At 45.6% G+C, this 72,089-nt stretch overlaps 2 protein-coding genes and 1 non-coding gene across 8 annotated transcripts; all 3 read left to right on the top strand.

Moving 5' to 3' along the window:
• The first annotated feature begins 26,575 nt into the window (after positions 1-26,575).
• On the top strand, positions 26,576-27,989 carry LOC123121557 (dormancy-associated protein homolog 3). The gene is made up of 4 exons (XM_044541567.1): positions 26,576-26,726; positions 26,869-27,173; positions 27,261-27,375; positions 27,522-27,989. The coding sequence occupies exons 2-4, from the start codon at positions 26,894-26,896 to the stop codon at positions 27,547-27,549; spliced, it is 423 nt and encodes a 140-aa protein (XP_044397502.1). The 5' UTR covers positions 26,576-26,726; positions 26,869-26,893; the 3' UTR covers positions 27,550-27,989.
• Positions 27,990-35,865: 7,876 nt separating this feature from the next.
• Positions 35,866-35,938, top strand: TRNAA-CGC (transfer RNA alanine (anticodon CGC)). Its single transcript has one exon. It is a non-coding gene; the product is annotated as a tRNA-Ala (tRNA).
• Positions 35,939-36,094: 156 nt separating this feature from the next.
• Positions 36,095-46,184, top strand: LOC123121556 (2Fe-2S ferredoxin). Of its 6 annotated transcripts, none has more exons than XM_044541563.1 (8): positions 36,371-36,974; positions 37,885-37,946; positions 38,548-38,615; positions 41,163-41,269; positions 41,588-41,637; positions 41,716-41,798; positions 41,877-42,002; positions 45,642-46,184. In XM_044541563.1, the coding sequence occupies exons 1-7, from the start codon at positions 36,920-36,922 to the stop codon at positions 41,989-41,991; spliced, it is 540 nt and encodes a 179-aa protein (XP_044397498.1). In that variant the 5' UTR covers positions 36,371-36,919; the 3' UTR covers positions 41,992-42,002; positions 45,642-46,184. The 6 variants fall into 6 exon arrangements, with proteins under 6 accessions (XP_044397497.1, XP_044397501.1, XP_044397498.1 ...); XM_044541565.1 differs by lacking the exon at positions 45,642-46,184 and adding an exon at positions 44,796-45,273; XM_044541564.1 differs by lacking the exon at positions 45,642-46,184 and adding an exon at positions 42,282-42,526.
• The last annotated feature ends 25,905 nt before the right edge of the window (positions 46,185-72,089 follow it).

Raw genomic sequence — 72,089 nt, 5'->3', positions numbered from 1 at the left:
AACTTGGGCGAATATAGCCTTTATCCAATAACTCCTTAATCTGCTTCTTAATTTCCTCCAAATCTTTTGCGGGCATCCTGTACGGTCTCTTAGATATTGGCCCTGTGCCTGGCAAAAGTTCAATCAGAAACTCAATGTCTCTATCCGGTGGCATGCCTGGCAACTCTTCTGGAAATACATCCGGGTAATCCTTCACCACTGGCAAACTCCTGATAAGGAATTCACTTGAGTCCTCTTTGGCACATGCCGGGATACATACTTGATCCTTCTTCCTTCTGGGGTGGTAAGCATAATCGACTTACTGGCACAATCGATGTTCCCTCCATACTTTGATAACCAATCCATGCCTAATATCACATCCAATCCTTGCGATTCCAATATTATTAGGTCTGAGGGAAACAGGTAGTTACCAATCCTTAATGGTAACCGATCACACCATAAACTAGCCATATACTCTGCTCCTGGCGAGGTTACTAACATGGGTGACCTAAGGGCTTGGGTTGGCAGTTTATACTTATCCACAAATCCCCTTGATATGTATGAATGCGATGCACCAGTATCAAAAAGAACGAGTGCAGTAAATGACTTAACCATAAACTTACCTATTACTGCATCAGGCTGTACTTCAACCTCTTCCACGCTCACGTGGTTCACATGTCCTTTGTTGAAAGGGTTCGGCTTCTTCCCAGAGCTTCCATTTCCATTACCATTCTGGGCTTCAGGACATTCATTGGCATAATGTCCAGTCTTCTGGCACTTAAAGCAAGTGACTTGGCTCAGGTCTCTCTTAGCTGGGGTTGAAGGGTTGGTACGGTTCTGTCCGTTGCTTCCTCCGTTCCCATTACCATTCTTGGAGCCATTATGGTTGTGCGAACTACCTCCTCCATGGGTATGCTGAAACTGTCCTCCCGATTTTGGGGCAAATCGTGGCTTCTGCTGAGGTCCAGAATTGTACTTCCCTTGTCCATACTTCCTCTTACGGTTCTCAATCTGCTGCTGCTTCCCTTCAATCATGAGTGCTCTATCTACCAACTCCTGGTAGTTGTTGAAGGTTGCTACCATTAGCTGCATGCTCAGCTCATCATTCAATCCTTCGAGAAACTTCTCCTGCTTGGCTGCATCTGTAGCAACGTCATCTGGTGCATAACGTGCTAACTTACTGAAATCCTCCACATACTGGCCTACGGTGCGTCCTCCTTGGCGTAGGTTGCGAAACTCACGCTTCTTCATAGCCATAGCTCCTGCTGAAACATGGGCTGTACGGAAAGCTTGCTGAAACTGGTCCCATGTGACAGTGTCAATAGGGTGTGTGGCTGTGTAATTCTCCCACCATGATGCTGCGGGTCCATCAAGCTGATGTGCGGCAAAACGCACTCTTTCCGCATCTGTGCATCCTGCAGTGGCCAACTCCCTTCCAACTTTGCGGAGCCAATCATCTGCAACAATCGGCTCGGTGCTGCTGGAAAACACCGGCGGATTTAGTCTCAGGAAACGGGCTAAGTGATCAACAGGTGGTGGTGGTGGGTTTGTTGTTGTTGTTGCCTTGGTTCTGTACTAACACTTGCATCAGGGCATTCTGTTGCTGAATCAACTGAGTGATCTCCGGTGGGAAAACAAATCCGGTGTCGCGTCTCGGAGGCATCTGATAGGTTAGAAAAGATGAGAGTTTAGAATAGAATGAGGTCTAGAGAGAAAACACTACCCATATGCTCATGAGACAAACACAATCAATATCACTCAATCAATTCAAACAAGGCATACAATCGATCTATCTAGCGTTACAAAAGTGCTTGAACTATACTATATAAATGGGGGAAAACTACTACTGATATGGTGGTCTACTAGAAATTCTGATCAGTTGAAGACTCCATGATATCTGCTCCAGCTTCATCAACAAAGTCATCTTCATTGGGGTCCGAGTCGGTGTCGTCGATGATGATGTAGTTATCCGGGCAAGCGCATTCATCATCTCCTGCTTTTGGCACTGGATTTCCCATGAATACTCCAATCTTCTTCTCCAGGTCGTCGTTCTTCCCTACTAGTGCGACGATTTCCTCCAAATAATCCTCGCGTGTAGCCTTGAGTTCTTCCTCCAGCTCCTTGATCTTTGTCAACGCCTTCTTCAGATCTATCTTGTCTGAGCACATCTGGTTCTCCTGGCGACGAATGTGTTGGTTTTGCTCCTGGATGAAAGCTGCAATTGATCCATCCTTCTTGGTGCTAATCATCTCCCATTGCTCGTCTCGGCGTCCACAAATCTGATAAATAGTATCCTTAAGCTCCCTGTGGTAGACTTCTCCAATGCGTCCCATAGCGATGTGGGCTGCCATGCTCTTCCCTAAACTCCAGGTTGGTGCTTCAAAAGCCAATTTTATAGGCTCAGTGACTGGCGCAAACGTCCTTCCTGGAACTTGAACTTGAATCTTCCAGCTCTCCTCTTCTGGTAATGTGGCGTTGTAGGTTCCGGTGATGCTTGGTATTCCTATGTTCAAGTACTTAGTGACTTCCTTCAAGTGACGTCCAAAAGGCGTGTCTTCATCTGGTTGCATGAACTTGCTCCTTGCATCCGCCATTCCTAAAAGAGTAGAAAGTGGAGAGAGGTCAGAAATGAGAAGAGAGAAGTGTTCTAGGGTTTAAGCTTAGTGGTCGTGTCCTACAGTCAGCGTGTGCTCTGATACCACCTTTGTAGCGACCAGACCTCAAATAGTCTGTGCTGCTGTGCACCAGTGTCATCCCTGGATCAGTAATGCTGACACGCACAGTACAAATGGAGGATTTATAACAGAGTAGCAATCACACACTTATTACATCGAATATCTCAAAAGAGAATAAGTTTGATAAATATGGCTTAAGGCCATCTAATACGATAACAGCGGAAGGCTTGGAAGATAAGTGAGTCCATCAACTCCAACGGCATCACTGAGTATAAGACCACGACCTAAGGCACCTTACTCGTCGTCTGAAAAGTCTGCAACATGAAACGTTGCAGCCCGAAAACGGGTCAGCACATGGAATATGCTGGCAATGTAACACATAGAGAGTAATGAACATAATAATGCTATACTACATGCATATATGGCTGGTGGAAAGCTCTATGGTTACAGTTTTGCGAAAAGCCAATTTTTCCCTACTGCAAAGGAATAAATTTTATTTAACTATCATGGTGGTTGTTAAACATTGAGAATGGTTGACAGCATCTCAATCCCAATTAAGTATCATCATTAACCCATCAAAATTAATTAAAGTAACATGATGATGAGATTCACATGATAATCCAAGTACTAGATACTCAAGTTGTCCATAACCGGGGACACGTCTAACCATATTAGTTTATACACTCTGCAGAGGTTTGTGCACTTTTCCCACAAGACTCGATCGCCTCCGCTTGATTCTCGCACTTCATGATGTTTGAGAAACGGATGACCGAGACACAGTCTTTCAGAAGGGTTTGCACCTTACGATGTGATAGACCGTACCACCTACATCCCCTACATCTGCTAGTCTACCACTGTAAGAGTTCACACAACTTAATCAACTATGCTAGAGCCCATAATAGCTTGCGGCTGCACACGGAAGTTTCTAGCATGAATAATCTCATGATCCCTTTGAACCTGGGTGGCGGTCCAAAAGAAAAACAGGCAATCCTGGAATACCCAGGTACCTCAATCCACCCAGATGTGAGTTTTAGTTGCCACCTTAAGTAAACCATTAATTAACAATCTCACATCTGTCATGAATACTCTCAAACCCAATCCACGTCTACGAGCATAGCATAGCAATATAATAGCAAACGTAGAAGTAACTCCCAAGGGTTTGATAAATAAAACAGGTAATAGGTACTACCTCAACTACTTCCCAATACCCACAATTTAATTAGATCCTAATCATGCAATGTTTGAGGATTGAACTAATGCAATAAAACTGGGTATGGAAAAGTATGATCAAAGTGTTACTTGCCTTGCTGATGATCCGCGAAACCTAGAGATTCGAAGTAACAAGCGGCGCACTCCGGGTACTCTATCGCAAACAAACAAGCAAACAATAAGTACTCATCTAATGCACAGGTAAAACTCGAATAAAAGATCCAACCAGAAAGTTCAACTTAAGAACTCCGGTTTGCAAAAAGAATCAAATCGAACGAAGCAACGAAAGTCAAACGGCGAAAGAAACAAGCTTCGTTTACTAATCTGGATCTAGGTCAAATTTTACAGTAGCAAAAACTTGTTTTAGTAGGTTAAACGGAAAGAGAATTTCGAGACGAAACTCTAGGCGCTTGAATCGCCTGATTCCGATAAACGAGCGAAAAGTTAAACGAAAACGAAGATCTGATCAGAATCGAGATCTGGAATAATCGCGGAAAAATCCGACGAAAAAGAAAACTAACGAACAATTAAACAAACGGACGTTCGTTAACAGCGAAAATCCCACGAACACGTTCGTTAAAACGAACGGGTCGGTGAACGTTCACTAAATAATAAAACCAAAAAAAATAAACCGATCTAGGGTTTAGAAAAAAACGAACGGTTTTTTTTAGAAAATCGGCAAGGCGGCGGCGGCGCGGTACCTCATCGGGACGGGCTCCGGCGGGGGCGGCTTGGGGCTCCGGCGAGGGCGGTGGGGCGGCGGGGCTCGGGTGCGGGGAGGGGCGGCGTCGGCGGCGGCGTACGGCGAGCGGGGCGGCAACTCCTCGGGCGGCGGCGTCGGGCTCCGGCGGCGGCGGCTTGGGGCGGGGCTCGGGGTGAGGGAGAGGGGCGGCGGCGGGTATATAAGAGAGGGGGGCTGTCTTGGAGGAGGGGGCAAGGCGGCGGCGGCGTGCTCGCCTCGGACTCGGGCGGCGGCGGCGTCGTGCGCGCGAGGGAGACGACGGGGTGGGCCGGCTCATGGCTCGGCTGGGCCTCGGCCCGGTCGGGCGCGGGTTTTTTTTTAATAAATATTCCGCCGAATCAAAAATAAATAAAAATCCAAAAATGATAAAACAAATTTTCCCCGTCTAATTAAAATAATTAGAACAAGGTGAAGATTTTTCTTGGCCAAAAATGCAGTTTTGAAAACGTGCAAATATTTTTTAATGCGAGTAAAATTGCAAATAAAATCCAATATATTATTTTAATATTTTTCCTCCAATATTTCAATTGTTTTGGAGAAGTCATATTTTCTCCTCTCATTTATTTTAATATGAAATATTTTTCGGAGAGAAAAATAATTAAAACCAAAATCCTCGTTTTATTATTTGATAAAAATCAAATATGAAAAATCGGGAAAATCCCCAACTCTCTCCGAGGGTCCTTGAGTTGCTTAGGATTTATCGAGGATTTGCCAAAATGCAATAAAATATGCTATGCAATGATGATCTATTGTATAACATTCCAAATTGGAAATTTGGGATGTTACAGTTCACATGGTCATGTGACCAACACCCAAAGGGTTTACTAGAGTCAATAATCTAGTTCACATCGCTATGTGATTAACACCCAAAGAGTACCAAGGTGTGATCATGTTTTGCTTGTGAGAGAAGTTTAGTCAACGGGTCTGCCATATTCAGATTCGTATGTATTTTGCAAATTTCTATGTCTACAATGCTCTGCACGGAGCTACTTTAGCTAATTGCTCCCACTTTCAATATGTATCCAGATGAACACTTACAGTCATCTGGATCAGTGTCAAAACTTGCATCGACGTAACCCTTTACGACGAACCTTTTTGTCACCTCCATAATCGAGAAACATATCCTTATTCCACTAAGGATAATTTTGATCGCTGTCCAGTGATCTACTCCTAGATCACTATTGTACTCCCTTGCCAAAATTAGTGTAGGGTATACAATAGATCTGGTACATAGCATGGCATACTTTATAGAACCTATGGCTAAGGCATAGGGAATGACTTTCATTCTCTTTCTATCTTCTGCCGTGGTCGTGCTTTGAGTCTTGCTCAATTTCACACCTTGTAACACAGGCAAGAACTCTTTCTTTGACTGTTCCATTTTGAACTACTTCAAACTCTTGTCAAGGTATGTACTCATTGAAAAAACTTATCAAGCGTTTTGATCTATCTCTATAGATCTTGATGCTCAATATGTAAGCAGCTTCACCGAGGTCTTTCTTTGAAAAACTCTTTTCAAACACTCCTTTATGCTTTGCAGAATAATTCTACATTATTTCCGATCAACAATATGTTATTCACATATACTTATCAGAAATGTTGTAGTGCCCCGACTCACTTTCTTGTAAATACAGGCTTCACCGCAAGTCTGTATAAAACTATATGCTTTGATCAACTCATCAAAGCGTATATTCCAACTCCGAGATGCTTGCACCAGTCCATAGATGGATCGCTGGAGCTTGCACATTTTGTTAGCACCTTTAGGATTGACAAAACCTTATGGTTGCATCATATACAACTCTTCTTTAAGAAATCCATTAAGGATTGCAGTTTTGTTATCCATTTGCCAGATTTCATAAAATGCGGCAATTGCTAACATGATTCGGACAGACTTTAAGCATCGATACGAGTGAGAAAATCTCATCGTAGTCAACACCTTGAACTTTGTCAAAACCTTTTTCGACAAGTCTAGCTTTGTAGATAGTAACACTACTATCAGCGTCTGTCTTCCTCTTGAAGATCCATTTATTTTCTATGGCTTGCCAATCATCGGGCAAGACAACCAAAGTCCATACTTTGTTCTCATACATAGATCCTATCTCAGATTTCATGGCCTCAAACCATTTCGCGGAATCTGGGCTCATCATCGCTTCCTCATAGTTCGTAGGTTCGTCATGGTCAAGTAACATGACCTCCAGAACAGGATTATCGTACCACTCTGGTGCGGATCTCACTCTAGTTGACCTACGAGGTTCGGTAGTAACTTGATCTGAAGTTACATGATCATCATCATTAGCTTCCTCACTAATTGGTGTAGTAGTCATAGGAACAGATTTCTGCGATGAACTACTTTCCAATAGGGGAGCAGGTACAGTTACCTCATCAAGTTCTACTTTCCTCCCACTCACTTCTTTCGAGAGAAACTCCTTTTCTAGAAAGGATCCATTCTTAGCAACGAATATCTTGCCTTCGGATCTGTGATAGAAGGTGTACCCAACTGTCTCCTTTGGGTATCCTATGAGGACACATTTCTCCAATTTGGGTTTGAGCTTATCAGGATGAAACTTTTTCTTATAAGCATCGCAACCCCAAATTTTAAGAAATGACAACTTTGGTTTCTTGCCAAACCACAGTTCATACGGTGTCGTCTCAATGGATATAGATGGTGCCCTTTTTAATGTGAATGCAGCTGTCTCTAATGCATAACCCCAAAACTATAGTGGTAAATTGGTAAGAAACATCATAGATTGCACTATATCCAATAAAGTACGGTTATGACATTTGGACACACCATTATGTTGTGGTGTTCTAGGTGGCACGAATTTTGTGAAACTATTCCACATTGTTTTAATTGAAGGACAAACTCGTAACTCAAATATTTTACCTCCGCGATCATATCGTAGAAACTTTTATTTTTGTTACGATGATTCTCCACTTCACTCTGAAATTCTTTGAACTTTTCAAATGTTTCAGACTTGTCTTTCATCAAGTAGATATACCCATATCTACTCAAATCATCTGTGAAGGTCAGAAAATAATGATACCCGCCGCGAGCCTCAACACTCATCGGATTGCATACATCAGTATGTATTATTTCCAATAAGTCAGTTGCTTGCTCCATTGTTCCGGAGAACGGAGTTTTAGTCATCTTGCCCATAAGGCATGCTTCGCAAGCATCAAGTGATTCATAATCAAGTGATTCCAAAATTCCATCAGCATGGAGTTTCTTCATGCGCTTTACACCAATATGACCTAAACGGCAGTGCCACAAATAAGTTGCACTACCATTATTAACTTTGCATCTTTTGGCTTCAATATTATGAATATGTGTATTACTACGATCGAGATCCAACAAACCATTTTCATTGGGTGTATGACCATAGAAGGTTTTATTCATGTAAACAGAACAACAATTATTCTCTAACTTAAATGAATAACCGTATTGCAATAAACATGATCAAATCATATTCATGCTCAACGCAAACACCAAATAACACTTATTTAGGTTCAACACTAATCCCGAAAGTATAGGGAGTGTGCGATGATGATCATATCAATCTTGGAACTACTTCCAACACACATCGTCACCTCGCCCTTAACTAGTTTATGTTCATTCTGATAACTCCCGTTTTGAGTTACTACTCTTAGCAACTGAACTAGTATCAAATACTGAGGGGTTGCTATAAACACTAGTAAAGTACACATTAATAACATGTACAAATATACCTATGTTCACTTTGCCATCCTTCTTATCCGCCAATTACTTGGGGTAGTTCCGCTTCCAGTGACCAGTCCCTTTGCAGTAGAAGCACTTAGTCTCAGGCTTAGGTCCAGACTTGGGCTTCTTCACTTGAGCAGCAACTTGCTTGCCGTTCTTCTTGAAGTTCCCCTTCTTCCCTTTGCCCTTTTCTTGAAACTAGTGGTCTTGTTAACCATCAACACTTGATGTTTTTCTTGATTTCTACCTTCGTCGATTTCAGCATCACGAAGAGCTTGGGAATTATTTTCGTCATCCCTTGCATATTATAGTTCATCACGAAGTTCTACTAACTTGGTGATGGTGACTAGAGAATTCTGTCAATCACTATTTTATCTGGAAGATTAACTCCCACTTGATTCAAGCGATTGTGGTACCCAGACAATCTGAGCACATGCTCACTGCTTGAGCTATTCTCCTCCAACTTTTAGCTATAGAACTTGTTGGAGACTTCATATCTCTCAACTCGGGTATTTGCTTGAAATATTAACTTCAATTCCTGGAACATCTCATATGGTCCATGACGTTCAAAACGTCTTTGAAGTCCCGATTCTAAGCCGTTAAGCATGGTGCACTAAACTATCAAGTAGTCATCATATTGAGCTAGCCAAACGTTCATAACGTCTGCATCTGCTCCTGCAATAGGTTTGTCACCTAGCGGTGCATCAAGGACATAATTCTTCTGTGCAGCAATGAGGATAAACCTCAGATCACGGATCCAATCCGCATCATTGCTACTAACATCTTTCAACTTAGTTTTCTCTAGGAACATATATAAAACATAGGGAAGCAACAACGCGAGCTATTGATCTACAACATAGATATGCTAATACTACCAAAAATAAGTTCATGATAAATTAAAGTTCAATTAATCATATTACTTCAGAACTCCCACTTAGATAGACATCCCTCTAATCCTCTAAGTGATCACGTGATCCATATCAACTAAACCATGTCCGATCATCACGTGAGATGGAGTAGTTTCAACGGTGAACATCACTATGTTGATCATATCTACTATATGATTCACGCTCGACCTTTCGGTCTCCGTGTTCCGAGGCCATATCTGTTATATGCTAGGCTCGTCAAGTTTAACCTGAGTATTCCGCGTGTGCAACTGTTTTGCACCCGTTGTATTTGAACGTAGAGCCTATCACACCCGATCATCACGTGGTGTCTCAGCACGAAGAACTTTCGCAACGGTGCATACTCAGGGAGAACACTTATACTTTGATAATTTAGTGAGGGATCATCTTATAATGCTACCGTCAATCAAAGCAAGATAAGATGCATAAAAGATAAACATCACATGCAATCAATATAAGTGATATGATATGGCCATCATCATCTTGTGCTTGTGATCTCCATCTCCGAAGCACCGTCATGATCACCATCGTCACCGGCGCGACACCTTGATCTCCATTGTAGCATCGTTGTCGTCTCGCCAATCTTATGCTTCTACGACTATCGCTACCGCTTAGTGATAAAGTAAAGCATTACAGGGCGATTGCATTGCATACAATAAAGCGACAACCATATGGCTCCTGCCAGTTGCCGATAACTCGGTTACAAAACATGATCATCTCATACAATAAAATTTAGCATCATGTCTTGACCATATCACATCACAACATACCCTACAAAAACAAGTTAGACGTCCTCTACTTTGTTGTTGCAAATTTTACGTGGCTGCTACGGGTTGAGAAAGAACCATTCTTACCTACGCATCAAAACCACAACGATAGTTTGTCAAGTTGGTGATGTTTTAACCTTCGCAAGGACCGGGCGTAGCCACACTCGGTTCAACTAAAGTTGGAGAAACTGACACCCGCCAGCCACCTGTGTGCAAAGCACGTCGGTAGAACCAGTCTCGCGTAAGCGTACGCGTAATGTCGGTCCAGGCCGCTTCATCCAACAATACCGCCGAACCAAAGTATGACATGCTGGTAAGCATTATGACTTATATCGCCCACAACTCACTTGTGTTCTACTCGTGCATATGACATCTACGCATAAAACCAGGCTCGGATGCCACTGTTGGGGAACGTAGTAATTTCAAAAAAAATCCTACGCACACGCAAGATCATGGTGATGCATAGCAACGAGAGGGGAGAGTGTTGTCTACGTACCCTCGTAGACCGTAAGCGGAAGCGGTATATCAACGCGGTTGATGTAGTCGTACGTCTTCACGATCCGACTGATCCAAGTACCGAAAGCACGGCACCTCCGAGTTCTGCACACGTTCAGCTCGATGGCGTCCCCGCCTTCTCGATCCAGCAAGAGGGGCCAAGTAGTAGATGAGTTCCGGCAACACGACGGCGTGGTGACGGTGTTGGTGAAGAACAATCTCCGCAGGGCTTCGCCTAAGCACTACGAAAACTATGACGGAGGATAAACTAGAGGGGACGGGGTTGCCGGCACACGGCTTGGTGTTTCTTGATGTGTCTTGGGTGCTAGCCCTATCCCTCTATTTATATGTTGAGCCTTGGGGTCCAAACTTGGAGTAAAAGCCTCCACAAAGTCGGTTTCACCCGAAAGGCAAGAGTCCTTCTCGGACTCCAGGGCCAGACGCCAGGGTTCCCGGCGTCTGGACCCAGACGCCAGGGACCCTGGCGTCTTGCCCCGGGACTCCGCAAAACTTCCTTTTGCGCTTTCCAAAAACCTCATGGGCTTTCCCCTTTGGCCCAGATAAAGTGTTCTCGTGCCCAAACATTTCGGGAAACATCCGGAACCCCTTCCGATGGATTCCGGAACCTTTCCGGAGATCAAACACTACTATCCACATGTCAATCTTTACTTCCGGACCATTCCGGAGTTCCTCGTCATATCCGTGATCTCATCCAAAACTCCGAACAACATTCGGTCACCAACCTACATAACTCATAGTACTATATCGTCAACGAACGTTAAGCGTGCGGACCCTACGGGTCCGAGAACTATGTAGACATGACCGAGACACCTCTCTGGTCAATAACCAATAGCGGGACCTGGATGCCCATATTGGCTCCTACATATTCTACGAAGATCTTTATCGGTCAGACCGCATAACAACATACGTTGTTCCCTTTGTCATCGGTATGTTACTTGCCCGAGATTCGATCGTTGGTATCTCAATACCTAGTTCAATCTCGTTACCGGCAAGTCTCTTTACTCGTTCTGTAATACATCATCCTGCAACTAACTCATTAGTTGCAATGCTTGCAAGGCTTATAGTGATGTGCATTACCGAGTGGGCCCAGAGATACCTCTCCGACAATCGGAGTGACAAATCCTAATCTCGAAATACGCCAACCCAACAAGTACCTTCGGAGACACCTGTAGAGCACCTTTATAATCACCCAGTTACGTTGTGACGTTTGGTGGCACACAAAGTGTTCCTCCGGTAAACGGGAGTTGCATAATCTCATAGTCATAGGAACATGTATAAGTCATGAAGAAAGCAATAGCAGAATACTAAACGATCAAGTGCTAAGCTAACGGAATGGGTCAAGTCAATCACATCATTCTCCTAATGATGTGATCCCGTTAATCAAATGACAACTCATGTCTATGGCTAGGAAACATAACCATCTTTGATTAACGAGCTAGTCAAGTAGAGGCATACTAGTGACACTCTGTTTGTCTATGTATTCACACAAGTATTATGTTTCCGGTTAATACAATTCTAGCATGAATGATAAACATTTATCATGAAATAAGGAAATAAATAATAACTTTATTATTGCCTCTAGGGCATATTTCCTTCAGTCAATCCCTCCTAGGTAACGGCGCCAGAAATTGGCAAGTCGACGGGAGAACAATTGTGATAGATTGGATAAATAGCTCTTGATAAAACACGAAATAAAAAAATTAATAAAAAAGTGCAGCAAGGTATTTTTGTGTTTTGGAATAATATATCTGAAAATAAAAGCGAATAAAAATAGATCTCAAAGCAAATATGATAAAGAATAGACCCCGGGGCCGTAGATTTCACTAGTGGCTTCTCTCAAGAAATAGCACACGGTGGGTAAACAAATTACTGTTGAGCAATTGATAGAAGATCGAATAATTATGATGATATCCAAGGCAATGATCAATATATAGGCATCACATCCAAGATTAGTAGACCGACTCCTGCCTACATCTACTATTATTACTCCACGCATCGACCGCTATCCAGCATGCATCTAGTGTATTAAGTTCATGGAGAAACGGAGTAATGCAATAAGATCGATGACATGATGTAGACGAGATCTCTTCATGTAGGAATAGCCCCCATCTTGTTATCCTTAATAGCAACGATACATGCGTGTCTTGCTGCCCCTTCTGTCACTGGGAAAGAACACCGCAAGATCGAACCCATCACAAAGCACCTCTTCCCATGGCAAGAAAAATCAATCTAGTTGGCCTAACTAAACCAAAGATTCGAAGAAGAAATACGAGGCTATAAATAATCATGCATATAAGAGATCAAAGAAGACTCAAATAATATTCATCGATATAGATCTTATCATAAACTCAAAGTTCATCGGATCCCAACAAACACACAGCAAAAAATGTTACATCAAGTAGATCTCCAAGAGACCATTGTATTGAGAATCTAAAGAGAGAGAGGAAGCCATCTAGCTACTGCCTAGGGACCCGTAGGTCTATGGTGGACTACTCACGCATCATCGGAGAGGCACCAATGAGTATTATGAACCCCTCCGTGATGGTGTTAGATTGGATCTCGTGGTTCTAGAACTTGCGGCGGCTGGAATTATGTTTCGTCGACTCCTCTAAAGTTCCGGGAATATTTGGGAATTTATAGGGCAAAGAGGCGGTGCAGGGGGGCTCCTGGGCGCGCCCTGGTGGGTTGTGCTCCCCACGGGCCTCCCCTCTGGTACTTCTTTGGCCCATTGGGTGTCTTCCGGTCCAGAAAAAATCTCCAAAAAGTTTCGCTGCGTTTGGACTCCGTTTGGTACTGATATTCTACGAAGTAAAAAACAAGCAAAAACAGCAACTGGCACTGGTCACTATGTCAATAGGTTAGTCCCAGAAAATGATACTATAAAATGATTGTAAAACATCCAAGAATGATAATATAACACCATAGAACAATCAAAAATTATAGATACGTTGGAGACGCATCACTGCACTTTTGTTACACTTGTTACTTGGTACCCGTACGAATTATCTCGCTACAAAACTATTTGTTACCGATAATTTCAGTGCTTGCAGAAAATACCTTGCTGAAAACCAATTGTCATTTCCTTCTGCTCCTCGTTGGGTTCGACACTCTTACTTATCGAATGGACTACGATTGATCCTCTATACTTGTGGGTCATCAACTGATATGTCTCCAACGTATCTATAATTTGTGAAGTATTCATGCTGCTATATTATCATTCTTGGATGTTTTACAATCATTTTATAGCAACTTTATATCATTTTTTGGGACTAACCTATTGACCCAGTGCCCAGTGCTAGTTGCTGTTTTTTTGCTTGTTTTTACATCGTAGGAAATCAATATCAAATGGAGTCCAAACACCGCGAAACCTTTTGTGGATTTTTTATGGACCAAAAGACCACCAATGGGCCAAAGTAGCACCTGGGGGTGCCCCGAGGGGGGCACAACCCACCAGGGCGCAGCTGGGGGCCCAGGCGCGCCTAGGTGGGTTGTGCCCACCTCGGTGGCCTCCCGCACCCCCCTCTTTACCCTATAAATTCACAAATATTCCAAAAACCCTTGGGGTTAACCTAGATCAGAAGTTCCGCCGCTACAAGGCTCTGTAGCCACCAAAAACCAATCTAGACTTCGTTCCGGCACTCTGCCGAAGGGGGAATCATCTCCGGTGGCCATCTTCATCATCCCGGCGGCCACCACGATGAGGAGGGAGTAGTCCACTCTCGGGGCGGAGGGTTTGTACCAGTAGCTATGTGTTTAATCTGTCTCTCTCTCTCTCGTGTTCTTGAGATGTCACGATCTTGATGTATCGCGGGCTTTGTTAATATAGTCGGATCATATGGTGTTTTCCCCTCTCTATCTTGTGATGAATTGAGTTTTCCCTTTGAGATTTCGTTTTATTGGATTGAATACTTTTATGGCTTTGAGAACACTTGATATATGTCTTGCAACTGAATACTCGTGGTGACAATGGGGTATCATATTGATTCACTTGATATATGTTTTGGCACTCAACTCGCGTATTCCCGAGGGGACATTGGGGTAATCTATGCATAGGGGTTGATACACGCTCTTGTCTTTGTTTCTCCGGTAGAAATCTTGGGGCACTCTTTGAAGTTCTTTGTGTTGGATTGAATATTATGAATCTGAATTTGCTTTGGTGTTATTTTAGTATGAACTCTTGGTTAGATCGATCGAAAAGAATAGCCTTGTGTTATTTTAGTACAAACTCTAGGATAGATTGATCGAAAAGAATAGCTTTGAGGTGGTATCGTACCCTACAAACAATTCCGTCTTATGTTCTCCGCTAGATAGGAACTTTGGAGTGATTCTTCGTTGCATCTTGAGGGACGGTTATATGATCCAATTATATTAGCATTGTTGAGAGGTTGCACTAGTGAAAGTACGGACCCTAGGCCTCATTTTCAAGCATTGCAATACCATTTTTGTGCCCGTTTACTATTTGCTACCTTGCTGTTTTTATTTATTCAGATTATAAAAATATATTTCTACCATCCATATTACACTTTCATCACCCCCTGTTCGTTGAACTAGTGCACCTATACAATTTGCCATTGTATTGGGGTGTTGGGGACACAAGAGATTTCTTGTATTTGGTTGCACGGTCGTTTGAGAGAGAGTATCTTCATCCTACGCCTCCCAAGGATTGATAAACCTTAGGTCATCCACTTGAGGGAAAATTGCTACTGTCCCACAAAACTCTGCGCTTGGAGGCCCAGCACGTGTCTACAAGAATAAAGTTGCGTAGTAGACATCATAAACTCTCACCTTTCCGCAATTTGTAGCCTCTTCGGTATCGTGCATTGCCCTTCTCACCTTGAGATGTGGTGTAAATTTCACCGCTGCATCCAAACCCCGTGATATGATATGCTCTATCACACATAAGCCTCCTTATATCTTCCTCAAAACAGCCACCATACCTACCTATTATGGCATTTCCATAGCCAGTCCGAGATATATTGTCACGTAACTTCCACCGTTCCATTTCTATGACACACATCATCATTGTCATATTGCTTTGCATGATCATGTAGCTGACATAGTATTTATGGCTCAGCCACCGTTCATCATCTTTTACATGTTATGCTAGATCATTGCACATCCTGGTACACTGCCAGAGGCATTCATATAGAGTCATATTTTGTTCTAGTATCGAGTTGTAAGTAAATAGAAGTGTGATGATCATCATTATTCATTATTAGAGCATTGTCCCAAGTGAGGAAATAAAAAAGAAAAAAGAGGCCAAAAAGAGCCCAAGAAAAGAAAAGAAAAAAGAAAAAGGAGAAAGAAAAAAGAAAAAAATGAGAGAAAAAGAGAGAAGGAACAATGTTACTATCCTTTCTACACTTGTGCTTCAAAGTAGCACCATGTTTTTCATATAGAGAGTCTCTTATGTTTTCACTTTCATATAACTAGTGGGAATTTTTCATTACAGAACTTGGCTTGTATATTTCAATGATGGGCTTCCTCAAATGCTCGAGGTCTTCATGGCAAGCAAGTTGGATGCATACCCACTTAGTTTTCTTTTTGAGCTTTCATACACTTATAACTCTTAGTGCATCTGTTGCATGGCACTCCCTACTCCTTGCATTGACATCAACTGATGGGCATCGCCATAGCCAGTTGATTAGCCTCGTCGATGTGAGACTTTCTCATTTTTTGTCTTTTCCATATTATTTCCACCACCGTACTCTATTCCACCCATAGTGCTATATCCATGGCTTGCGCTCATGTATTGCGTGGGAGTTGAAAAACCTGAAGCGCATTAAAAAGTATGAACCAATTGCCCGGCTTGTCATCGGGGTTGTGCATGATAAATACTTTTGTGTTAAGAAGATGGAGCATGAGAAGGCTATATGATTATGTATGGATAATGTTCTTTAGCAATTATATCCTGAAAGACATGATCGTTTGTTGGGATGCCTGAGTATTTATGTCTTTATGTCAAATTACAGATTATTGTTTTGAATCATTCGGATCTTAATATTCATGCCACAAAAGAGAGATTACATAATGAATATGATAGGTAGCAGTTCACATCAAAAAAATTGTTTTCCATCATTTACCTACTCGAGGATGAGCAGGAATTAAACTTGGGGATGCTTGTTACGTCTCCAACGTATCTATAATTTTTTATTGTTCCATGCCATTATAGTATCAATCTTGGATGTTTATTATGCAATTGTATATCATTTTTTGGGACTAACCTATTAACCTAGTGCCTAGTGCTAGTTGTTGTTTTTTGCTTGTTTTTGGCTTTTCAAGAAATCAATATCAAACAGAGTCCAAACATAGAAAAAACTTTGGATTAATTTTTTCTGGACCAAAAGGGACCCTAGAAGCTTCGGGAGAAGACCTGACGAGCCACGAGGGAGTGATAAGCTCGGGAGGCGCGCCCCCAGGCTTGTGGGCCCCTCGTGCACCTCTTGACTTAATTTCGCCTCTATAAATTCTCAAATATTCCCCATACATCAGAGAGCCACCCAAAATACTTTTTCTGATGCCGCAAGTTTCTGTTCTCGAGAGATTCCATCTGGAGGCCTTCCCCGGTACTCTGCCGGAGGGGGAATCAACCACGGAGGGGCTCTACATCAACCTTGCTTCCCTTTCGATGATGTGTGATCAGTTTACCACAGACCTACGGGTCCATAGCTAGTAGCTAGATAGCTTCTTCTCTCTCTTTGATCTTCAATACAATGTTCTCCTTGATGTTCTTGGAGATCTATTCGATGTAACCTTTTTTGCGGTGTGTTTGTTGGGATCCGATGAATTGTAGGTTTATGATCAGATTATCCATGAATATTATTTGGGTCTTCTCTGAACTCTTTTATGCATGATTATTATAACTTTGTATTTCTCTCCGATCAATTGATCTAGTTTGGCCAACTAGATTGATTTATCTTGCAATGAGAGGGGTGCTTTGTAATGGGTTCAATCTTGCGGTGATCTATATTCCAGTGACAGAAGGGGACAAGACACGTATTTGTATTATTGCCATTAAGGGTAAAACATTGGGGTTTATTCATATTGATTGAGTTTACTTTGTCTACATCATGTCATCTTGCTTAAGGCGTAACTTCGTTCTTTATGAACTTAATACTCTAGATGCATGCTGGATAGCGGTCGATGTGTGGAGTAATAGTAGTAGATGCTGGCAGGAGTCGGTCTACTTGTCTCGGATGTGATGCCTATATACATGATCATTGCGATATAAAGATGGTCATGTGTGGGAGGTACTAGTGAATGATTGTGATTTAGTAATAATATTGGTGTTAAGTTTGTCATTCCCGAAGCATGCACGCATAGTCTCTCATTATGCTAAGAAGTTGGAGCATGATTTTTTATTGATTGTCTTCCTTATGAATGGCGGTCGGGGACGAGCAATGGTCTTTTCCTACCAATCTATCCTCCTAGGGGCCCCAGCAAGAAAACATATCCGCTTTAGCAACAAAGCGCTCATCCCTTGCTTGTTCTTGAGCGCGCAAGGCGCTCAAGACGGTGATTCTTGCTTAAAAAAGGGCTAAAGCACTCCAGCTTCGAAGCTGGAGTTTGCAACTTCAAAACTACAGGTTTTAGCCCTAGCGTAGTAGTACTTTTCTTTGAGGGCTAATAAAATTTCAAATAAGTATGTGAGTTCTTTATGACTAATGTGAGTCCATGGATTATACGCACTCTCACCTTTCCTTAATTTGCTAGCCTCTTCGGTACAGTGCATTGCCCTTTCTCACCTTGAGATGTGGTGCAAATTTCGCTGGTGCATCCAAAGCCAGTGATATGATACGCTCTATCACACATAAGCCTCCTTATATCTTCCTCAAAACAGCCACCATACCTACCTATTATGGCATTCCCATAGCCATTCCGAGATATATTGCCATGCAACTTCCACCGTTCCGTTTTTATGACGCACATCATCATTGTCATATTGCTTTGCATGATCATGTAGCTGACATAGTATTTGTGGCTCAGACACCATTCATCAGTTTTCATACATGTTACGCTAGATCATTGCACATCTTGGTACACCGCCAGAGGCATTCATATAGAGTCATATTTTGTTCTAGTATCGAGTTGTAAGTAAATAGAAGTGTGATGATCATCATTATTCATTATTAGAGCATCGTTCCAAGTGAGGAAATAAAAAAAGGCCAAAAAGAGCTCAAAAAAGAAAAGAAAAAAAAGAAAAAAGAAAAAGAAAGAAAAGAAAAAATGAGAGAAAAAAGAGAGAAGGAACAATGTTACTATCCTTTCAACACTTGTGCTTCGAAGTAGCACCATGTTTTTGATATAGAGAGTCTCTTATGCTTTCATTTTCATATAACTAGTGGGAATTTTTTATTATAGAACTTGACTTGTATATTTCAATGACAGGCTTCCTCAAATGTCGGAGGTCTTCATGAGCAAGAGGGTTGGATGCAGACCAATTTAGTTTTCTTTTTGAGCTTTCATACACTTATAGCTCTTAGTGCATCCGTTGCATGGCAATCCCCACTCCTTGCATTGACTGCAATTTATTTACCTTTATTTTTATTTTGTGTTTTTGTTATCTATCTATCACTACAAGATATGATCCTTGCAATTAACCATCGAGGAATTGACAACCCCTTGTTTGCATTGGGTGCAAGTATTTGTTATTTTGTGTGTAGGTGTTGTTCACGAGGTGTTGCGTGGTTCTCCTACTGGATTGATAAGCTTGGTTCTTAACTGAGGGAAATAGTTATCTCTACTATACTGCATCATCCTCCCCTCTTCAAGGAAATCCCAACGCAGCTCACAAGTAGCAACCGTACGCTTGCAACAAAGTAGAGAGGTCATGCTTTCGGTCTTTCGTTCGAGGGATCGTTCGTGGGCGGTTCGCGAGATCGTTCATCGACGGTTCGAGGACTCCAAGTACGATGTACACCGACACGTCTACTTCCGCTGCACTCCAGAGTCGGTAACAATCATGATCCAAACCATTTATGCATCTTCATATTGTTCCTTGGTGATCGTAGGGAGAAAAAATGTTTTCTACTACGTTTCCCAAAATTCTTACCCCCTCCCCATGGGAGAAATGACTCTTTCACGGGGCTACAGAGGTCACCGTTCATTGCCGCAGTCACAATCGGGGCCGATGGAGGTCATGGTGGTGGCGTTGGTGGCACTGGAGTTCGGCAACAGTGACCCAGAGATGGTGATGGCGGAAGAACAAGGGGATAACATGACTGGAAATGACAGGAAGAAAGGGGCTCTATTGCCAAAAATTATTTACATGTCAACATCAACTACCCTGGCCAAATATCAGGAATGTGTCACTCTCGAGCGTTGCGGGTGGGCCCACAATGGTTGAAGACTCGCATCAGAGTGGCAAAATGAAAATTATGGCCTCAAGGGTGGGCCCCGCATTAGGTAACGGTCAAAGAGTCTCCTATCAGTATTGGTGGGGCCAAATCAGACTTGCAAAATGAAAATTACGTCCTCCTTCTCAGCAGACATAGTCAGTGTGTGTGTGTGCGTGTGTTGCCAGCGCGTGTGCACGTGCAGTTGTGTTCACGGCCAGACCGTGGTAGTGCCTGTAGTGGGCGTAGTGGCAAGAGTAGTGGCACACGATCTAGCCGTGGCTGCGGTCATGTAACTGTATATAAAACCAGCCTCTGAGCTAATGCAAGTGTGTTGAATCTCTTCTTCCTTTAACATGGTATCAGACGCAGAGGATGCCCCTCTCGCGCATGATCCTTCTTCCGCTGCCATGCACTCCAACCCCGTTCGCACCCCTCCTCCCTCCAATGCCGCTCCAGACGACGCCGCCGCGCCCACTGACGGTGCGCCCGCGGGCTCTCGACCCAGCGCTCCCGCGGCCTCTCCGCATCGCACCCGCTCGTGCCGCCCTGGCTGCTCTCACGCGCGCAGCCCAGCCTGCACCTCCCTCGATCCTCCAGACGGTTGACATCCGCCGTCTCGTCCCGGTGGTGCTCGATCTCGCCGCTGACAACTACACCCAGTGGCGCCGCCACTTCAACACCGCGCTGGGCATGTTCGGGCTCCACGACCACGTCGACGCCGACGCTCTGCATCGCCCCGACGACCCCGAGTGGGTGATGGCCGATCACGCCGTCGTCCATTGGCTCTCCTCCACCATCTCGCCGGATCTTCTCGATGCGGTTATGCAGCCCGAGGACACGGTTGTCGCTGTCTGGGCCGCCGTCGATGCCATCTTCCGCGCGAATCAACTCTCGCGCGCCGTCTACATCGACGCGGAGTACCACGCCCTCGTGCAAGGGGATCTGACCGTCATGCAGTACTGCACCAAGCTCAAGGTCTTCACCGACCAGCTTCGTGATCTGGGCCAACCGGTGTCCGAGCCGCGGCATGTCTTTCATCTGCTGCACGGCCTGAACCGCCAGTACCACGCGGCCATTCCCCACATCACGTCACGCAATCCTCTCCCCTCCTTTCTGGAGACGCGCTCCTTCCTGCTCCTGGAGGAGCTTCGCGCTGATCAGGCTGCCCGCCACCAAAACGTCCACGCTCTCGTCGCCGCTCGTCCGGCCGCGCCTGCACCGCCCGCTCTGATCGCCGACCCCGGCTCCTCCGCCACTGGCCGTGGGCGTGGTCATGGGCGCAAACGTGGCCGTGGGCACGGGGGGGCCTCTAGCTCCGCTGGGCCACAGCCGCCCCGTCCTCCACCGGGCTACCCTGCTCCTGCGCCGGGCGCGAACTCATGGACCGGCCTCGTCCAGGCCTGGCCGGTTGCCTGGCGTGCCCCTGGCGCCGGAGTTCTCGGGCCCCGTCCTGGTACTCCGCATCAACAATCCATGATGGCCGTGCCGACCGCACCACCTGCCCACCCCGCCTACTGTTACGGGAGGGCGCCGGTGCTCCGCCGCCCTACGTCTACGCACCTGCTCCGCCTCCTCCCCCGCAGCCGCAACCTGCGTGGGACATGGCGTCGCTTCAAGCGGCCTTGCACGGCGCTACATCCGGGCCATCTTCGTCAGGCAGTACCTCCGACTGGTACCTTGATTCAGGCGCTGCAGCTCATATGGCGTCCAACCCGGGTACACTCTCCTCTCTTCATCCCTCCTCCTCTCACACCGCCGTCATTGTTGGCGACGCACTCATCTTCCCATCACCCACGTCGGCACTGGTTCCCTACCCACGACCACCACTCCCCTCATCCTCCGCAGCGTTCTTCTCACCCCCTCCCTCATCAAAAACCTGCTCTATGTCCGACAACTCTATCGTGAAAATTCAGTTTCAGTAGAATTTGATGAGTTTGGTTTTTCTGTGAAGGACCTCCGCACCCGGATGGTGATTCTCCGCAGTGATTCCGAGGGCGATCTTTATCGAGTGACCGGTGCATCCCCGTCTCGCCCCGCTCTCCCGTTCGCCGGTGCGGTCACCACTGACCTCTGGCATCAATGGTTGGGCCACCCCGGGCGCGCTCCGATCGCCGGCTTCGAGTTCGTCTGCACCCTGTCCTCGCCACACTCATGCCGCGCGTGTCGTCTGGGCAAACACACGCGCCTTCCCTTCCAGCAAGCACATAGTGATAGTTTCTTTCCCTTTCAATTGTTGCATTTAGATGTCTAGACTTCTCCTGTCGCGAGTGTCTCTGGTTATCAATTCTACCTTGTAATTCTTGATGATTACACGCACTATGTATGGACTTTCCCTTTACGCCACAAATCTGAAACCTTGTCTGTCATTGTTCAGTTTTATGCGTATGTGCAGACTCAATTCGAGCGCCCTCTCCTCGCCTTACAAACTGACAATGGCCGCGAGTTCGACAATGCTGCTACTCGCTCTCTCCTCGCTGCTCACGGCACTGTCCTACGCCTCTCCTGCTCTTATACGAGTCAACAGAACGGCAAAGCTGAGTGGATCTTGCGCACACTCAATGATCGTGTCCGCGCTCTCCTGTTCCACTCATCCATGCCGCCACGTTTCTGGGTCGAGGCCCTTAGCACGTCCACTTTTCTCTTGAATCGTCGGCCCTACCGCGCCAGTTCGCCCACGACGCCGCACGAGCTCCTTCTCGGAGTTGCACCTGATTATGCTCCTCTCCGCGTTTTGGGTGCTTGTGCTACCCAAACACCTCCGCACCTCCCGTCACAAGCTTGATCATCGCTCGATCGCCTACGTCTTCCTTGGCTACTCGTCTGATCACCGCGGCTATCGGTGTTTTGATCGCACCTCGGGTCGTGTTCTCACCTCGCGGCATGTGCTGTTTGATGAGGACACTTTTCCGTTTGCCATCACTTCACCCATCTCCGCCGCGTCGCCCTGCCCACCTCCCATCTCACCACCCCTCGCCGATGGGCTCTGTCCGCCTCCGCGATCATCCGCGCACGCCAGCGCGCGATCCCCGCCCGCGCCTCCCCTCAGTTCAACTGGAGCCGCTCGATCGCTATCCAGCGGTTCGGCTGACTCCTCCCCGTGCGCGCGCTTCCCTGGTTTAAACTCTGTCGCCCGATCATCATCGGACGGCCAGTGTGCCTCGTCTAGCGCCGCGCGCACACCTGATTCCAATCCAGCGGGATCTTCTGCGCGCTCTTCCTCGTCGAGCTCAGCTAGCTCCTCATCTGCAGGTCCCACGCTGCCGCTCGTTCCACCTCCACCTCCAGGTGTTGTCACGCGCGCGCGCCGGTCTCTTCCGACCTAACCTGCGCTATGCACGCGACTACGCATGTGTTGTCGACACCGCGCCGCCTGCCGGCGCCTCTCCACTTCCCACCTCGGTTCGCGCCGCGCTCCGCGATCCAAACTGGCTCGCCGCCATGCGCGACGAGTTCACTGCCCTTGTCAGCAACCGCACCTGGGAGCTGCTTCCCCGTCCGCCTCGTGCTAATCTCATCACGGGCAAATGGGTTTACCGCCACAAAACTCGCGCCGATGGCTCGCTCGAGCGGTACAAGGCCAGGTGGGTCGTCTGCGGTTTCCGTCAGCGCATGGGCGTCGACTACGGTGAGACTTTTTCGCCTGTTGTCAAGCCGGCGACCATCCGCACCGTTCTGACGATCGCTGCTTCCCGGCGCTAGCCTGTCCATCAACTCGACGTGAGGAACGCCTTTCTTCATGGCGATCTGCGCGAAGAGGTCTACTGCTTGCAGCCTGCCGGCTTTGTTGATGCTGCCAAACCTGACCATGTCTGCAAGCTCGCCAAGTCTCTGTACGGTCTGAAACAGGTGCCACGAGCCTGGTTCCTGCGCTTCCCCGGCTTCGTCAGTACGATCGGCTTCCGCGCCACGCGCTCTGACAGCTCACTGTTCCTCTACAAGAGCAGCGCGGACGCTGCCTTCTTGCTGTTGTATGTGGACGACATCATCCTCACCGCATCAAGTGTTGCGCTTCTCCACCGCATCGTCTCCAAGCTCACTGGCGAGTTCGCCATGAAAGACCTCGGCGAACTGCACTACTTTCTTGGCATCCGTGTCACTCGCTCGCCGTCGGGGTTCTTCCTCTCCCAGCAGCAGTACGCGGACGACATCCTCGAGCGCGGCGGCATGGACACCTGCAAGCTCGTCGCTACTCCGGTCGACACCAAGGCCAAGCTGCCCGCCGCCGACGGGCCGCCTGTCGATGACCCTACTGCATACCGCAGCCTGGCGGGCGCTCTGCAGTATCTCACGATCACGCGGCCCGAGCTGGCCTATGTTGTGCAACAAGTGTGTCTACACATGCACGACCCACGGGTTGGGCACCTGGCTCTGCTCAAACGTGTGTTTCGCTACGTTCGGGGCTCCACCGGTCTCGGCCTCCATCTCCATGCCTCGACGAACCTCGATCTACGCGCCTACACTGACGCGGACTAGGCCGGTTGCCCAGATACGCGCCGCTCCACTTCTGGATTCTGCGTCTACCTCGGCGACGCCCTCGTCAGTTGGTCATCCAAGCGCCAAGCTACTCTGTCCCGCTCCAGCGCGGAAGCTGAGTACCGCGCCGTGGCGAATGCAGTCGCCGAGTGCGTCTGGCTCCGGCAGCTCCTCGGTGAGCTGCTCTGCCCGGTGCGCTCCGCCACACTGGTTTTCTGCGACAACATCTCAGCTGTCTACCTCTCCAGCAACCCCGTTCATCACCAGCGCACGAAGCACGTCGAGCTCGACATCCACTTCGTCCGCGAGCGCATCGCGTTGGGCGAGTTCCGCATCCTGCATGTCCCCACGCGACAGCTGTTCGCCGACGTGATGATCAAGGGGCTGCCAGCAGACATCTTCAGAGAATTCCGCTCCAGTCTTTGCGTCTCCTCCGACGATGTCACGACTGCGGGGGGTGTCAGCAGACATAGTCAATGTGTGTGTGTGCGTGTGTTGCCAGCGCGTGTGCGCGTGCAGTTGTGTTCACGCCCAGACCGTGGTAGTGCCTGTAGTGGGCGTAGTGGCAAGAGTAGTGGCACACGATCTAGCCGTGGCTGCGGTCATGTAACTGTATACAAACCCAGCCTCTGAGCTAATGCAAGTGTGTTGAATCTCTTCTTCCTCTAACACTCCTCAACATTGCGGTTGACGCTGCGTAGTGGTCCCATATGGAAGGAAATAGAGCAAAGTAAAATCAACCTGGAGGCAATTGGCGAAGACGACGCGTAAGGACATACACATTATTTCTTTGCAAAGCTAGTGGTACAGACTAAAATAGGAAAGTTTGAGGGGGAGGGGGTGATCCGAATATCAAGTTCGGTAATGGCAAGGACCAAAAAAAATCCACTTATCTTAGCTTTGCCACGTAATTTAGAGCTGGTAATAAGCAAATGTATCATGAATTATATCTTAGCCTTATCTGTAGTAACAAGATATATATATATATATATATATATATATATATATATATATATATATATATATATATATATACACAAACGCCCCGTTTTAGTTGCAACACGGTATCAAATGATGACAATTTCTGCTCGTTTTTGCCTCAAAATTTCCATCTTCTCATATGCTGCCATGCTTCTCGGAAGAAAATGCAACGGGTTCTAAAGAAACCGCAAGCAAAAATGTTGCCAACTATTGAGTCCTTAAAAGAAGACATTTTTTTTAGGTTTTCTGAGTATGTCACATTTACTAGACTAGTCAACGTGTACGTGTAATGCATGTTAATTTGAAAGTATATTAAGTGCATGGGTCACGCTATTCGTCACCCTGGGTGAGGAATAGTTATTCTTCACCCCTCTCTATTTTGACATCACTGCACCGTATTTTTAGGTTTCGTAAATTTCTTCTTATTTCATACTAAAAAAAGAACGTAAGAAAATATATACTCGCCGTAAAAAATATTTTATGTTACGTAAAATTACGAACGTAAAAACATAGTGTAAAACATACATAAAATGTGATATTTCTGATCTTATAACTTTTTTTTTTGTTTTCTTATACCAAATTTTACATAGTGAATCAATATGAATGTAACTATTTGTATTCCGAACGTAATTTGTTTATGAAGCGACCGTAAGATTATCTCGGGTGAAGAATAACTTATTCTGCATCCTGGGTGATGAATAGTTTTACTAGTGCATGCGGATATTAAGTAGGATATTATTTGCGTGTTATTATGTGATTAGCACTATATTTAGCATGAAATTAAATGCACGCTAAACGTGTTGAGCGCTCGACATTGAAGCGGTCTAGGTCATTGGATCGACATGATTTAATGGACGAGATTAATTGAATCTGCTCTTTTGGGTCTTTTTATATTGGTGTAGATATAGATGACATCATTATCATGTCCTTGACACCTCAAGATCCATTTTGCAGATCCTCAAAGAAAAAAAAATCCATTTTGCAGGTTGAGCCGATTCAGTACTCCGACACTAGCGGGAATCCGCATCCCAAACTACTTTTATCCGATATAACAACCCTATCCGGTTTGTTTGACTCATCACCCGCAATTACCGACGAAGACCCCGAAAATAACACCACACCTCCCATTTTATCCACTCCCACTCTATCCATTTCCTAATCCCGGACGGCTAAAAACTGCGTCGGCTACGCTGGACCGCAGGAGCCGAGCCGACCGCGCAAGGCGGAGCCCGGAAACAGAAAGATGGGCGATCCCAGAGTTGCGTACGCCCCCCAAATATCTCGCCTACGTCCCCTCCCCACCACCCCTCGGCCTCATCTATAAAACTCCACCCGCTCCCTCCCTCCAACAAAGAAGGAAGGAACGAAGGAGGATCCACTGCGCCTGCGCCTGCGCCTGCGCCACACACACCCTTCGACACCAAAGGTAATAATCAGTTCCATCCCCTTGCCCCTCCCTCTCGGCCAAGAACACGCGAGGCAAGAACAGATTAACCGGAGGAAGAAGAGGAGATGATCATGATTGTATGAACGTGGCTCCTGATCTACCACGTACGTGCAACGCGCAGGTTTGATCGGATCGTCGTGCGCTCCATGGGGCTTCTTGACCAGCTGTGGGACGACACGGTGGCCGGGCCGCGGCCGGACCACGGCCTCGGCAGGCTCCGCAAGTACGCCTCCTTCTCCCCGTCCTCCTCGGCGGCCGGCACGACCGCTGCCGTGCCGTCGGCCGACGTGGCGGCGCCGGCGGTGACGCGGAGCATCACCATCCTCCGCCCGCCGGCTCTGTCCGTGACGTCGCCGCGCGGCGAGTCCGGCTCCGGCTCCGCGCCCTCGTCCCCGGCCAGCGTCCCCGACTCCCCCTTCAGCACAGGTATCTTATCACACCTTTGCCTCCTATTTTTTATCTCGTACGACGAGGCCGGCGTGATGTGGCTGACATGCTTGCTTGTGACTGCAGCAACGACACCCAGGGGAGAGAGTGGTTGGAGTAAGCTGCGCCGCAAAGGCAGGATGGCCGCCGACGGCATGGAGGCCAGCCCCGGCACCCCCAGGAGCCCCACCGTCTTCGACTGGTGCGTTGGCTTCAAAGTTCAAACCGAATATCCCCTCTTGTTTTCGAGCGCACCACATCACGAACCCAAATGCTAGATCCAACCACCATGACTCTATCTAGTACAGTAGCCATAAATCTGATGCCTCTGAACCTTGTCTCTTGCAGGGTGGTGATCAGTTCGCTCGACCGCTAACCGTGAAAAAAGAAGAAGATCCACCAAGACGGAGAAGCGCACGAGCACAAGGAGAGTAGCTGCAAACTTGACCGGAAGATGGAACCCTGTCCCAGTATATGTTACTGTATCAGTTATGTACGTACTAGTACTACTTCCGCTGTAAACATCCACTCCACGTGAGATGGTGCGAGTTTTCGTAGCAAAGGATGTGCTAGATGGATCCGAGTGGTAGCTCAAGGAAAACTTTGGTAGTAGGCAACCGGCGACGTGCAACGACCTGAGGCGAATGAGACCGATGTGAAGTGTGTGTGTGTGTGTAAATCCTACCAGTAGATGCACTAGATCAGAGGGGATGTTGAGCTCTAGCTGCTCTGTACAAGGCCCGCGGGCAGCATGTGCTAATGCATGCAGTGTAAAATATGTCTGCAATAATGCATGGCTAAGTGAGCCTCCACTCCTGTGATTATTGTCAGGCGTCCTCCCTGGTTGGTCGGGCTAGTTGAAGAAATGGCACCAATAATTTGCTCGATTCGTGTTCGAGGGTGGTGTCAGATCGATGTGAAGGTTATGTGTGCTCAGTCTTCTCTGTACGGTTAGGGTCAAAAGGATGGGCCTCTTGACGATTTGACAGATCGGAGGGTGTACTTGCTCGTGATACTGACTGCACGGGGCACCTCATTTGCCGACGAGAACTAGGATATTTATCGATCGTTGAGCGTTTTGGTGAAGGTTTTCAAGGAAAGTCATCAAGGAGCTTGACGAGTGTAATGCATGGCTAAGGCCTAGTTTAGCAGCATGGTCTTTCTAAAACAAAGTGAGTCTCTAGTTTTTTTATTTTTTGAGAGAGAAAAGGTGAATCTCTGGTGAGCCACTCCTCTGATAGATTATTGTAAGGTATCCATCCTCTTCTTGCTTAGGGCTGGTTCAGAGAAAAGGCACGGCACCAATAATTTGCTTCGAAGAATTCCTGGTGTCAGATCGACGGGAGGCTTGCCTGAATTTTCCGATGTCACCGTCCTCCTTTGCATTGCAGGGTCAAGCGGATGGAGCTGTTGATGTCTGACAGGTCATAAATTTGTGTGGTGATCGACGTTGACGACGCCATGGCACGACTATTCGTCGAGGTTGGGATATTTATCTTTCGTTGCCTATGCGAAGCAACATGTGGATGTGGTTGGATGGTAAGAGTGGATGGTAAGAGGAACAGTGGTATCCTCAGGTCATTCAAGTCCTGGTGCTCGCATTATTCTTGAATTTATTTCAGAATTTTCGGCGATGCACTTTCAGTGAGAGGAGACGTTACCGTCGACGACGAGGCGCCTACGGTGACTTCGTAAATCTCAAGATGATATGCCGGCTCGGTTTTTCGGAGGTGCTCATAGGGGTAGGGTGTGCATTTGTGCGTTCATAGTGATGAATGTATGCGCGTGTATATGAGCGCTTGTGTGTGTACTGATGTTCAAAAAAAAACCTTTCATTGCCTATAACTTGGGTGGAAATTTTGAAGGAAGGTGGCGGTGGAGCTCCACGAGATCTGAGGAGCCATATTTGGGGTCGCTCGCACGGTGGCGGGTGGTGCACCATGATCTGCGGAACCACTCATGGCAACGGTAAGACAGAGCAAATCCAACGCGCTGACTCATGTTGTCCACGCGTGAATGTTTGGGTCGTCGTGGATAGAAAAATCGGCCCAACGCTCCGACCCAAACGGACGCGCGTCTGCTTTTCGTCCGTCTGGCGACCCATTCCTAGCTCAAATTTGAGCCACATTTGCTTCGACGCAGATACGAAGCGGGCGCGCGCCTACTCCTTCTCCTGGCCCGCTAGTTGGTGGCACAACGACCACCATTTCCCTCCACTTTCCCAAAACACTTCCGCCCACTCGCGCTCCCAGCCGCTCGCCATGGACGACGCGCCGACTGTCGATGCCGCCGCCGGCCTCGCCTCCCTCGCCTCGTCCGGCCTCACCTTCGTCGCCTCCGCCAAAGGCAAGCCCTGCGCGCCCCGCAAGACCGCAGCGCCGCCCAAGAAGAAGCAGCTCACGCCTGTGGGGCGGGCCGTGCAGTTAGCCAAGAGGAAGGGCCGGAGGCACGCGCAAGACGCAATGGACGAAGCAGCGGCCATCGCTGCCCTCTCTGCCGCCTCACAGCAGGAGGAAACTAATGCCCGGGTCGCCGCGGCAACGAGGGAGGCCCTGCTCTACCTAGGGTTAAACCTTGGCCAGCACGGGCTTGTCAGCGCCACCGTGGTCGCGGCCAGCATGGGCTCGTCGACATTTCCTCAAATGGTGCTGCCAGAGTCACCGTGCGCGTCTGCCACATAGCCGATTCCCGGCTTCCACGTCTATCCGCAAGCCTCCCGCTTCTCCGGGGAATGCTCACCGAAGGTGAGCGTGGTGGCCCCGTTTATATGTCTCCAACGTATCTATAATTTTTTTATTGTTTCATGCTATTATATTATCAATCTTAGATGTTTTATATACATTTACTAGCAACTTTATATCATTTTTTGGACTAACCTATTAACTTAGTGCCCAGTGCGAGTTGCTGTTTTTTGCTTGTTTTTGACTTTGCAAAATATCAGTACCAAACGAAGTGCAGATGCCACGAAACTTTTTGGAGATATTTTTCTGGCGATAAGAGACCCTGGAAGCGTCTGAAGGCCATGAGAAGATGAATGAGTGGCCCACTAAGCACCAGGGCGCGCCAGGGGCCTCTGGTGCGCGCTGGTGGGTAGTGGGGCCCACGAGCCTCCGTTCGACCTATCTATGCATCTATAAATACCCTAAAATCATAAAACCTACAGGGAGTCCACGGAATATTTTTTCGCCGTCGCAAGTTCCAGAACCACGGGATCCCATCTAGAGGCCTTTTCCGGCACTCTGCCGGAGGGGGAAACGATCACGGAGGGTTCATCATCATCCTTGCTGCCCCTTCCGATAATGCGTGAGTAGTTTACCACAGACGTACGAGTCCATAGTTAGTAGCTAGACGGCTTCTTCTCTCTTTTTGATCTTCAATACAATGTTCTCCTCGGTGTTTTTGGAGATCTATTTGATTTAATGACTTTTTACGATGTGTTTGTTGGGATCCGATGAATTGTGAGTTTATGATCAAATCTTTCCATAAATATTATTTGAGTTTTCTCTGAACTCTTTTATGCATGATTGTTATAGCCTCGTACTTCTTCTCCGATTTATTGGTTCGGTTTGGTCAACTAAATTGATTTATCTTGCCATGGAAAGGGGTGCTTTGTGATGGGTTCGATCTTGCGATGCTCAATCTCAGTGACAGAAAGAGACATGACACACATGTATCGTTGCTGTTAAGGGTAACAAGCTGGAATTTATTTCATCCATGAGTTTATCTTGTCTACATCATGTCATCTTGCTTAAGGCATTACTCCGTTCTTTTATGAACTTAATACACTAGATGCATGCTGGATAACGGTCGATGTGTGGAGTAATAGTAGTAGATGCAGAATCGTTTCGGTCTGCTAATCTTGGACGTGATGCCTATATACATGATCATTGCCTTGGATATCATCATAATTATTTACTTTTTTGTCAATTGTCCAACAGTAATTTGTCTATCCACCGTACGCTATTTTCTCGAGAGACGCCTCTAGTGAAAACTATGGCCCCCGGGTCTATTTTCCATCATATATTAAAACCAAAAATACCTTGCTGCAATTTTCTTTTATTTATTTTATTTTGTATTTTTTGTCGGATCTATCTATCAAAAACTATATCTTTTAATCTTGCTCATAACCGTTGAGGGATTGACACCCCTCTACGTGTTGGGTTGCAAGTATTTGTTATTTGTGTACATGTTTACATAGTGTTGCTTGGTTCTGCTACTGGATTGATAACCTTGGTTTCATAATTAAGGGAAATACTTATCTCTACTGTACTGGATCATCCTCTCCTATTTGAGGAAATCCCGACGTAGCTCACAAGTAGCAGCCGTCCACACCCGCGCCCTCGCTCGTGGCCATCGACCTCAACGCTACACCGGTGGCCGGTGCATCATCCTCCGGAGGGGCGAGGAAACGCCCGTGGGAGATACCAGCCGACATGCTTCCCGGCGCCCGCAACCTGTTCGACAGAATGCCAGCGGCTGGTGACGACGAAACGAGCAACCGTTTCACCATCGAGAACATCATCTTCGAAGGCAGTGCGGCGACTACTGCCTCCGCTGGCGATGCCGCTGCGGCTGCCTACGATCTCGAGGAGACCCAAAGCCAAGATGGCTGAGCGCCATTCATGTCGGTGACCTATGATCAAGCTAGCATGGACGACACTTTCATGGAAGATCAGGTCGCATGGGCAGCACCTTCTCGTTTGACCACGAATTCCTTTTGGCTTCGTGTTCATCGTGAGTACCATGAGCAAGAAGATTGTGCCGTATCGAATGCAGAGCAAGCGTGGGTGGGTGTCCCTCCCGAAGCGATGGAGGGTGATACAATAAGAGTGCAACAAGTTATGTGCCACCCTTAAGACCATCAAGGCACGCCCCGTGAGCAGCATCGGCATGAAAGATATGGTATACACGCGCCCCTCTTTGTATCCGTTTTCTTATGCTTGCATGTTCATTTGCATGTCCATTTGCCCATATGCTTGCATGCTATTTATTTTTAGGCATTCCAAGCTTTGGAGGCGTTTAAGGCCCAACATGAGGGCAAGTCCTTCAACCTCTTTTATTGTTGGATGGTCATCAACGGGGAGGAGAAGTTCACGTCGCAATATGCCGTCGCCAAGGCGCGTGGGGGGGGGAGCCGTCGAGGAGCACATGGAGGGCGAGAAGCCACGACCGCGGGGGAAAACCAACTCGAAGAAGGAGGAGAAGCGCGATGCGGCGTCGATTGCCTTGCATGCCACTTTGGAGGGCATGATGACCAAGAAGGACACAAGGGACGAGAAGCACCGGCAAGACAAGGAAGAGCAAATGAATGCCTTCTAAGATCCAAAGGAGGCGGCTTGAGCTCGAAACGGAGAAGCAGGCCAAGATGCTTGAGATGGAGGCAGAGAAGCAAGCCAAGATGCTTGAGATCGAGACCGCCAATGCCAAGACCAAGGCAAAAGAAGTGCTCGCTAGCATGATGACGGGGGTGAAGATCATGAAGGTGGATTTGAGCACCTTTTCGCTGAGGAAGATGCCATGATCCAAGAAGATGCAGGCCGACATGCTCAAGTTCGACGGAGTGATTTATGGCAGAGAGCGCCATCTTTTTTTTATGCCGGCAAGTGTGCTGGCATGACCACTGTCGAGATAGCGTGGTCGAACTTCCGCCCCTTTTTATGTACTGGCATGTGTGTCGACCGCTGGCAAATGCACCAGCATGAACTGTATGATGATTTTTTGAAGGCTGACATTGTATGTCGGCAGCTGGCACGCCGGCATGAACTCTGAGACGATTGCATGGCCGCTGGCATAATATATGGCCGCAAGCCTTTTAAAATTTATGCGCGGACATAAAACGCGTCGCGCGTGTCGGCCTCATGGGGACGTCAAGGGGCGATCTATTTAATCGGACAGAATTCGGACAAAGTAAGAATCCGTTTGAAACGAGACGTTGGAGTTGCTCTTACTATTTCCGTGCGCAACAAATGTTGGTGCGGCGGGGGTTGGTTGGTTCATCCGCTGTCCCCTGGACCAGGTGCACGGCTGTCTGGTGCTGCGCGGATGGCTCAACCGTCCGCCTCGGCCACGCCTCCTATCCCATCGGCGTTTCTCGAACCTGTCTCCTGCCACAGAGGGTCACGTCGTGTCCGCCTCCCGGGCCCGGCAGCCCCGCCTTCCCTGCTGCCCTGCATGTGAGGGAATACGGCGATCTGTCCGGGCGATTTAATTAGTCAGAAACGGAAATGGACCAGTGCCGCTCTGCTGCTGATGGAGTGACGGTGCTTTGGTTCAGGACCAAAGCTCGATCTAACCGTAGCAATTGATGATCACGCGATGCTGGCCCTACAAGGCGCTAGTAGAACTGTCTAGAGAAGCTCGAGGAACAGCTACCGGTTGGACATTTTCTCCCATCCGCGTGTGTGGGGAAAGAAACAGCCACTGTGAGGACTAGAGATGTCTTTGGTCGTTCAAAACTACTGTGCCAACGACCCTTCCTCGTCCGATACGTGCACAATGCTAAATCGAATGCCCCGCTGCACTTTCACCCCATGCATCAACGGCTGGATTTGGCATGTCGCGCAAAAATCAGCCGGAAAGTGTCGTTTGTACGGTGGAACTGTTGGTCGAATCGACGCGAGGATGCACGGTCGGTCATTCATATTCGAGTGAGGGCTAGTAATTTTATCTGCCTCCTTGCCTGCATTTCTGTTTTACCACACGCTCTTTCTCTGCACAGGTTATCAGTTGTTGCTCGTTTGAAGCTGGCTATTGCCTACTGCAGTAGTCAAAATGGACCTAACCTACATACCGCAATCTAGCTCGCTTCCTGGTCGCTCCCGCGGGCGGCCCGGAGCGAACCCTAGCCGCCAGCAGCGCAACACCCACCTCCCCCGCCTCCCCTCGCCGCCGCCGGACAGCGTCGCCGGGCAAAGCCCGTGCGGCTCGGCGGCGGGGCCCTTTCCTCCTTCCGGTCGGAGCGGCGCGGTGCGGGCCGTCCTCTTCGACGGGAGCTCGACCGGCGGATATGCTTGCTTGAGGCGGCGCGGCGAGGTAGCGCAGGGGCGGCTCGAGCGCGCTTCGGGGCCGGCTGGCGCGGTTCTACGCGCGGCGGCTCGCCGCAGGCGTTGGCGCGGGCGCACGGAGCGGAGGGCGTGGATCTGAGCGGGCCACGGAGAGGAGCGTGATGGGGCTGCGTGGGGCGCCGCGCGTGCGTGGCGGCTCGGGCGCCCATTTGTGGTCGAGCGCTGCTCTGCTGCTTGGGTGCTCTGCTCCACGGCCTCGGGTGCTTGGGTACTCTGCTCCGCGGCGTGAGGGGCTCAGGAGGAGCTGGGATGAGGTGCTGCTGCACGGGAAGGTGCTGCACAAGGGGTCCGGTGGCGCGGATCTGTCGCCGGGAAGTTGCGCGACGGCGCGGTGAGGGGCTGCTGCTCAGGCGGCATGGTGGAGCGGCTTCGCTGTGAGGATGCAGGAGCAACAGCTTCGGATCTGCTCGGATTCAGGCGGAGACGGTGGACGTCGACCATGGGATTGTGTGCTGTGCAGTGCTCCGGATCTGCTCGGATTCGGAGGTGTAGAGGAGCTCCGGGCCAAAGTTCAGCACTGACCTTGGGTCGGTGCCGGCAACATCGGTGCCATGGCCATGTTGTCGTTCCCCTTTTTGAAGGTGTTGCCGTGGAGCTCCATTACATGACTCTCCGGGAGAAATCCCTAGCTTCGGATGGTCGAAGCGGGCGATGACGGCGGCTACGTCGTTTCCTTCTTTGAGGCATCGCCTTTGGAGAGTCAGCATGTTGCAGTTTGCACGGATCTCTTCATCGTCGGGGACGGTGGACGTCGGGGCGGCGGCTCCGGGTGGTTTCTGATTGTGCGTCGAGATGGCGATCTCGGGAACAATGTGAGTGACAGCTCTATGAGGTGGGGCTCTATCTCGACATTGGTTGGGTGGCATCCTTGTCCCGCTTGGGCGGTAGGGGTGTCGGCTCGGTCGATGCGCCCAGAGGGGGCGGTCTGACTTTATGTCGGGGCGGCGGCCCCGGATGTGGTGCGACGTTCGTGGTCTGCGAGCGGTTGCCCTGAGCAGCGTGGGCTGCGGGCAGCTGGGTTGTGCGGCGTTGCTGGTCGAGGGGAGCGGTGGTATGTCGGGGCGGCGGTGCCGGTTGATTGCGCTGAGCGCGACGGAGCGGTGGATGTCGGGGCGGCGGCCCCGAGAGAATCTCTGTGGCGACCAGACTTTCTGTGGCAACGATGATGGTGGGAGCGATGTCGGCGACGCGGCAATGGTTAGGGTAGTCGACTCTTCTCCGGCGTGTCCACGGTTTTGCCTCGGTTTGCTTGTTGCTGTGGAGTCGAAGCTGCGGCGGCGGGGCCCTGTGGTGTACGATGACTGGCTGCAGTGGCCCTTTCGGAGATCTTCCGTGGCGCCAGCCGTGCCTGGTTTTGTTTTTCTGAGTTCTCCGTCAGAGTCGGAGCTGCGTTGTCTGGCCGTAGGTCGATTTGTCGTCGATTAGGGTGGGCTTTGCCCTGTGTGTTTCAGTCTATGGAGTGGACCTGGCCCTTGTTGTTCCGGTTTTCCATAATTAACTGGGCAATTCTCTTCTACTTAATTAATAGATGAGGCAATCTTTGCCTCCGTTTCAAAAATAAATGGACCTAACCTCTCAGTTCTTAATTGAAACGAATATTAAGCTTTAGATCTCGCATTCGTCAGCTTGGGGACGTAGCTCATATGGTAGAGCGCTCGCTTCGCATGCGAGAGGCACGGGGTTCGATTCCCCGCGTCTCCATTTTCGTTTTTCTTCCTTAAATCAGATTGCCGAATTTTGGGATCCGTTTTTTTGAGACATTCGAGGATCAGTTTCTTTATCGAGATTTGGGTCAATATAAGCTGGAGAAATGGCCCAACTATAAGATTCGCATAAAACTGTTCAGTTGGGCTACCCTCCCGGCCCAGCTGCTCGGCCCGCGCTCTCTACTTCCTTCTCAAGCGAAGCCGAACCCCTCTTCCTCCTCCGCTGATCCTCCCAAACCCGCGCCCCGAATCTGCTGCCGCCGCTGCGTCCGTCTCGGTTTTGCCCCTCCGGTGAAGATGCTGTCAAGGATCTCCCGCCTCGGCGTCCACGCCCTGAGCCGGGCGAGGCTAGGTTTGCTTCTCCTCCCCACTCCACCGTCGCCCATCGGCTTCGCGATTTCATTTGCCTCCGCTGCGGCGTTGTTTTATTTGGAGTATGTCTCGGTTAGAACTAGAGGGCATCGAGCGCGTGATTCCTGATTCCTGAGTTGCTCACGAACTACTCCGTGGGTTTTCCTCGTGGTCACCTGGGGTGCCCTGTCAAATTTGTGCTGAGCCCAGCGTGCTACTTGCCCCGGGTGTTAATTCCAGGTCATTCGGATGCAATGACGCGCCTAGTTTCGAGTTTGTGGATGCGGTCAGGCTGATGATTAGTTGATTGACATCTGGGAGCAAATGCGAGGTGCTTTGATGAAGTAGCTACTAGCAGCAGCAGCAGCAGCATCGAGGGGATATACCTGTTGGTTGTGGCCACACTGATTTCCTGCTATTTGGTCACGCAGAGTTAATCCTACATCTGGTAGTTGGCACGGAGGCACTAGTTAGTGGGTTTTTTGTATTTCCTGTGGATTGGTGTCTGTTTTAAGGAATGTGGGCAGTATCTTCTGTAAGAGTGCTTTCTAGCTCTTCTGTAAGAGTGTTTTAAGGAATCTGCTGCCGCCGCTGCGTCCGTCTCGGTTTTGCCCCTCCGGTGAAGATGCTGTCAAGGATCTCCCGCCTCGGCGTCCACGCCCTGAGCCGGGCGAGGCTAGGTTTGCTTCTCCTCCCCACTCCACCGTCGCCCATCGGCTTCGCGATTTCATTTGCCTCCGCTGCGGCGTTGTTTTATTTGGAGTATGTCTCGGTTAGAACTAGAGGGCATCGAGCGCGTGATTCCTGATTCCTGAGTTGCTCACGAACTACTCCGTGGGTTTTCCTCGTGGTCACCTGGGGTGCCCTGTCAAATTTGTGCTGAGCCCAGCGTGCTACTTGCCCCGGGTGTTAATTCCAGGTCATTCGGATGCAATGACGCGCCTAGTTTCGAGTTTGTGGATGCGGTCAGGCTGATGATTAGTTGATTGACATCTGGGAGCAAATGCGAGGTGCTTTGATGAAGTAGCTACTAGCAGCAGCAGCAGCAGCATCGAGGGGATATACCTGTTGGTTGTGGCCACACTGATTTCCTGCTATTTGGTCACGCAGAGTTAATCCTACATCTGGTAGTTGGCACGGAGGCACTAGTTAGTGGGTTTTTTGTATTTCCTGTGGATTGGTGTCTGTTTTAAGGAATGTGGGCAGTATCTTCTGTAAGAGTGCTTTCTAGCTCTTTGTCAAGACAACTGATGCGGTGTCTCATTGCTCACCCTGATTATGGGGTCTACAAATATGCAAGTTGGATTGGCCTGCTCAGTTTTCCATAATAACATGTAATGTTTGTTTATGTGTTTTTTAAGGTGAACCATACTATTCAAGATGTTCCCCTTTTATGTTTAGATATACATTTTGGAAGAAATGTATGTTTAGTTATTCTTGGTATGTGAGCCTAGGGTCTGTTTAGTTATTTTTGACTAGCGCTTTAAGTAAATTTTAAGAGAACACATTCTTTAGACTGGCATGCTTGTCTGTTTGTTATGGCCATCTTTCGTTTCTCTATGTCCACTGAATTATTCTGACATTTATCAGGTCAAAAGTCAGTAACTTCAAGGAATCAGGAAGAACCCATCAGAGCCTGTATGAACTATGTGGTCAGCTCTCTCTCTCTCTCTCTCTCTCTCTCTCTCTCTCTCAAATGTTGCATTGTTAACTTGCCTACATTTACTGCCAACTTATACAAAGGAGTTTCCCTGGTTGCTGGAACTGTCCATTTGCTAGGCCTTCAAGCATTTTTTTTGCAGGGAATTTCTTCGAGCAATCCTAACTGTGCCGTTAACCTGCAGAACTTGTTAATCTTTGCTTTGGTACACCCCCCTTAAAAGTTTGCACAAATCTTAAAGTTACTTAAAAAGGCTATCCTCATATTAGTTTCATAGTTTGCAGATCTAACGTATTGAATAGATTGATTTGGATAAAAAAAAATATTATCCTTTTTCATATAAAGGGTACCTTCTAATCTCCACCTTTAATCTGCATTGAAATCCATAAACTTTTCTAGGGGGGTGTACTGAAGCAAAGTTGACTATATAGTTTTCATACTTATCAGATATCGATGTTTGAAAAGATGTGCAGATATACAGATCTCGTGTCTCTGCTTTACTTTTTTTTAATTTATTTAAAATGAAAAATATAATGTAGAGAAACTGGAATAACTTTGTTCAAAGATGGAATAACAAATGGGACTCTTTTCAGGGTAATCGTTCTCTATGTTCCGCCACGGAAGCTAAAGTCAATGACAGGAGTGAACAGCCGAAAGCTAAGTAAGTCTTTTTACTGTTGATGCCTAGCCAGTCAGCTTTTACTTACTTATTGTTGGGCGTAACATAAGTACTAAAATGTTTTCTATGCTCAATATTTTCAATTCAGCAGTACAGACTATTGTGTCACACTAATATTAATATTTACTGATCTATCTCTGCGTCAGTAAGGATTCAGAATAATAACCAAAGCTCATGGAAGCAACCCTATGGTCCTTGGATGAATTTCTTAGCTGTTTATAAAAGCTTCTAATGGCTCATTGGCTCTGTGAGACCAACACAATAAACCTTACTTACCAATTTTGACAACTAACTAAATACAGCCAGTTCAACAATGATACAGTTAGACTGTAACTGTTGGAGCACTAGGACGGACTAGGATTACATGAATACAAGTACACCCACCAAAATAGATGGGCATAAGGAGTCTAATTAAAAACAATTACCAATTTAAGCTATGCATGGAAAATTATTATTTTGTAAAGGATTAGAGAGAGCACATTAGGTTGGTGAATTAAGCCTTCATAGTGATGTTTGCCCTTGATGCTAAACCATTTAATGGTTGAAACTATTGGCAAATAATTTTGCAACGGACTTCTGTCGTCATTTCACTTTGTGGCAGGTTGATGTGGACTCATGCCGTTACCCCTTTGGAGGCATGACATTTGTATATTTTCTAAAATAGAATGTTCAGATGTTATAAAAATGTTTCTTCACTTGTGCCCCTTTTGCACTTGGGTAGTCATAGTCTCTGCGAGGCAGCTGATCAGAGAAGCAAATAAAACTAGTGAAATGCCCCCATATCGTTAGGGAAGTAATAATAATAAAAAAATAAATTGAATCATGTAAAACTAGCTAAATGTGCCGGTATTGCTATGGTAGTAGTAATAATCAAACATATCAAATCGTATCATATGTGGCACATCAATCTCCATAGAGATACCCCACTTGTCTGGAGGGAAAGTGGGATGGCAGGCGGGCCATCATCACCAACTCCAAAATGTGTAGGAGCAAGGTAAAGATAGATATGGCAGGTCGTCCAAACAGCTCCATTTCAGGTAAAACATACAACAGAATATAGGGAGGAAAACACGATGTACGTGATCCAACAGCCAACAACATGTCCGGCACACAGGCTGACTACAAGATGGAGCAAAAAAAGGAATTGGTAGATCCACTCATTGAATTATTATGAACAGTAAAGAGGCCTTTAAGTTCAATTCCTGTTCCAAAAATGATTTTGGAAATTCCTGGAAGTAAACATTTGTCCACCTAGAAGCCATCCACCTGACTTAACATGGTTTTTGGGCCCCTCTCTGGCTGTTGTTGTTGTCTTCCACTATTCTTAAAAGCAGCATTCCTACAAGCTGCAGTGTGTCCATTCCTGTAGCTTGTACCTCCTCGCTAAAGAACACAAACACAAGCTGCTCAACGTGCCACGGGGGGGGGGGGGGGGGGGGGGATGTGGCCCTGCATTTTGTGGCATAAGACCACTTGTGAAGGAACTGCCAGATTGGTAAGAAAAGTTCCAGATGTTATGTACCCTGCTTACAACACCACCCTTGAAGGGACTAGTATGCTACATAGGCACTGCTTACAATTGTGGGAGAGGTAATTGGATAAGTTCTTGTTTAATTGGTACGAAATGGGCTAGGATTATATAGCCCGCTTACAAACCCAAGCATGGAAAGTAACAACCTTGGGAACCCTTAAGAGATTTGAATCCGAACTTAAAGGTAGCTGGGAAATCCAAACTAAAAGATAACTGAGATCCTTATCCGTTAATTAGGCAATTGTTAGAGGTAATTGGAAGAATATCTTGCTTGGTTTGTAAGAATATGGCTAGGCATTATAGAGCCGGCTTAAGAACCTAAGGTTGGAAAGCGACAACCTTGGTACTCGTAAGAATTCAATATCCCAACTTACAGATATCTGGGACACTCATCCCTTAGTTAGGAATAGCTCCACCTGTAGGGCAAGTGCTCCTTTCTCCTGGGATGCCCTCCTGTTGTGGCCAACTGGCCATAGTTCTGGGCCAAGTATGCTTTTCGAGCAATATTTTGTCCTTTGGTTTTTAACACAATCAGGCCTCATGCAGGTGGTTATTTCATATTTTGTCCATATGGAGCCTATGCAGCATTTAGGGCATGAAATTAATTTAGCAATAAACGGCGATATCCAGACATGCGAGAACTTCTGTCAATTTTACCAGTTCTGCCTCTATTTTGATGCATAGGGTCTTTATGAGGTCTATCTGCTTTACTTTACAGCTTATTTAAGTTTAACACGCCTGGGAGTGTGTCTTTTTTCAATAGTTTTTGTATTTTAAAGCCTTTTCTTCTGTCATTTTCTGGTTTTGTGTGTAGAATATGTTACATGTTCCATTGATTAATTAGGAACTTAATATTGAAGTTAGGATTCCATCCCCTTCCCTTTTAGCTGATTTGTTGCTTAATATCTGATGGGCAGCGCATGCTTTTGGTTCTTAATTTTTTACCATTTTGTCCTACCCTTGGCAATCAGTATCAATGATTGGAATTTACTTTGCAGGATATCTGTGACATTTGTTGATAAGGATGGCGATGAAACGGTTATCAATGTTCCGATTGGGATGTCAATGCTGGAAGCTGCTCATGAGAATGACATAGAACTTGAAGGTCCTCTGCAGTACTCCTTTTTACTAATTTTGGTTTGAATCTTGAACATCCTGCAGTAATACCACACCTGTACTTGACTTCATGTGCTTCTTTGGACTTAATATCACCTGTATTTTTATTAGCTAAAGGAGCTTACATTGATATGTAAGTTCAATATTAGGTATAGATATATCATGATACCTTTCTGTCATTGTATGCCTCCTTTGATTCTGCATCTGTTAGAATTTTCGTTTAAATTCTGTTGCATGTTGACTTACAGTACTCCCTAACCTTTTTTGCCATATATATCTGAATTGCTTGTTCTGCCATGATCACCAGGAGCATGTGAGGGCTCTCTTGCATGTTCTACCTGTCATGTGATTGTAACGGTACGTAGTTCTACATACATTTCTAAGTTTTCAGTTGAGACAGTTCAAAGTGCAGTTTGATGAGAAAGTTCTATTCAGGACGTAGACTACTATAACAAATTGGAAGATCCTGAAGATGAGGAAAACGATATGCTGGACCTTGCTTTTGGCCTTACAGAAACGTATGCTTATTTTTATTTTTTTGTGAATTGTACAAAATGTATTACTCCAGTTAAACTAACCTGGTCCCATTGTTTTAGATCTCGCCTTGGTTGCCAAGTAATTGCAAGCCCTGAACTTGATGGCATAAGATTAGCACTGCCAGCAGCTACCAGAAATTTTGCTGTTGATGGGCATGTCCCAAAACCACACTGACTAAGCACTGGGTATGTTGCATACCTGCTCAGTTTTGCAGAATATGAGATGTAGTTACTTTTATTTTTCATCTTGTTGTATCTGTATCCTCAACATTTAAATTCTGTAGTCCTTGGCAAGATAGCGATTAATGTCAACTTGCTTCGTCAAATAACACTTGTAAAATCCATTGGAAAATGCATTGTCATTGCAATGCTAGCAACCTTGCACTTGCAAAATCTACCATCAGTTTGTCCATCACTCCATGTTTATTTTTCGCTATATATTATGCTATACTCTATGTTTTTAAGGCGACGCTTCGCTTTAAGGCGCTGGGGGGGCGCCTCGACGCCTAGGCGCCTAAAGCGGACATATTTGCAAAGCGCTGGGGGGGCGCCTCGACGCCTAGGCGTCGCCTAAGCGTCGCCTTACGGACGCCTTAAAAACATAGGCTATACTGTATATCTTCCTTGTAAGCTAATGCTTGTGTGTATCAAAGTGGTATCAGATCAGCTGTTATATTTACCTAACGTTTAGACCTTATTTTTGTCGCATTCTCCTTTAATTTTCCTTTTGTTTCCTAAAGTGGTATCAGATCAGCTGTTTTGTAAATTTTGCCAGTCTACTTTCATACTCCATTTTTCTAACATTTAGAAAACATTGCACAAAAATAATGAAAATATCACTTGCATATAACAGAGCCACACATAACTGAACTTTAAATCCAAGCAACTATAACAATAACGAGCTACCGTAGGCTCACTAAAGGCATCACAACAGAGTTTTAATCTTGCTAGTGATTTATTAGTTAACTGATAAAATCCTTAATACTTAACTTCTATGACCGACCAATTTACTAATCACGGTAGGGTAGAGCTTCTAACTTATCGTCAATGGCAAAGTTCCAAGAAAAATGATGTGTGAGATATTGTATAAACATGAACTGCGAAGATGAGGGTGTTACTCCCTTTATCTTCAGCATGTTGTCCTTAGGAGTTACCTAAACACATCGAAATAACAAAAGGTGAGTATAAAAACTTAGCAAGTATGCATAAACCACAACACTGAATATTTATAAATAGTATCTTATCACCAACACAAATAATGATGATCATGTGTCCACATGCTCACTGCATCTCACTGCATTTCGTATACCGGTATCTCTTGAGTAGACATCCATCGGCATCTACTTGTTGAGCATTGAAAGTTCAAGTTGCCGAGCAAAGTAGCTCTTCGTATCTTTGTCACTATGGTGATGTGGAAAATATGAAATGTGAGTAGAGTGTTTGTAGTATACATATTTCTACATTGTCATATAATTATGACCATTGCAAATATCATGAACATAAAGAACAAGTACTAAGAAATAAATTTTATGCAAAAATAGCCAGAAAAAGGTTATTATCCCATCATGGACTTGTCTTGACCCTTACGAGCATCTGAAGAAATATCCATTGCATTGGAACTCCTCAGACCTGTGGAGCAAACCTCACTTAAGAAACTATTTGATGATCATCACACAAGCATATTCTACTATCTCCGTACTCGACAACAACAACAGCAAAGCCTTAGTCCCAAACAAGTCGGGGTAGGCTAGAGCTGAAACCCATCAGATCTCGCAACCAACTCATGGTTCTGGCACATGGATAGCTAGCTTCCACGCACCCCTGTCCATGGCCAATTCTTTCGTGTTATTCCAGTCCTTCAGATCTCTCTTTACGGACTCCTCCCATGTCAAGTTTGGTCTACCCCGACCTCTCTTGGCATTATCAGCACACTTTAGCCGTCCGCTATGCACTGGAGCTTCCGGGGGCCTGCGCTGAATATGCCCAAACCATCTCAGACGATGTTGGACAAGCATATTCTACTATCTCCACGACGCTCGACAAAATTTGTAAAACCCAACTTTGCTCCTTACATCAAAACGCGGTTTAATTTTCTATTTCCATGCTATTTTCTCCTTAATTATTAGTATGTTTATCCAAACAGCGCAAAAGATACCAGCTTAGATATCTACAACTTTCATGTTACCTTAATAGTGATAACATCTGAAATAGAAAATTGTTTCAGTTAAAAACCGCTCAGGAGCATGGTTTTTACTCAAGTTTTCAAACCTTTAGAAAGACAAGTACAAACTTCTCCTTTTCTGACTAACTTCATACTGTAAAGGATTTGATCTCAATTTTCGAATTAGTATCCCAGATCAGCAATTCAACTATCAACATCTTGAGGCCCTTGTGAGAGGGTCGCTCCATGTCATTGTTTCTGACAGAAGATTTCGGATTAAATCATCTCTTCCATGAGTGCGCTGTTTACTTTCCTGGTGCTGACATCTAAAGTTCTGCCAATTTGTTGTTGTCATGTTTTGCATCTCTAATGGCTGCTATGGGAGCCTCCTTTTGATAGTTCAGATACGCCACATGGTCAAAGTTTCAATTACTGGCATATGCAAGATTTCATCATTCTATGTGAATGTTGGTCATAGTGGTATGGCCACTACTACTGCAATTGTGGATGGAGATGCTTGCTTTTATTTGTGTGTACGAGTTAAGTTCAGTGATGCCTTGTTTTGTTACTTCAAGAGTTTTTCATTTCATTGTTGGCTTGACCAGCTTTATTCTGACAGTCCATGCCAATCTCATCTAGAAGATCCCTTTGTCTGGTCTTTTCCTGCATGTTACAGAATTAGTTACAAATAAATAGGTCTGGCCCCGAGTAATTTGCAAGGTTTTCATGAAAATTTCTCAGTGTTCCAGTGTGATGATTATTTCTTTTAAAACTGGAGATATTTCGAAGTATATTAAACAATTTTGCTGCTGTTACAGCTCAGGTGCTGGTGTTACAGTTCAGGTGTGCACAGTGCCAACAGCTTGGTTTCTTGCTAGTTTTGTTCTTTCATTTCAAACAGCTAAAATTTTCGGGGTTTCTGGCGTTTCTTGTATTTGCATATGATCCATCTGCTTCTTCTTGTACTCTCCCCTGTAGTTGTTTCATAACCCCTGTTTCGTCGAGTGTTAAAAGTTGGGTAGGGACAGGAGAACCACCGCTGCGTACTTTTTTGCGACCGTAATGTCAGCTCACCATAATGTAATTTGAGGAGGAATACCATCCGTGAGCGTTCTGTCATTACCAACTGGTGGAGAGTTACCATCAGTGATGTGCCGAAAGGGTAAGACCAGAAAATTGGGTTTTCTTTTTTGTGTATGAAAGAGTAGAGTATTCCCTTTCTTCCATGTTATAAGCGGTTCCTCGTATAAGATTTAAGACGCGGTTTTGAGTTTTCTTCACCTATGTCTTCTTATATACACTGAATCCCTCTGGTATTTAAACTCCGTAGTACTACTACATTTGGAATTTTTTGTTTCACTTGAATGAATTTGCTTGCAATTATTCATATATACATGAAGATCCATTTATTCACGTCAACGTGATGACCGTTATTGAAATCATAGTTTGCGGTTTGGTCCCATCGCGTTGTGCACTTGCGTTCTCCCCTGGTTCGAGCCTCCAGAATTTGACGGCATCTTGCCTAAATACTCGTGAATATGTTACTTCCTCAGTATTACTGTAACGATTGTTTGTTCTATTAATTTGAGGTTGGTGGCAGTAGTACTGTTTTCTTCTCTCACAAGCAGTTAATTTTTCTCTCTTTGACATTTCCACTGTCACAGATGCTGAAACGTTGTTTTTGCCCCCAACTGCGTCTGAGAAGGAACGAAAGTGACCGATGATTCTCACTGGTTAAGAGGCATCGGTTGAAGCTGCTAGATTAATTGCTACGTAATCGGCGGTTGGTAAACCTTCAATTCGTCGCAGCATAGTTTACATCGTTACGGGGGCCGTTCGCTGCTGGGCAGATGAACCGATCAGCTCCGCCGCCCAAGTCGCATTCGGATCGTGATCGTACCACTTGTGAAGCTGATTAAAGCGCCGACGCCACGTGACTACAGTAGGTCGTATGTATCAATGTATGTCGTGAGACGCCGTGCTCCCATGACCGTAACGTGTCTGCCTCCTGTGGCGCATGTCGGGATGGAAAGGCTCGCTCAGGCGATGATGCTGCCGCACTGTATCGCGTACCGTCGAACCCCCATGTGTCGCCGGCCTGTGGCTGCTGCCCTGATGCCATCACAGGTTTCCGCTGTTGCTAGGCAGTGCTACGGAGTACCATCTTTTTGGCTGTGTGTGACACCCGTCTTGGTTCATCTGATTACGTTTTTGCTCTCATCCGCTGCCACTGAAGAGCAACCAATCGTAGCACACGGCCGGCGCACGCCCGACCAATATTGCTTTTAAAACATAATAACATTTACTTTAAAATGCGATTGGAAATGACCATGGATCAACGCATTGGAGAGTTTGCTTTTGGATGAGTTGAACCTTAGCATATTTTATCGCCTCGGATGATTCAGCAACGAACTGCTTTGCAACCGCCCCTCCGTCACCGGATGGCTTTGACCGGTGTTGCCTCCCGAGAAAAACATACTGCGGATGGCGATCTTCAAAAGGAAAGACAAAAAGGAGAGAGCGACAGTCCTCCTTCGTGGGGGGCAAAGGCAGGCAGGCTCATGATCGTCGCCCTACCAAGTCCCCGGATGGTGTGGGAATCCCCAAAGCAGACACGCACTTATCTTTCCCTTGCTCAAGTAAAGATGAACAAAGGGGGAGAGAAAAGCACCAGATTCTGCCACTCACACACCAACAATGTGCATATCACAGATTAACCAAAAGATGTTTGGCACTAATGGTGTGCTGAAAAAGAATAGTTTTTCAAAAAAGAGTTTGGTGTTAACTCACTCGTACCAAAGGTTTGCAAACTAGATGTGTTTTTGATTGATATATAGGGCAGGTGCTTCTTTATTTGGCTTATTATGTTGTGAATAAGCTCCTAACTTGGCATATACATACCCTATGAGGTGAATAAACTCCTGACATGCTTTGGTACTGAACATTCTTGTCAGAATTTTATGAAGTGCATATAAGTACTCAAACGCAGGATGGATGCCTATAAATCTGGCTGAATTCATGGAATTCATGTCTACGAACTTCTTTCTCTCCTATTCCCAAGGCATTGTTGCCATGGTCGTTTCTCTCTAGCTAGTACTCTTTCTGAACGGAACTAGTAATCGTGTGTGCAACTTGTGCACCATCTTCTCCTATTCCTGCAAGTGGGAGGAGGTGCAGGTAGAAGATGCTGACCGTTAGTGCTAATTAACCAGGCTTGACAGCAACAAATCAAAGGCCAGCATCTCAAAATCATGGGGGCTGTCTAGGTCACAGGAGGTCATAACGAAAATCAAGCTGTTGGTGTTTCCCTTTCAATCCATTTCCCTCCTAAGATTACACTGTCGAACTATCATAGACCCTGCCCTGTATTGACTGCAATTTTTGTGTACTGTCCGGTATTTAGTTGAAGCTTGTGCTAAATACCGGAGAGCAGACCAAAATTACTATCAATTCAAGCAGGGCCTAAGTATGTTGAAAACGAAATAAATCACGTGTGATGTATATATCACTCTTGGTTGTTACTATACTTGTTAGTACAATTTGGTTGGCCAGTAATAAGACAACAAAAGTACAAAACTCTAGCTAGGTGAACCTGTAATAGGAGTTCTTGCTTTCTAACTAGCCTGATAGATGACATAGCTTGACATGACATGGAAGGATCAGCAGTAGCGATCTTTTCTGATGGAGATTCAGATACCGGCCTTCAACTAGCTTGATGAAACACTGTCCTTTTTTTGTCCTAATAAAAGCACTAGTGGTGATATATTACGGGACAGGGATGGATTATCACGGAGTATGCTTGCTCGCGTGTGGGTGATGCGTATACTGTCCAACTACCCATTTGGCTTGTGTGTATATACAATCTAAGTGCTTCTTCAAAGAAGCAACATATGGTAATGACAGTTATGCAGTTTAATGATTCTGGTACATGAGGACATTCTAATAGTTTGTTTTCTCTGAGTCAATTGCAAGAAACCACCACATTTGTAGCTAGATTTGCGGAAAACCATCAACTCGTTAATCCATTGCAAAAAACACCACAAAATCGCTTAAGTCGTTGCAAAAAGCACTGATCGGGTGATTTGACCCGTTTAATCACTTTCTTACAAGTGGGCCCAGATTGTAAGGAATTGACTTAGCGAAAAAATTACACACACACCCCTAGATCTAAAAAACAAAAGCAATCAGACCCCCTCCCCCCTCGCGTGTATTTGTATGAGTTTTGCGTCGCCGGCGGCGTGGTCACGGCTGGCCTCTACCGCCTGCATGTCCAGCAGGTCGCCGACCATCTTCCTGCCGCCGCTCATCCCGTCATGTTCGTCGAAGGAGGCGCGGTGCTCGTCGATGACTCGCTGCGCCGCCGCCCTTCTCGGAAGCCGCACTGGCCGCCGCTTGGCGCCGCCGATGTCCAGCACGCCGAGCACTGGCGGCTTCGGTGGAGAGGCGTCGGAGGCGGACCTCGTCCACGCGGACGGCCGCGGAGCAGAGGAGGAGGCCCGTGGAGAGTCATTGGGGAGGTGGCGTGCGGAGGGGAGCTCGGGCCAGTTGGGGGAAACGATGTCGTGGGCCGTCAGGCACTCCTCGGCGGCGGCCGGATCGGTGATGTGGATCACCTGGCGAGAGACGAAGTAGAGGAGCAGCGCCGGCCCGTGTGCCGCCGTGCGGCGTCCGCCATGGAGGTCCACCGGCACGCTCTCGCCGACGAGCACCAGAAAGAATGGCGGCAGCGACCCCAGGCCGCGAGCGCCAAGGATGTGCTGGAGGAGAAGAATCCCAGCGGACGGCGAGCAGAGCACCGTCGTGCCTACCAGATGGCATGGCCGGGGGCGCCGCGGCTGCGCTTTGAGGCAGAGAAGACCCGGTCAAAATTGCTCTGGGCTGGCTGTTGTGTATATTAGGGAGTTGATTGCATTTATTTATTTATTTCAGGGGTGTGTATGTCAACTTTTTGCCATCTAAGCTCCTTACAATCTGGGCCCACTTGTAAGAAAGTGATTAAACGGCCCAAATCACCCGATCAATGCTTTTTGCAACGACTTAAGTGATTTTGCGGTGTTTTTTGCAACGGATTAACGAGTTGGTGGTTTTCCGCAAACCTAGCCGCAAATGTGGTGGTTTTGTGCAATTGACTCGTTTTCTCTAGAGACAATCTTGTAGATTTTTGTACCTTTTTTTTCGTACTCTTTTTTGGGTGGGGTGGGGGGGGGGGGGGGGTTGGGTTTGTGCGTAGAGACATATACATGGATTTAATCAAGGAAATATCCATCATTTTGGTTTCGGATATCAGTATCTTGTTTTCTCCGGGGCATTTAGGACCACACCACTTCTCAAATCTTTTTCAAATTCTTACAAAAAATAATAATACAGAGCAATGACAAATATGGACAATCCCTTTCGAGCTGGTGCTCAACCTAGATACAGATCCTCTGAGAAATGAAAATGTTAACTAAAGAATGGAAAGCGATCCAAGATATCAGCGTTTATCTAAGAAGAAGTCCTACACGTATGAGTTCACCTACTGCCACTGGCTTATATACGCATGTACGTGGCTCGGCCTCAGCTACCTACCACCTTTGTACCGAACCGAAGACATTAGCCTAAGCATAAACTACGGGTGCGTCGGGTAATATATACAAAAACAAAAAGGAAAGATTCATGGCCATGGATTGGTGTATGTACATTCCATAGTATATGGTGCTTAGGCTTTCTTCATACGCTATGCCATCGGCGTTTCTTCCTGGCCAAGGAAGAACCTCGTCTACCTCTCGCCCTCTGCGTCTGGTGCGTGCACACATGGATGATTTTGTTAGAAGCAAGTTGAACTGATGCAGATCGCCTTAATGGCAAGAGGGAAACAAAACCGAGGAGAAACCGGTGACATCTCCCCATCTTGGATATCACGCTCCAATTCGATATGTCTCCAAGGGCATCCAGAAGAGGCCTGTCGATTTGTCACTCTCAGCTTGCAGTTGATGTCGCGCATTATTTCTCTGTAGCTCACAGTCTTACCACGTTTATTAATTAGTAGTCGGTTCAGGGCGAGGGCGGCTAACCAGGCTCGTCTACACCCGCATGTGAACAGAAAAATCTGTAAAACAATTCAAAAAACATCTGATTTATTATGGCATGGTACCTGTAAAATTTCGTGGTGTTAGGGTATTCGAGGAGGTCGTGGCCAAAAAAAAAGTTTTCAAATAATCTTTAAAACAAAATTTAGACTTTTTTTTGCATGAGTTCTTTTTCTTAAACGCAGTATAGACGCAAACGCTCATATATATGTGCATACACTCACCTATATGAACGCACACACGCACATCCTATCTCTATGAGCACATTCAAGAGACTAAGACGTCATATTAGGAAATGACCATAGACACCTCGTAGTGGGCGGAAACATCTCCTCCCGCTGAACGCGCTTCGCCGAAAATCCTAAAATAAATGCAGGAAAATGCAAGCATCAGGACTTGAACCCTGATGGGCCAATGATACCACTATCCTTCTAACCATTCAAAATCTCCACATTTGCGTACAAAAATTTGCATGTTTCTCGAAAACTGGAGCATCTTGGATGTAAAAAAAATTCAGAATTTTTAAAATTTGATTGCTATTATTTTTTTAAACTTATTGTTCATTGAGAGCATATGAGCCTGGGCACCGTTGTGGATTTACCAGTTCAGTGCCCACTTGTCTGTTTTGGGACCACGCCATCACCTGTGATAAGATTACTTTCTTCCTGACCTTTATCCCCGCCGACTTGGCACAGTGCCACCTTGTTTGTCTGGAAAATGGCAGATCCCTGAACGATTTGGTACAGCGATTTCCTCCGTCGCAGGTCATTGCACCATGACTGCTCATGCACTGAATAAGCGAAAACGTAATTAAAAACGACGAGCCTTTCCCCTCTAAAGCTTGCGCTGCATTTTAGGCTACGAGATGCGCGTGACTTTTATTTAAATCGGACCGCGCCTTTGGATAGTAATATAATCATGCGGTAGTAATGTAAAGGCGATGGAAGGAGGGCAACGGCAAATGCAGTTATACATCGTCGTCCATCGGTCATTCCGTTTGCCCAATGAAAAGAGACCATTTGGGCTTTGATGCCGTCCAAGTTTTTCGGCCGTCCTCCACCGGCCACCCAGCAAGCTTTGGAGTAGTAGTGAGGTATAGTCGTAGAGGGATTATTAGTTTTTTTTAACACAGTACAGACACAAGCGCTCATACATACGCGCATACATTCATCTCTATGTACGCACACACGGACACCCTACCTTTATGAGCACCTTTGACAGACTGAGCGGCATATCATTTTGAGATTTACGAAGTCACCGTAGACGCCTTGTCGTCGACGGGAACGTCTCCTCCCACTGAAAGCGCATCGCCGGAAATCCTGAAATAAATTCAGGAATAATGCGAGCACCAGGACTTGAACCCTGGTGGGCTGGGATACCACTGTCCCTCTAGTCATCCAACCATAGGTTTGGTTCGCGGGAACACTAGGAGTTGCAAGCTGAGTTTTTGGCTATCTTTTTTTCTGGAATACGCATGAATGTGCGTATCATTCATTAATAGAGGAGAGGGAAAAGAATCCCAAGGTCCACAGAGTTACATAGCGGCGCATCCACACATCGGATCAACCGTCCACGAGCACCTAAAACACATAGCGACTACTCCTGAACTACCCTCCTCAAAAAGCCCGCAAAGAATCCCTCGAGGTCTCCTTTGAGCAATCCGACATCCCGCCAAACTCGTCCCTCAGTGTTGATCTGCTCAATTACTGTTAGTGTTGACGGCGTGACCCCATCGAAGACGATGCCATTGCGGTGCTTCCACAGCTCCCACACGACTAGCAAGCTAATGGCGCGAGTGGTTCTCCTATGGTCTTGTACTTGCTCTTGCTGGATGCACCAACTTTGTAGAGTCTCACTATCCGTGGGCACCACGGTCTGCCTGCCGGCAGCTGTGAGTACCCAATGCCAAATCTCGCGCGCAAAAACGCAGGTCACCAGGAGGTGGTCCATGGTCTCGTCATGTTGGTCGCAGAATGGGCATGCTGCCTGATGGGGTAGGCCGCGCCGGGCAAGCATGTCCGACGTCCAACAATGGTTCCTGATCTCTAGCCAGTTGAAGAAGCGACACTGCAGTGGGGCTCTTGATTTCCACGCAAATGATGTTGTTGGAGACACCTCCAGACCTGCAAATTTGGCCACGTACGCCGAGCGTGCCGAGAAGGCACCGTCTTTTTCCCAAGACTAGTTGATGGAGTCCTCTACGGTGGGGTCGAGCTAAACTTCTGGCGCTCTTGGCCACAAGCTCATGAACTGATGTATCTCATCGGCCATGAGATCCGGGCCAACGTCAAGTGCCCAGGAGTCATGCAACAACGCCTCCGCAACCGTCCTCGCCGACTTGGCCCGCGTCGCCATCTTACCATATACGAGGGGTGCCAACACGCAAACACGGAACTCATTGATCCATCTATCCTCCCAAAATAGAGTCGTACGTCCATTGCCAACGGTAGCCCTTGCTGCCGCATTGAAAATTGCCCTAGAATTGGACGGAACCGAGATTTTAAACTCAAACCAAGGCTTTGATTTGTTTGCTCTCTGTAACCATGGCCAACGCGCTTGCAGCGCCGAATTTAACCAATGCAGATCAGGAATGCCCAATCCTCCTGCCCACTTCGGCCTGCAGACTGTGTCCCAGGTAACTACACAATTACGACCGTTGCCTCTGATGTGCCACACCACAGGAACCCATGGCAGATTTTGATTTGGGCCTTTAGGGTCTTCGCAGGTATGTCCATAGCCAACATTGCATGTATCGGAATCGCGCACAAGACTGACGTCATGAGTATGAGAAGGCCACTCTTCGACAGCAGAGCCGCCCTCCAGTCCACTAGCCCCTGCAACCCAGTCCACTAGCCCCTGCAATTGTGTGGCTGTTTTCTTGTGCAGAGTCAACGGTAAGCCCACATACTTGCACGGAAAGGATGAGCTCACACATCCGAGTGAGGAGCAAACCAGCGCGACGTCCTCCTGGGAACACCCGGTTGGTACAACCGCGCTCTTCATCATATTCACCGAGAGCCCTAAGAAATGGCCGAAGGTTTGCAAGATCGTTCCACACACGTTTACCTCCGTCTTGCTGGGCCAGAAGAATACCATAACATCATCCGCAAACATGGATACCCTTTGATGTATACTGGTGCGAGCTAGAGGTGCAAGCAGTCCTCTTTGGGCGGCTAGATTGAAGAGTACTTGCAGCAGCTCCATGCAAAGTATGAAAATCATCGGAGATAGCGGGCATCCTTGCCGCATTCCTTGATAGTTGAGGATAGGCCGCCGAGGTATGCCATTTACCATGATTCGTGTGGAGGAAGTTGCTAATAGACCACATATCCACGCTATCCAACTCGTACCAAATCCCATCCACCTGAGCACCTCAAGCAGAAAAGGCCACTTTACCAAATCGAAAACCTTCGAGATGTCGAGCTTTAGCATTATCATAGGCTCTTTAAGTGCGTGTAGCCGTCGCGCCGTGTATAGCACCAACATGAAGTTGTCGTGCAGGGATCGTCCACGAACGAAGGCACTCTGGTGGTGGACCACTAGTGTGCGTAGGTCCTCGGCCAAGCACGTTGTGAGCACTTTGTCAAAAATCTTTATAACTCCCTCGCAACCATACGCACACTAGTGGGCCACCACCAGAGTTTGGAAAACTAGCGCAAAAGTGTTTGGAAAAGTAGATACGATGGAGACGTATCAACTCCCCCAAGCTTAACTCTTTGCTTGTCCTCAAGTAGTTCAGTTGATAAACTAATAGTGATCAAGAAAAACTTTTACAAACTCTTTTGTTTTTGTTTTTGTTTTTGTATATAAACTTAACTAGTAACCAAGTTTTCAGCAACGATCATGAACTAACCATGTGAATGATAACACTTATAACTCACATTTACTCATATCAATGGCATAATCAACTAGCGAATAATAATAACATATCTCAAATACCAACAATTTGTCAAAATAATCATGATATAATATGATAACATGGTATCTCGCTAGCCCTTTCTGATAAATGAAGAGCACCTCTGAAGTTCAAGGAGCAACTAAACATTGTAATTCAGGGTAGATGAGATCCAGTCATGCTCATTTCCAATATTAACTAGACTCAATTCATGTTGAACTAAGAAGGACAATAGCGCTCTCTATGCTGGTGCTTGAATGGGAAGGTGATGACTCAACAGTAAAAGTAAATAACGTGAAAGTAAATAGAAAGGCCCTTCGTAGAGGGAAGCCGAGATTTGGAGCGGTGCCAGAGCTCAAAGCTTAAAACAAAGATGAATACATTTTTGAGTGGTGTGCCTTTCCTGTCAATGTTATGACAGAGGCTTTCAACATCTTCCATGCTAAACACACTATTGACGGTTCCCATGCAGAAAGGAAAATTTATAACTCCCCCACAACCATACAAACATAAGCCATGGCTAGCCGAATCCACGGGTACCCTCCAAGCAATCAACTTTCCAGAGGGAGTTTTGTTTTATTATATTTTCTTTGTTTTTGTTTGACGAGACTGGGCATCTCAGTTACCCTCATGCATGACAAGTGAATAAACTCTCGTCATGAGAATAACCCACTTAGCATGGAATATATTGACCGCCCTGTTGCTCCATGAGCGATACGGGCACACAAAACAGATGTTTATTTGAATGATTAGAGATGACATGTGCAAATTTACTTAGAATAGCACGGTAATGCCGTATATAGGTAGATATGGTGGACTCTTTTGGAACAGCTTTGGGGTTTTAGGATTTTGGATGCACAAGCAGTATTTCCGCTTAGTACAGGCGAAGGGCTAGCAAATAGATTGAGATGCGACGAACTAGAGGGCGACGACTGTCATAATCATGCATTATGAATATTTAACATTGAACATGAGCATGAGTAGGATATAAATACTCTGGATATAAATATCATAAAGGCTGCATTGGTTTTGAATGAACTATATGTGTGAACATGTGCCAAGTCAAGCCACTTGAATTCTTCAGAGGAGGATACCATCCTAACATACTATATCATAATCATTTTAATGCATGTTGACACTCAAGATAACTCATTATTCACTCCTAGCTAATTAAGCATGGCATGAGCAACTATAATCTTTAGTTGTCATCACAAACATGTTTACTCATAATATGCTGAATCGGGGCTACTAAGTTAAACATATTTACAAAACAAAAACAAGAGAAGTTCATACCATCTTTTCTTCACTATAGCCACTTCATCAAATTATCGTCATAATGGCCTTTCACTTGCACGACCGAATGATGTGAAAATGGTAATAGTGCAAATGTGCCATGGACTAAGCTGAAATCTGCAAACTGTTTATTCAAGGGAGAAGACAAGGAAGTATTGACTCTTCTTTAGGTCAACAACAATGCATATAAGAGCCACCGAATAATTCTTACGAAGTCTTCTCCATACGACGACTGAAAGAAAAGAAAAAAAATTCAGAGAAACACATTGAAATATTTCTGGATTTTTTTTGTTTTTCTAAAGAAAGCGAACTAAAGAAGAAAAATGAAAAGCGAGAAAAAACTATTTACATCAAAGAACTCCCAAGAAACAATAAAAAAAGAAACAAGAAATCTTTTGGGGTTTCCTTTTTACTACTAAGAACTAACTAAACAAGAAAGAAAAATCGAAAAGAAGCGAGAAGTATTTTTGTATTTTCGAAGTTTTTAAACACACAAAATAAAATAAAGCGAAACATGGATATACAATGAAAACGATGAACACCGACAACTAAAATGAATGTGTGATACATGAATGTAATTTTGGTGAGAATGCGTACTCCCCCAAGCTTAGGCTTTTGGCCTAATTTGGTAATCACCACTGTTGGTTGGGATAGTAATCATAATAGCAGCTCGGAATGGCGTTCTGCACGGCTTCCTCAGCGAGACGGGCAGCCTCTACTGCCACGCTATACTCATGGGACTCATCCTCATAGCAGGTGAATCATAATTTTCACAAGTTTCATCATTCTCATGTTCTTTAGCTTTAGCAATTTGCTCATCAGGAAATTCACCTAGTGGCAGAGTTTCATCAAGCAAGGTACTAGCATCATCACGAGTATCATTCATAGCAGAAGCAGTATCATCAATCACTTGCGACATATAAGATTGCATAGTAGATGGTGGTGTCCCAAGTTGACTTAAAATAGAAGGTTAATCAAGTGTAGAGTTAGATGACAGTTCCTTACCTTCCCTCGTCTTAGAGGGTACAATCTTGGTCTCGGAGTGTTTCGGATTCTTCATAGTGATCAGCAGAGATATAATTCCCAAGTGAACTCAATAAATAGAGCTATGCTCTCCGACAACGGCGCCAGAAAATAGTCTTGACGACCCAGAGGTATAGGGGATCGCAATAGTCTTCGAGGGTAGTATTTCACCTGAATTTATTGTTTCGACACAAGAGGAGCCAAAGAATATTTATGAGCCTTAGCAGTTGAGTTTTCAATTCAACCACACCTGGAAAGTTATTTCTCTGCAACAAAGTGTTTAGTAGCACAGTAGTAATGATAGTTTGATAGTAGCAGTAGCAGTTTTGTAGTGATTATAACAGTAGCAGCAACAGTAGTAACTTAATTAGCAAAGACAATATGAGCAAAGTGTAGGCATTGGATCAACGATGGATATTTGTATGGATGACATTCATCATGTAACAGTCGCAACCTAGAGCGATACACAATAGCTCCAATTCATCAATTCAATGTAGGCATGTATTCCATATATAGTCATACATGCTTATAATAAGAACTTGCATGACATCTTTTGTCCTCCCAGCGGGGTCCATAAGGAAATCTAAGGGATATTATGGCCTCCTTTTAATAGAGAACCGGGACAAAGCATTAACACATGGTGAATACACGAACTCCTCGGATTACATTCATCCTTGGAGAGTATCCCAATTATTGTCACCTTGGGGTCTATGGTTCAGAACAATAACAAGTGCATACAACTAGCAGATAGGATCAAGAACTCAAGTATATTCATGAAAACATAAAGGGTTCAGATATGAAATAATGGCACTCGGGCCCTAGTGACAAGTATTAAGCATAGCGAAGTCATAACAACATCAATCTCAGAACATAGTGGTTACTAGGGATCAAGCCCTAACAAATTGACTCGATTACATGAAAAATCCCATCCATATCCATCACCGTCTAGCAAGCCTACAAAGGAATTACTCACTCCCGGTGGTGAGCATAATGGAACTGTTGATGAAGAAGAGTTGATGACGACGACGATGATGAATCCCCTCTCCGGAGACTGAACGGACTCCAGAACAGCCCTGCCCATGAAGAATAGGAGGTGGCGACGACTGCGTATTGTAAAACACGATGAAACTTCTTTTTTTTTCCTCGGGAAGACGTAATTTAGAGGCTTGAAATTAGGTCAGACGGAGCGTTGTGGGCCCCGCAAGACATCAGGGCGCTCCCTGGGGGTAGGCCCGCCCTGTTGCCTTCTGGGAAGCATGTGGGTCCCCTCCAGTAGATCTTCGTTCAAATTTTTTTTATTCAATAAAAAATCTCCGCAAAGTTTTGTTGGATTCTGACAACTTTTATTTCTGCACAAAAACAACACGTTGGTAGTTCTGCTGAAAACAACATCGGTCTGAGTTAGTTACATTCAAATCATGAAAATTAGAATCCAAAACAAGAGAAAAGTGTTTGGAAAAGTAGATACAATGGAGACGCATCGCCGACCCATAGCCAACACTTACTCAAATAACATCACATAAAAAGGTGTTCAAGAGTTGTTACAACCCATAACAGAGACCATGATGGAGGAGGAAGAAGGGGTGTTGATGGAGGCGCGGCAGCAGCGGCCCATGGCCACGCCCTAGCGTCGGTGGCTCCCTTTGGTCTCCCTATTTGTTGCAACAATGGTGTTCCTGATGTGGACGGCGGCTAGACGTGAAGATGAATGATGAATGATTGGTAGCGGATAGAGTTGATGGTGTATATATATAAGAGCTCTCCTGTAGCCTCCTCCGTTGATGTAGCATCTCTCCTTTGATCCAAGGGCTCTAGGTGAGCCCAATCCTCTCCCAAAACATCCCTTGATGACCAAGGAGGTTGCACGTATAAATGGGGACAAAATCCATGAAGAATCCCGTGAAGAAAGGTAACTTTCGGTGAAGTTTTGGCCTCAAACGAGTGTCCATATAACTAGCCACAGTCACATGAAATGTCATCTTTGGCTGTGACCTCTTCCGATAAAATGGCCACCATTTCTTCATACAAACTCAAAATTTGACGTTCATTGGCTTGTTTGGTTAGTTTGAATGATGCCAATCCATCTAGCTTTAGATCTTGATTCTGAGCACTTTGGAAAAATTACTTTTTCACTCCCCGAAATGGATAAGTCTGGGGTACTGGATGTCCTCCACTTGTACACCTTTCATCCTGCAAAGTGCACGGGAAGTCCGTGTCACCTCGAAGACACACAAATACAAATAAAACTAATAAAAACTAACTAAGAATAAAGAATATGCAATACTCGCGGTGAAAAGAGTAAAAACTGGAAAGCATGCATATGGACATGTAATTGGCTCAATGGGACATGATATAACTAGATATACGGAGATAATTTGCAACAAATGAGCCATGAAAATGCGCAAAATATGGGGCCACCACTTGATGGGTACTGCCATGGTTGTGTGTGCCCTTGAGCTGCCAAGGAAGGAGAATTTGTCCTCAGCTTGCGCCAGGTGGCCATTTTTGCTTCATATGCGTTCATCGGTGATACGTCTCCATCGTATCTATAATTTTTTATTGTTTCATGCCAATATTCTACAATTTATTTATAATTTTGGCAATGATTTATACTCCCTGTGTAAACTAATGTAAGAGCGTTTAGATCACTAAAGTAGTGATCTAAATGCTCTTACATTAGTTTACGGAGGGAGTATTATTTTTGGGACTAACATATTGATCCAGTGCCCAGTGCGAGTTCCTGTTTGTTGCATGTTTTTTGTTTCGCGGAATATCCATATCAAGCAAAGTCCAAACGCGATAAAATTTTACGGAGATTTATTTTGGAATATATGTGATTTTTGGAAAGAAGAATCAATGTAAGACGGTGCTCGAGGGGCCCACAAGGCACCAGGGCGCGCGCAGGAGGTATGGGCACGCCCAGGTGTGTTGTGGGCACCTCGTAAATCGGTTGACCCCCCTTCTTTTGCCGCAAGAAAAGATAATATCTGGAAAAAATCATTTAAAATTTCAGCCCGATCGGAGTTACGGATCTCCAGGAATTAAGAAATGGTGAAGGGCCAGAAAATAGGAACGCAAAAGAACAGAGAGAGAGATCCAATCACGGGTGCCATGGAGGCCAAGGATCAGAGGGGAAAACATCCTCCCATCTAGGGGGAGTCCAAGCAAGAAGAAGAAGAAGGAGGGGGGGGCTCCCTCCCCCTCTCTCCCGGTGGCGCCGGAGCGCTGCCGGGGCAATCATCGTGCCGGTGATCTACACCAACAACTTCGCCACCGTCAAAACCAACTCTCCCCCCTCTATGCAGCGGTGTAACACCTCTTCTCCCCACTGTAATCTCTACTTAAACATCGTTCTTAATGCCACATATTATTATCCAATGATGTGTTGCCATCCTATGATGTTTGAGTAGATTATTTTTGTCCTATGGGTTGATTCATGATCGTGATTGGTTTGAGTTGTATGTTTTATTTTGGTGTTGTCCTATGGTGCCCTCTGTGTCACGCAAGCGTGAGGGATTCCTTCTGTAGGGTGTTGCAATACGTTCGTAATTCAATTATAGTGGGTGGCTAGAGTGATAGAAGCTTAGACCCGAGTAAGGGGGTTGTTGCATATGGGAGTAACTAGGACTTGATACTTAATGCTATGGTCGGGTTTTACCTTATTGATCTTTGGTAGTTGCAGATGCTTGCTAGAGTTCCAATCATAAGTGCATATGATCCAAGTATGAAAAGTATGTTAGCTCATGCCTCTCCCTCATATAAAATTGCAATAATGATTACCGGACTAGTTATCGATTGCCTAGGGACAAATAACTTTCTTGTGTTACAAAAAGCTCTCTACTAAAATTAACTTTTATTATCTCACAAATTACTCCTAGTTTTATTTCCACCAAGTACCTCTAGTTTTAGTCTTGCAAACCTATCCTATCACCTACAAAATAGTTTTATACTTGTTCTAGGTAAAGCGAATGTTAAGTGCGTATAGAGTTGTATCGGTGGTCGATAGAACGTGAAGGGAATATTGATTCTACCTTTAGCTCCTCGTTGGGTTCGACACTCTTATTTATCGAAAAAACTATAATTGATCCCCTATACTTGTGGGTTATCAAGACCTTTTTCTGGCACCGTTGCCGGGGAGCAATAGCGTGGGGTTAATATTCTCGTGTGTGCTTGTTTGCTTTATCACTAAGTAGATTTTATTTTGTGCTCTTGTTTTCTATCTTTAGTTATGGGTAGGAAACGTAAAATACCAAAAAAAATAGTTATGTCTGCTAACCCAATGGTTGAAGAACCACCAAAAATCTATCATACTACTGAAGCTTTCTATTTGGATCTATTAGAAATATGCCCTAGAGGCAATAATAAAATGGTTATTATTATATTTCCTCGTTCATGATAATTGTATTTTATTCATGCTATACTTGTGTTATCCGGAAATCGTAATACATGTGTGAATACATAGACCACAACATGTCCCTAGTGAGCCTCTAGTTGAGTAGCTCGTTGATCAATAGATGGTTACGGTTTCCTGACCATGGACATTGGATGTCATTGATAACGGGATCACATCATTAGGAGAATGATGTGATGGACAAGACCCAATCCTAAGCATAGCACAAGATCGTGTAGTTCGCCTGCTAAAGCTTTTCTAATGTCAAGTATCTTTTCCTTGGACCATGAGATTGTGCAACTCCCGGATACTATAGGAATGCTTTGGGTGTGCCAAACGTCACAACGTAACTGGGTGGCTATAAAGGTGCACTACGGGCATCTCCGAAAGTGTCTGTTGGGTTGGCACGAATCGAGACTGGGATTTGTCACTCCGTATGACGGAGAGGTATCTCTGGGCCCACTCGGTAAGACATCATCATAATGAGCTCAGTGTGACCAAGGAGTTGATCACGGGATGATGTGTTACGGAACGAGTAAAGAGACTTGCCGGTAACGAGATTGAACAAGGTATAGGGATACCGACGATCGAATCTCGGGCAAGTATCATACCGGTAGACAAAGGGAATTGTGTACGGGATTGTCTGAATCCCCGACATCGTGGTTCATCCGATGAGATCATCGTGCAACATGTGGGAACCAACATGGGTATCCAGATCCCGCTGTTGGTTATTGGCCGAAGAGATGTCTCGGTCATGTCTGCGTGATTCCCGAACCCGTAGGGTCTACACACTTAAGGTTCGGTGACGCTAGAGTTGTTATGGGAATTAGTATGCGGTTACCAAATGTTTTTCGGAGTCCCGGATGAGATCCCGGACGTCACGAGGAGTTCCGGAATGGTCAGGAGATAAAGATTTATATATGGGAAGTCCTTATTCGGTCGCCAGAAGTGTTCGGGGGTTTATCGGTATTGTACCGGGACCACCGAAAGGGTTCCGGGGGTCCACCGGGAGGGTCTACCTGCCCCAGAGGGCCCTATGGGCTGAATATGGAGGGGAACCAGCCCCTGGGTGGGCTGGGCGCCATCCCCCCTAGGGCCCATGCGCCTAGGGTTGGGGGGGAAACCCTAAAGGGGGCGCCCCCCTTGGCTTGGGGGGCAAGCCCCCTCCCCTTGGCCGCCGCCCCCCCTCTAGATCCATCTGGAGGGGGCCGGCCCCCCTCTCCCTTGACCCTATAAATAGAGGGGAGGTGGGAGGGCTGCTGCACCCTCCCCCTGGAGCAGCCCTCTCCCTCCCCAACACCTCCTCCTCCTCCGTAGTGCTTGGCGAAGCCCTGCCGGAGAACTGCAAGCTCCACCACCACGCCGTCGTGCTGCCGGAGTTCTTCCCCAACTTCTCCTTCCCCCTTGCTAGATCAAGAAGGAGGAGACGTCCCCGGGCTGTACGTGTGTTGAACGCGGAGGCGCCGTTGTTCGGCGCTTAGATCGGAATCAACCGCAATCTGAATCGCTTCGAGTACAACTCCTTCATCCGCATTCTTGTAACGCTTCCACGCCGCAATCTTCAAGGGTATGAAGATGCACTCCCCTCTCACTTGTTGCTAGTCTCTCCATAGATTGATCATGGTGATGCGTAGAATTTTTTTAATTTCTGCAACGTTCCCCAACAGGGTCATCTTCAATCCCTTTGTGCTCGTGCTGAAAGCCCAACTAGCTTAGTCGAGGGAAAATCATTAAATGAGCATGCTTATTTTGTGCGACACCGCTAATCTCAAAAGGGGAAACTTTTATGGCATCATATTAATAATTTGCATTGCTATGCTTGGAATTTACGCGAAATACATGATATTACTTGTTGTTCTGAAGACCCTATTAAACACCTTCCCTTCCAATGTGAGTTTAAGGATAATGGAATCATATGTTATTATGCCAAAGGTGTTTATAATTACTATGATATTGAACAAATTGAAGAATTTGTTGCTTTTAAGGGTGCTTATGAAATTTCTTCTTTGGTTGAAAAGTATGATGTTACTCTTTACAAATCTGAAAAATTTGTCATACTTAAATATTGCCATGAAAATGATGCTTCTAACGCTTATGTTAGAGAATATATTGAGGATGCCTCCACTGACCAAGAGGAGACTAATATTTTACAGGAATCTATGGAAGAAGAAACTGCTGAAAGTGTGAGCTCATCTGATGAAAAAGATGACGAGGAGAGCGAAGAACAAAAGGAGGAAGAGCGGATTAGCTACCCATGCCCACCTTCTAATGAGAGTAACTCTTCAACTCATACATTGTTTAATTTTCCTTCATGCTTACCGAAGGATGAATGCTATGATAATTGTTATGATCCCGTTGATTCGTTTGAAATATCCCTTTTTGATGAAATTGATGCTTGCTATGCTTCTGGCCATGATGCCAATATGAATTATGCTTATGGAGATGAACTTGCTATAGTCCCTTATGGTTAAGAATGAAATTGTTGGTATTGCACCCATGCATGATAGTCCTATTATCTTTTTGAATTCTCCCAACTACACTATATTGGAGAAGTTTTCTCTTATTTGGGATTATATTAATGCGTTGTGTTTTACTGCTACACATGATGATTTTGATGAATATAATATGCATGTGCTTGCTTCTCCTACTTTTAATTATTATGAGAGAGGGACTACATCTCCACCTCTCTATGTTTCCAACACGATAAAATTGCAAGAAACTCTTTATGCTATGTATTGGCCTTTACTCGATGTGCATGAATTGTTCTTTTGTGACATGCTGATGCATAGGAAGAGAGTGGCTCACTATTAAATTACAAATCATTGTTAATTAAAATTGGCTTTGATATACCTTGGGATCCGGGTGGATCAATTACTTGAGCACTTTATGCCTAGCTTAATGGCTTTAAAGAAAGCGCTGCCAGGTAGACAACCCGGAAGTTTTAGAGATCCATTTTATTCTTTTGTGTGCTTTAAAAAATTAAAAACAAAAAAATAGAGGGGAACCTATTTAAAAAAGAAGCGATTGGAAGGTTATGCATTGGAGAAGTGAGGGTCGACCTTGAACACTTGCGTTCATGCTCATGGAAATAATGTAGAATTTTTCATGGAAGTTTCTCACAAAAATAATTATCCCCTTGTACAAATCCTTTGTATTATAAAAATAAAAATAATGTGCCAAGGTTTGCCTTTAGGATGTTTAAATTGCTTGCTTGGTGTGTGCAGTGCAAAAACAGAAACTTTGGCTGTAGTGCGTGAATTTACATTTTTTTACTGGAACGTCAAAAGTTTTTGAAATTTTTACATGGTGTTGCTATGCAATTTTTTTTCCTAATTTTTTAGAATTTTTGAGTTACATAAGTATATGTACCATCAGCATCTTTACAGAATGTCCTGTTTTCACGGAGTGTTGTTATAGTTTCGTTATTTGCTTATGTTTGAAATGTTGTTGAGCCCCGTTGACTTGGGAACCATAGAATTGTGATAGCATACAGTGGGTAATGTTTGATTGTAATTTTACAATAATGTTACAACAGGACATGATGGGATTTGATGTTATATGTACTAACCCCTCTAATAAAAAGTTCGTTTAAGTTTTGTGTGGATGAAGTGTTTGAAGATCGAGGAGGTATCGATATGACGAGAATAAGGAGAGGCAAGAGTTCAAGATTGGGGATGCCCAAGGCACCCTAAGTAAATATTCAAGGAGACTCAAGCGTCCAAGCTTGGGGATTCCCCGGAAGGCATCCCATCTTTCTTCAACAAGTATCATTATGTTTCGGTTTTCGTTTTGTTCACATGATATGCGTAAATTCTTGGAGCATCGTGTGCTTTTTTATTTTTCTTTTAATAATGCACCATGCTTGTATGAGATAGTCCTTAGTTGATTTATATAATGCTCTTTGCACTTCACTTATATCTTTTGAGTATGGCTTTATAGAATGCTTCATGTGCTTCACTTATATCATTTGAAGTTTGGATGCCTATTTCTCTACATATAGAAAACGTTATTTGTAGAATGCTATTTTGCTTCACTTATATTTATTAGAGCATGGGCAATTCTTTTGTAGAAAGAATTAAACTCTCATGCTTCACTTATATCTATTTGGAGAGTCGACAGGAATTGGTCATTCACATAAGTCATAAAATCCTACATAAAACTTGTAGATCACTGAATATGATATGTTTGATTCCTTGCAATAGTTTTGCGATATAGAGATGGTAATATGTGGGAGGTACTAGTGAATGATTGTGGTTTAGTAAGAATATTGGTGTTAAGGTTCGTGATTCCCGAAGCATGCACATATAGTCTCTTGTTATGCTAAGAAGTTGGAGCATGATTTACTATTGAGTGTCTTCCATATGAGTGGCGGTCGGGGACGAGCGATGGTCTTTTCCTACCAATCTATCCCCCTAGGGGCATGCGTAGTAGTACTTTGCTTCGAGGGCTAATAAACTTTCGCAATAAGTATGTGAGTTCTTTATGACTAATGTGGGTCCATGGATTATACACACTCTTACCTTTCCGCGATATGCTAGCCTCTTCGGTAACATGCATTGCCATTTCTCACCTCGAGATTCGGTGCAAACTTTGCCGGCGCATCTAAACCGCGTGATATGATATGCTCTATCACACATAAGCCTCCTCATATCTTCCTCAAAACAACCACCATACCTACCTATCATGGCATTTCCATAGCTATTCCGAGATATATTGCCATGCAACTTCCATCATCATCATATACATGACTTGAGCATTCATTGTTATATTGCTTTGCATGATCGTAAGACAGCTAGCATGATATTTTCATGGCTTGTCCGTTTTTTATATCTTTGCCACGCTAGATCATTGCACATCCCGATACACTGCCAGAGGCATTCATATAGAGTCATATTTTGTTTTAGTATCGACTTGTAATTTTGAGTTGTAAGTTAATAAAAGTGTGATGATCATCACATTCATTATTAGAGCATTGCCCCAGTGAGGAATGGATGATGGAGACTATGATTCCCCCACAAGTAGGGATGCGACTCCAGTCGAAAACAAAGAAAAAAAGAGGCCAAAAGGAGCCCAAGAAAAAAAACCGAAAAAATGAAAGAAAAGGAGAGAAGGGGCATTGTTACTATCCTTTCCACACTCGTGCTTCAAAGTAGCACCATGTTTTTCATATAGAGAGTCTCCTAAGTTGTCACTTTCATATACTAGTGGGAATTTTTTATTATAGAACTTGGCTTGTATATTCCGATGATGGGCTTCCTCAAGTGCCCGAGGTCTTGAGCAAGCAAGTTGGATGCACACCCACTTAGTTTTGATATTGAGCTTTCATACACTTACAACTCTTAGTGCATCCGTTGCATGGCAAACCCTACTCATTGCATTGACATCAATTGATGGGCATCTCCTTAGCTCGTTGATTGGCCGCGTCGGTGTGAGACTTACTTCCAGTTTTGTCTTCTCCATATTAATATCTACCACTGTATTCTATTCCATCCATAGTGCTATATCCATGGCTTGCGCTCATGTATTGAGTGGGGGTAGAAAAGGCTGAAGCGCGTTAAAAGGTATGAACCAATTGCTCGGCTTGTCATCGGGCTTGTGCATGATAAATACTTTGTGTTAAGAAGATGGAGCATGGCAAGGCTATATGATTTTGTAGGGATAACACTATTTAGCATTGATATTTTGAAAGACATGATTGTTTCCTGGGATGCCTGAGTATTGATGTCTTTATATCAAATTATAGACTATTGCTTTGAATCACTCGTGTCTTAATATTCATGCCACGATTAGATTATATGATCAAGATTATGCTAGGTACCATTCCACATCAAAAATTATCCTTTTATCATTTACCTACTCGAGGACGAACATGAATTAAGCTTGGGGATGCTGATATGTCTCCGTCGTATATATAATCTGTGATTGTTTCATGCATATATTCTACAAATTTTATATACTTTTGGCAATGATTTATATTATTTTTGGGACAAACATATTGATCCAGTGCCCAGTGCCAGTTCTTGTTTGTTGCATGTTTTTTGTTTCGCAGAATATACCTATCAAACGAAGTCGAAACGCGATAAATTTTTACAAATATTTATTTTGGAATATATGTAAATTTTGGGAAGAAGAATCAATGCAAGACGATGCTCGAGGGGCCCACAAGGCACCAGGGCGTGCCCAGGGGGTATGGGCGCGCCTAGGGGTGTTTTGGGCACCTTGTAAGTCGGTTGACCCCCTTCTTTGGCCACAAGAAAGGTAATATTCGAAAAAAAATCGTGTTAAAATTTCAGCTCGATCGGAGTTACGGATCTCCAGGAATATAAGAAACGGTGAAGGGCCAGAAAATAGGAACGTGAAACAGAAGAGAACAAAGAGAGAGATCCAATCTCGGAGGGGCTCTTGCCCCTCTGGGTGCCATGGAGGCCAAGGAACAGAGGGGAGAACCTCCTACCATTTAGGGGGGAGGCCAAGCAAGAAAAAGAAGGAGGGGGCTCTCTCCCAGTGGCGCCGGAGCGCCGCCGGGGCAATCATCGTGATGACAATCTACACCAACAACTTCACTGCCGTCAACACCAACTCTCTCCCCCTCTATGCAGCGGTGTAACACCTCTTCTCCCCGCTACAATCTCACTTAAATATGGTGCTTAATGCCACATATTATTATCCAATGATGTGTTGCCATCCTATGATGTTTGAGTAGATTCTTTTTGTCCTATGGGTTGATGCATGAGCGTGATTGGTTTGAGTTGTATGTTTTATTTTGGTGTTGTCCTATGGTGCCCTCCGTGTCGCACAAGCATGAGGGATTCCCGTCATATGTTGTTGCAATACGTTCATAATTCGCTTATAGTGGGTGGCTAGAGTGACAGAAGCTTACACCCGAGTAAGGGGGTTGTTGCGTATGGGAGTAAAGAGGACTCGATACTTAATGCTATGGTTGGATTCTACATTAATGATCTTTGGTAGTTGCGGATGATTGCTAGAGTTCCAGTCATAAGTGTATATGATCCAAGTATGGAAAGTATGTTAGCTCATACCTCTCCCTCATATAAAATTGCAATAATGATTATCGGTCTAGTTATCGATTGCCTAGGGAAAATAACTTTCTTATGTTACGAAAAGCTCTCTACTAAAATTAACTTTTATTATCTCGCAAATTACTCCTAGTTTTATTTACGCCAAGTACCTCTAGTTTTATTCTTGCAAACCTATCCTATCACCTACAAAATAGTTTCATACTTGTTCTAGGTAAAGCGAACATTAAGTGTGCGTACAGTTGTCTCGGTGGTCGATAGAACTTGAAGGGAATATTGATTCTACTTTTAGCTCCTCGTTGGGTTCGACACTCTGATTTATCAAAAAAGCTACCATTGATCCCCTATACTTGTGGGTTATCAAGGGGTTCGTTGCAGACTATGATGATGTCATGTGGTCCCGGCATATTAAGTTTCATGTGTATGCATAGCATGGAATTGCCATGAATTTGGTGAAGGTCATCCTACTAGCACTACGTGGTAGCCCCCATAGAAGGGGATGACCTCAAAGCAGAGGACCTCGGACTGTGAGTTATGTGCTTGCCCAAAGATAACCTCCAGGTTTATTTGGCCGAGGGGCTCTGCCTTCTTTACTGGTATGACGCCATGGAACTGTATCAGAGATGGTCGGAGGGCTATGAGAGGTATCCCCATTTGGGATAGGGTGCCGGCATATAGTATATTTATGCTAGAGCCCCCGTCCATGAGCACTTTGGAGAGACAGTAGCCCCCGATGAGGGCAGTTCCGCCTGGGTTTGGAGCGCGCTCCGGGTGATCCGTCTATCCAAAGGAGATGGTGTACTCTAACCAGTCAAGGAACCATTTGGTTCTCGTGGCGCGTGCAGATGGTCATCGGCTTGCTCGCTTCCTTGTGCGTTTTGGCTTGAGCTCCAAGGATATCATATTGACCGTGCGTACATCTTTGGGGAACGCCTATTAACTCGAGCTGTGTGCTATTAAGTTCGGCCGGGCTGCCGAAATAGGGGGGATCATGTCTTTGTTGGCATTGTCATCTCTATTTGCTTGGATGCTCTTCTCTTTGATGATTTGTTCGTTTAGTTGGCATTTTCTTTTGGAATGGGAGATCTTGTGGATTTCTTAACTATGATATAAGCATGGTCCTCTCATTATTTCTTCATATTTGTGAGGACGTCACTTTGGCTTGCCTCCCCACTTTTGCTTCTTGGTGCCAGTTTGTTCTGCCTCGTTTGCTGCAGCGACCAGCTTGGAATCTTGATCCTCCTTGCATTTGCGGTCCTCTTTGCCTTTCCTCTTTGCCTTTGTTGTTGCGACCTTTGGAGCCATTACCATTGACGGGCTCTATGGCGTTCAATCCTTGCATGGGGCAACGACCTGCCTTTATTATTTCTTCACCAGTAGTGTAGTCGTTTGTGATCTTCATGAGTGCTGCCATTGATGTCAGCTTTTCATCCCCCGCTTCTTGCCTAGCTTGTGGCGAAATAAGGGTCTTGTGCTCCATTAAGAAATACTTCAATGGTTGTTTCATTGGAGATGTTGGTCAGAGTATTCCTCTTCTTGAGCCAGCGTGCAACAAAGTCGTGAGCAGACTCGTTGCCCCCCTTGCTGATGTTGTGGAGGTCGTAAATGTTGGAAACATTCCATAGAGGCAAGAATAAATTGGTTATTATCATATTTCCCATTCATGATAAATGTTTATTATTCATGCTAGAATTGTATTGGCCGGAAACTTAAATACATGTGTGAATACATAAACTACACTGTGTCCCTAGTAAGCCTCTACTAGACAAGCTCGTTGATGGTTATGTTTTCCTAACAATAGACATGAGTTGTCATTTGATAATGGGAACACATCATTAGGAGAATGATGTGATGGACAAGACCCAACCATAAGCTTAGCATAAGTGTTGGGAAACGTTGTATGGAAAACAAACAAAATTCTACGCACACGCAATGATCTATCCATGGAGATGCATAGCAACGAGGGGGAGAGTGTATCTACGTATCCTCGTAGACCATAAGAGGAAGCGTTTGACAACGCGGTTGATGTAGTCGAACTTCTTCTAGCTCCGCCCGATCAAGTACCGAACGCACGGCGCCTCCGAGTTCTGCAGACGTTCAGCTGGGTGACATCCCTTGCCTTCTTGATCCAGCAAGACGTCGAGGTAGTAGATGAGTTCTGTCAGCACGACGGCGTGGTGACAGTTATGGTGAAGTGGTCCTCGCAGGGCTTCGCCTAAGCACCACGAAGATATGACCGAGGGTGTAAACTGTGGAGGGGGGCACCGCACACGGCTAGGAAATTGTCTGGTGTGTGCTAGGGGCGCCCCCCACATATATATAGGTGGGAGGGAGAGTGGAGAGTCAAGGAGGCGCCCCAAGTAGGATCAAATCCTACTTGGGTTCCTCCTAGGCCGGCCCCCTTCCTTATTTAACGGACGGGGAAGGAAAGAGGAGGGGGAGAAAGCGAAGGTGGAGGCCGAATCCCCCCTTTCCTTTCTCTTCCCATCTTTCCTTCTCCCCTTGGTTCGGCCCATATGAGGGGCGCACCAGCCCCTGGTGTCTGGAGTGTTTCCCCTCTTGGCCCATAAGGCCCATATCTTTTGCCGGGGGTGCCCGGAACCCCTTCCGGTGACCCGATATGTACCCGGTACCCTCCGGAACACTTTTGGTGTCCGAATACTATCGTAGTATATATCAATCTTTACCTCTCAACCATTTCGAGACTCCTCATCATGTCCATGATCTCATCCAGGACTCGGAACAACATCCAGACACCAAATCACATAACTCGTATAATACAATATCGTCATCGAACGTTAAGCGTGCAGACCCTACGGGTTCGAGAACTATGTAGACATGACCGAGACACCTCTCTCGTCAATAACCAATAGCGGAACCTGGATGCTCATATTGGCTCCTACATATTCTACAAAGATCTTTATCGGTCGAACCGTTATGACAACATACGTTATTCCCTTTGTCCATCGGTATGTTACTTGCCCGAGATTCGATAGTCGGTATCTTCATACCTAGTTCAATCCCTTTACCGGCAAGTCTCTTACTCGTTCCGTAATACATCACCTCGTGACCAACTCCTTAGTCGTTTGCTTGCAAGCTTATGATGTGTATTACCGAGAGGCCCCAGAGATACCTCTCCGATACTCGGAGTGACAAATCCTAGTCTTGATCTATGTCAACTCAAAAAGCACCTTCGGAGATACCTGTAGAGCATCTTTATAATCACCCAGTTATGTTGTGACGTTTGATAGAACACAAGGCATTCCTCCAGTATGTGGGAGTTGCATAATCTCATAGTCGAAGGAATATGTATTTGACGTGAAGAAAGCAATAGCAATAAAACTGAACGATCATAATGCTAAGCTAACGGATGGGTCTTTTCCATCACATCATTCTCCTAACGATTTGACCCCGTTATCAAATGACAACTCATGTCCATGGTCAGGAAACCTTAACCATCTGTGATCAACGAGCTAGTCAAGTAGAGGCTCACTAGGGACATAGTGTTTGTCTAAGTATTCACTCATGTATTTAGGTTTCCGATCAATATAATTCTAGAATGAATAATAAACATTTATCATGAATAAGGAAATATAAAATAACAACTTTATTATTGCCTCTAGGGCATATTTCCTTCAGTCTGCCACTTGCACTAGAGTCAATAATCTAGATTACATTGTAATGATTCTAACACCCATGGAGTCTCGGTGTTGATCATGTTTTGCTCATGGAAGAGGCTTAGTCAACGAGTCTACTACATTCGGATCCGTATGTATTTTGCAAATCTCTATGTCTCCCTCCTTGACTTGATCACGGATGGATTTGAAGTGCCTCTTGATGTGTTTGGTTCTTTTGTAAAATCTGGATTCCTTCGCTAAGGCAATTGCTCCAGTATTGTCACAAAATATTTTCATTGGACCTGATGCACTAGGTATTACACCTAGATCGGATATGAACTCCTTATCCAGACTCCTTCATTTGTTGCTTCTGAAGCAACTATGTACTCTTCTTCACACGTAGATCCCGCCACGACGCTCTGCTTGGAACTGCACCAACTGACAGCTCCACCATTCAATATAAATAGGTATCCGGTTTGTGACTTAGAGTCATCTGGATGAGTGTCAAAACTAGCATCGACGTAACCATTTACGACGAGCTCTTTGTCCCCTTCATAAACGAGAAACATAACCTAAGTCTTTTTCAGGTACTTCAGGATGTTCTTGACCGCTGTCCAGTGATCAACTCCTGGATTACTTTGGTACCTCCCTACCAAACTTATAGCAAGGCACACATCAGGTTTGGTACACAACATGGCATACATGACAGAACCTATGGCTGAGGCATAGGGAATGACTTTCATTTTCTCTCTATCTTCTGCAGTGGTCGGGCATTGAGTCTGACTCAAC

Source organism: Triticum aestivum, chromosome 5D, assembly GCF_018294505.1.
Source record: "Triticum aestivum cultivar Chinese Spring chromosome 5D, IWGSC CS RefSeq v2.1, whole genome shotgun sequence".
NCBI lineage: Eukaryota > Viridiplantae > Streptophyta > Magnoliopsida > Poales > Poaceae > Triticum > Triticum aestivum.
This window is presented reverse-complemented; position numbering and strand designations above follow the sequence as displayed.

Coding starts and splice junctions, on each gene's coding strand:
- LOC123121557 (XM_044541567.1), top strand. CDS start 26,894: ATGGGGCTTCTTGACCAGCTGTGGGACGACACGGTGGCCGGGCCGCGG. Junction 27,174..27,260: donor CGACTCCCCCTTCAGCACAG/GTATCTTATCAC, acceptor TTGTGACTGCAG/CAACGACACCCAGGGGAGAG. Junction 27,376..27,521: donor AGCCCCACCGTCTTCGACTG/GTGCGTTGGCTT, acceptor TGTCTCTTGCAG/GGTGGTGATCAGTTCGCTCG.
- LOC123121556 (XM_044541563.1), top strand. CDS start 36,920: ATGCTGTCAAGGATCTCCCGCCTCGGCGTCCACGCCCTGAGCCGGGCG. Junction 37,947..38,547: donor GAGCCTGTATGAACTATGTG/GTCAGCTCTCTC, acceptor GACTCTTTTCAG/GGTAATCGTTCTCTATGTTC. Junction 41,638..41,715: donor CCTGTCATGTGATTGTAACG/GTACGTAGTTCT, acceptor AGTTCTATTCAG/GACGTAGACTACTATAACAA.